The 51,221-nt window shown below is 42.1% G+C and overlaps 1 protein-coding gene across 1 annotated transcript; it reads left to right on the top strand.

Annotated features, from left to right (window-relative positions):
• The first annotated feature begins 13,241 nt into the window (after nucleotides 1–13,241).
• EMILIN2 (elastin microfibril interfacer 2) lies at nucleotides 13,242–47,392 on the top strand. The gene is made up of 8 exons (XM_075706129.1): nucleotides 13,242–13,366; nucleotides 13,557–13,679; nucleotides 27,838–28,013; nucleotides 30,829–32,763; nucleotides 38,796–39,128; nucleotides 39,708–39,746; nucleotides 46,143–46,277; nucleotides 47,055–47,392. The coding sequence occupies exons 1-8, from the start codon at nucleotides 13,242–13,244 to the stop codon at nucleotides 47,390–47,392; spliced, it is 3,204 nt and encodes a 1,067-aa protein (XP_075562244.1).
• The last annotated feature ends 3,829 nt before the right edge of the window (nucleotides 47,393–51,221 follow it).

The raw sequence follows: 51,221 nt of genomic DNA, 5'->3' as shown, positions 1-51,221 counted from the left end.
TAATTGTTACCTCATTCTTTTGTTCTCAGCTTTCAGAACGTTTCTGAATTTCAAAATCACAGCTATCGCTTTTAGGTCTGCTCTGTCTTTGGAACCTATTTGCCATATTTTGCATGCATGCTGACTGTATATCTCCCTTCACTCCTTCCAGGAGTGCTCCTGATTCCTGGGAAAGAAGGAAATTTGTGAGAACATTCCTCAGGTTTTAGGCAATGCCCATTATTGCTCTTGGAACACTTTGACAAAGCAACTACACAAAGAGAGAGATACAAAAGTAGTCAAATCCTGTTAAAATTCACTTAGGTGAAAAATAAATAATGCCATCTCAGAATCCGTAACATCTAGAGCTTTTGTCTGCATAACTTCCTCTGTCAGCTTCCCTTTTTAAAAAGCACTGTTTTCTAATCCTCTGCATATATATATATATATTTAGTAAAGATTGAGAAAGATTTGTGAGTGGTAAATGTAAATTTACTCTCAGAAGAAAAAAGGAAAACCAGAACCTTTAGGATGAAAAAAGAACTATCAGATTACCTCTGCCAAAGGGTTCGAAAGGCTTTGAAGATGAAGTGCTGGATGTCACTTCACATGATTAAATTTTTCTTTCCTAAACTTCAGGTTAAGTCTGCTGGTATAAATTCCTCCAGGATGGAAATTAAAGATGATTAAATAGGATTGATTCCTGTAGGCATCAATGCAGTAGACTTCTGTGGGAGCTGCTGGCTATTCCGTACTACTGAAAATCAAGCCATTGGATTTCCACCCTCTAAACACGATACGGTGACTCTCTTTTGGTACCCATTTGTGTACATGATAGTGGTGACAAATAGACTTGATCTGCTCATCATTGACTGTTACAGCTGCAAAACCTGGCTGGTTTAGATGATCAAACTGTCATTTAGTAACCTGCACTCAAAGTTAAGGTTTTAAAACCAAATGTTTTCTCCCTTTTTCTTTGTTTAAAAATGCTTTCTCCCTTTTTCTTTGTTTAAAATATCAGAAAAAGAACAAAGGTTCTAATGATTACTGGAGAGCAGCTGCAGATGGGTCTTGTCTTCCTGAACAGTCTGGTCCTCTACTACACTGGATAAATGTCTTGACTAGAGGTAGAAGCCATCATTCATTTACATGTGTACAATTTTGAATGTTCCAAAAGTCTGTATTTTCAGCAGCAGCAGGTCCATGCAGCCACATCAGATGCTAACACCTTAAAGCACAGACACCGGGGGCCAGAGTTCAGGCTTCCCATCTAAGATGGCTCCCAGGGTCTTCCAGCCAAGGTGTACTGTGTATAAATTGATTCCCTGTATTGTACAATCAAATGCACCATCTGGTAGGAAAAGCAAATAAAAATGTTTTTTGTTGGTATTTTGCCTAGTTTTACAGCAGCTGTCCACTCTCCTCAATACCCTGCAGACCAGTCTGCTAGTGGTCTAAGAACCACAAATGAATATATTGTGCATTGTCAACAATCTCAGCTACAGCACCAACTGCACATGCACTGAGCAACTTTGTACTTACTGCTTTTGCTCACTTTCACAGACCACACATGCTTCACGCAGAGTGTGGAACCTGCAGAGGCCCCTCGCCTTCAAAAGGCCGAAGCCAACCTTGTCCTTAACAGCAGTGAGGTTTTGTTGTCAGTGTAATATCTTTTATAACCATTTTTTGCCAATTGCAAAATAGGACCAGACCCTAGAGACAGCCTGTAGAAAAGGATTGTTTTGTTTCCACCCCTGGATGTGTCCAACCTATGTTGCAATATTTGGCTGTGGACTTTTGTCTTTTTTTTTTTTTTTTTTTTTTTTGTTAACTGCCTAAAAACAAAAGAGTATATCCATGCAAAGGATCTAGGCTTGAATTTTAAGCTGAGCTCCTCACACTTAGAATCACTAAAGCCTGGAAGCAATTATAAAGTCTGAATACTTACTTGTCTCAGAAAAGTTTTGCAAGTCACCAAGAAATGAGTCAGGCATGAAGTGCTGTCTATAGATGTAGGGGGCAGCTGAAATATAAATACCCAGTTACCACAGACTGAATTGAGGGAAAAGAAGGGAAAGTGTCTTTTACTCTAAGTTACAGTAAGTACCTATTCTGTAAGTTTCACACCAATAACTCAACCCAGATAAATGACCTGTAGCAGAGAAAGCTCACATGCCAGGAAAATGGAATAAAGTAATTGTAAAGAAAGGCTGAACCATAAGACAGAAGAGTAAAGAACTCTGATTCCATAATTAGATAGAGAAGTTAATTAAAGTCTTTGTTGTCTTTTAATATGCCACACAGCAAATAGTGCTTTAAGATAATCTGCATTGCCAACTGCAGAACAGCAACTCCAGAGGACGGCTGAAAGTCAGAAGCAGTTGGATAAAGACAGTAAGTTACTGCAAAGTTCTAGCAATAAAAAAAAAATCAGGAGACTGGCTTAAAAGTCAGGAGATTTAAAAAGTATACAATTTTTTGTACTTGCCTTTTTGTTTCTGAGTCTGTAGGATGGTTTTGAGTCAGGTTTTCAAATTATTCTCTGCAAAGGAATGCCAGAACTAACTTTTTGTTGCAATACAATCTGAAGTGCTCAAATCACACTGGAATTCCAGGAACTGGAGCTTGAATGAAAAAGCAAAATGTATGAGATGCTGCAGTACTAAAAAAAATGTAAAGACAAATGAAGCACAGTAGTTGCAGAGATTATTTTTTGCGCCTCATTTTATTAAGAGAAGACTGGTGTAACAAAATACATCCCATAATCTAACAACGATAAGACATTCCTTCTCCATCAGGGTTTCACTGTTCTAACTTGTAAAGGCCAATGAACTGATCAGTCCTCTCTAGGAATAACGGTCTTGGGAGTATTCCCACTTTGTGAGGGCAAAAAGGACAACTCATGCATGAGGCAGTGAAGTTTTGGCTGTCTCAGGATACCGTCAGTGAAGTGGCTCTTCTGACTTATCTAAACTAATCTAAACCTCTTCAGTTATACACAGCTGACATTTCTAGACATTTGGCTTACTTTATATGCTCTGGATACAGATGTTGTCTTCTGTGAAAGAGAATCGTCCCCATAATTCTTGCTAATCTTCTGCAGTATATTATTTGCAGTGAAATTACAGTGTAATAATTTGCAGGGACTTCCCTGACCTCCAATTAGGAAACATCCTAATGTGCTTCAGGCAATTTATTTTCCCCTAGTGCAGTTTAAAAATGTCTACAGCTACAGCCTCTGTGATGTTATTTCTTTATTAATGACAAACTTCAGGGAAACCGTAAGAATGAGCTGGTGTGATTTATTAATTGAATGTTTGCCTTCAAGTGGCCTATTGCTGGTAACGTTGGAAAACTGTTCAAACTGTGTAGACTGACACGAAGTAAGGCAGCATCTCACAGCAGAGATTGTCCTATTTCTCCACAATTAAATTTGAAAGGAGAGAGCAGTTTATTTCTAAACAGCAATGACAAATGAAAGCTTTTAATTTATTTCAGAAAGAGCTACACAACATGAAAGAAAAGACCAAAACTCCCTACCCCTTCTCCTCTGCTTCCTTCCCACTGCCTCCCCCTCCATCCCAACCTCAGCTGGCCTACAACATGTAGCGTGGGTGCTGTTATTACTGGAATATGGGGAATTTCATCTGGCACAGACTTTAACCACTTCCCAAACTGAAATAGGCTATACCGGTTTATGCACGAAAACTACATCTGTATGCACAGATCTTTTTCGGGCTTTAACACTGTTAGTATAACTGAAGTGGCAAAACTCTCTGTAGAGACCAGGCCTTGGCACAAAGCTTGTGACTGTGTAACACTGAAGACAGCGGAGCTCTGATTTTGTTCAGATCCTCTAGCATCACTGACAGGTACCTATAAAACAACAGGATTCCTTCCTTAATCATTTTTCATCCTAGAGCAGTAAGGACCCCACTGTGGTGTTCTGTAACTGGGTAAAGGAAATAAAAAGAAAAGCCTAACAGCAACAGGCACAAAGAGTATTAACAATCCCTGACAGAGTTCATCCTAAAGTTGGGGTTCCATTTTAACTGTCATAAAGAAGTGTTTTAAATAACACTCTACAAGCCTGAAATTCTGTGCTCCTAAAAGTAAAAGCGAATGCTGTAAATAATGCCAGATGCCCTGAACTGAGTCCATGACTGAGTTCATCCTTGAACACACGCTGCTACACATGAATTCTTCATATCTTATGTTCCCTTAAGTAAATTCTGAAACCATGAGTTCATTTTACCACTACTGCATACAGTCATGTTGTTCAGTATTACAGTCATTTGATCCGCTGGTTTTCAGTCCACCACACAAGAAACACACCAGCAACGTTCATAATTTTTAACTTATTCTCCATCAACCATCATTTCTGTAGATGTTGCTCTTCCAAAACGATATAAAAGACGCACCCTCCTTTGGCAATGGATATTTCCTTTTAACAATAAAAGACAAATGAAAGAGGATGCAAGTCTGTGGCTGATCAAGAACGCTCATCTGTACAGCCTGCAGCAGGAAGGGTGCTGAAATGTAGGACATGTCTGAAAGAATCAGAGGAAATGGTGTCACCACGAGGTTTTGATCTCAGGTGGGAAAAAGGAAATTCAAGACTGATCTGGACTCATCTCATAAATAACTTAGAGATACTACTGAAATCTCTGAGATCTTCTAAAATCTAAATATTCATCAATATTAATCAATACTTAGCTAGAGGATGTTATGATGCAGAATGGAAACTTCAGTGGTTAGATACAAGACAGTTTAAATATATATTTAGATATTCCTCACTTTCTCCTAATTGTAATTAACTACAAGGCCTACTACTTGTTAGGAGGCATGTATTCAAACCCATCTACCCACCTCTCCCAGTACCAGGAAGAAACAATCAACAAGGCCATCGTATGTGGAAAACACTTCTGTACTTCCCTGTTCTCCGTGGACTGTGCTAACCAAGTCATGGCATTGCTTTAACCCAGCATGTCTGAACAAAAGAATATTGGGTTTGTTTAATTAAATTATTGATTCTTGCCTGAGATTTTCAAGAGAACGAGACGGAGTGAGGCGCACAATGCATACAGATGGTATCCAGTGATGTTATCCAGCAGAGGTTTGACTGAAACAAATCTTGGGTGCTTAACCTGTAGTTTTCATGGAGATGCAGGCTTTTAACTGCCATCAAAATCGGTGGGAGTGAAGTACTTACCTACTTTAAGGATGTTGCCCTTGGCTTATTTAGATTGCTTAACTGATCAAACCAGAGCACTGCTATCACCAGTTTATTTAATTGCAGCCCTGGGAAATTCAGTACAAATTGTTTGTGCATTCTGACTAACACACAATTAGACAAACAATTAGGACACAATGCAAAACATTTCTTGAGAATAATTTCTAGAACAATCTCTAGAACAAACACAGATAATTTTCTGTAGACTCTGTGAACAAAATAAGGTATTAACTTTCCTGGTATTTCAGTTGAATATGCTTTGGTATATTTGTCTTTGCAATCCCACATCCCTTCAGAAGGTATTTAGGGTTCAGTAGTGGAACTTTTACAGACCACCTCCCCCCAACATACAGGGGGGCTGAGGAAGAGCAGAGACTTTCCCCTCAGCCCCAACTAATAGAAATTCACGTTAGAGTACATGAAGTACAAGAAAGTACAATACGATAAGGCAATTGTTTGAATAACTACATTTCACAGGATTTGCGCATATGATCAGAGCAAGATGCTGCCCATGCTTATACCCCGGAGTTCACCACCTCCTCTTTCCGCACCTTCTTACCTCCAATGCCTTTTTGTGTCTTCTCCCCAGTTACACTCTTGTGCAGCCTTTTAAATTTTATTTCATCTTCTTCCTTCTTCTCATTTTTAAAAATTGCCACCTCGTTTGAAACTCTCAGATGATAAACAGAGAATCAAAAGCAACTGCAAAAAGTGATCAGATAGTTTCCTTTGCATTTCACGTTATGACAAAACAAGGTATGATTTGTCACAATACAAAACTGGAGCTTACAGTTGTGTAAGCTCAGGTGTGCTGAGAAACAGGCAGAGTACCATTTACTGCCTGAGTGTGATTTGACTGTAAACTCTTTTGGGTAGAAGCTATGTGTTCATTTTTATGAACAGGATAGTCTTCCTGTTATATAGGAAGTCCTGCTCCTTTCGTATGTTTGTGCACATAAAAATATTACAGCCTCGTCCTGTATTTGTAGGAAGTTGCCAGCGTCATTCTACAAGAAAGAACATTTGGGTACTGCGTACGGGGAGGCAATTGCCTTGGGGATGGGTGACAAGAGTGATTTGCTAAAAGGGACTTTCCTTCCCCCCCCCCCCCCCCCCCCCCGTCCTCTCTATAGTTTTGCATTTCTGGTGAGCAATCTCTCTGGCTGCAGGCACAGGGGCCTGGAGCTGCCATTTTGCTTTGTTCACCAGAAGCTGTAGTCATATGTTTTGAGTTGCAGTTTTTGAGATCAAGGACAGCCATCATTATGCTGTGAAAATATAAGATTGGAGAAGGCAGATGAAAAAACAGATCTGGGGTTTGTTCTTGTCTTTTATTTGGGTTTTTGCACCTTCAACCTGCTGTAACCTTAATGAGAATTTACAGGACAAATAATGAGCCACACCTTCTACCAGTGAGAAACTAGAGAAGCTGAAGAAATTTGCTCAGTGTCCAAATGGCTGAATCAGAAAAATGAACTAGCCTGTATAAATCCTCTTCTAAAAACACAGTGTGACTGCAGAGAGGCATGAAATATTTGTGGCCATGGTCTTTACCTAATGAGGTCTTATTTAAAATATTCCTGGCATTTTTGTGTTTGGTTAGCTCATTTTGAAACACAAAATTTCTTTAAGAACCCTGAATCTTCTTTACAGCGTGCAAGTTGAGCAGAAGTTAAATTTAACATTGCTTTTGAATACAAAATACATAAGAATCAGAAGAAATGTACAGAAGGCTTCCTTAAAACTAGAGGTAATTTTTTTGATTGGGAAATAATTTGGCCAGGAGCTATTTTTTCCAAGGAAGCAAGAATGATCTTGTGAATTATAGTATTAGGTCTTACCTACATCGAGAATTTCCATCTCTTGCTTTCAGGAAGAGCTTCTTATTGTGATATTAAGTGGACTTAATGTATTTTTAATCAGTTCCTTGAAATACACCAACACCTATTATGCCTGAACTGAGATTACGATGTCTGCATAGAAACTTGCACCTGTTGTGGTTAAACTCACATAACTTGCTTAGTTAAAACACCAGGAACTTCAGCAAGAGACTGGATAAACTGATGAACAAGGAATTAAAGCTTCAGAATGATGTTATTTTCTATCAGGAACAATGTAATTGTTTAAAAATCTGTTGACAACTTTGTCCCAAACACTGTAAAGTCATGTGCCATTCCCTTTCTCTCCTTTCCAGATTGTCTCTAAAAAATTGTGAAAGCTGAAATCTGACACATTCAATCAGAGAGAGGCACATTAAGAAGGGCAGTGCATGCCATGAAACTCTGGAAGCTGCCCTGTATTGGAGGTAGTGACTGCACAATAATTAATGCCCTCAGTTTTATTCTTTATTCTGAAATATTGCACTACCATCAGAGGTGAGATACCAAAATTGGAGTAACCAGTATGTCTGTAACCGAATATAACAATTCTTAGTTTCATAACAAGCAAGACTGGAAGAAACTCTTTACAGCAATGGTAAACAACGCATGCAGTTTCAGACTCAGTCTTTAAGTACATTTCAGCGATTTGCCTGCAGGTTTTTTGAAGGGTCTGTGCGCAGGTAGCTTTGTATGAACCAACTTTGTCCTACTGTATGTGCAGGTTAGAGCAGTAGTAGCTGTGGAAAGAACAGAAGAGCATTATACATCTTCGCCATTGAAGTCACCTGGTAATTCCACCAAATCAAAGATAAGCAGATACAAAAGAAACCTCTTCCCCATACCTCCTCTAGCCTCCCACCCCAGCCCATCTGCCAGGAAATGCTGATCTCCTCTGATCTTCTTTCTAGTGCTCTGTAACTTCTGCCACCTTTGTGCATGTGTCAGCCAGCGTCAGGCTCTTCACTGACAGGTGTGGCAGAGCATTAAAATGTTTTCTTCTGATTGTCATCCTATACTCTGATGTCTTCTCTCTGCACAGGCTCCAGATTTGCTGTGCTCAGAAATCCATAGTAACAGTGTCATTCAGTCCTCTCGTATAGTAAGGAATATGAGAGAGCACTTATCTTTCCTGTGGAAGTAGTGTAGACCTTAATCAGTATTTCTTTAGTTGTCATGACTATTCAGCACAAAGTAGATAGGACATTCCACAGGTGTGGCATACTTGTGTTTACAATGCTCCAGCACTCAGGCAGATCATTCTTCCTGGTGGAGAATTTGTATTGATCTCTGCTGTCCTGCCTTGAAGCCTTGAGCAGATTGGAATAGTGCGCTCAGATAGCTGTTCCCAGGGACTAGCCTTTGTTTATTTTGTTCTCTAGCCAAAACCATAACTATGACAATAAAGAGTGTCAGTTTTAATACAAACACTTAATGCATGCCACAAATGGGTAATGTTTGGGCTGTTTGTAATACACTGATTTGTTCTTCTGTTTAAATAAGTAAACATCACAAATGTTTTCCCTCAAAAGGAAGAAAGGCTGGAGTTGCTGGGTTGCCCACCCATGCACTGAAATATCCCCAAGCCTGTTCCACAGAGCCCATACGACACCACACCGTCAGTGCCTAGATAGGCAAATACGGCACTTCAGGTAGGTGAAGATGTGGCCTGAGCACTGGCCAGGACCACGTTGCCTATTCCTCCACATACTCCAAAGCTGCTAGAGTGGATCTCCGCTACAGACCTTTTTCTGTGGAATTAACAACATCTTCACAGTTGTGTAACTGCTATGGCCCTCCAAGGTGGCTCTCCAGTAAAAAAGAAACCAAAATCTTCTGCTCTCTGTCCTCTCCTTTGTTTATTTATTCACTCCTGACTAGGGCTTGGATTTTTTCTTTAAGTTAACATGTATATAAATAGTAAATTGATTAACATCTGTTATTTACTTTTCATTCAGTCATTAATTTTCATTAAATATGCACAGCTAAATATGTGTCTGGCTGACTTCAGAGAGGTGATTACACTAAAAATTTCAAAATTGAAAGCTGACTCTTGCAGAGGGGAATAATTTTTGAAAAGAGATTGCAAAAAAAGCTCATGATCTGATCTGAGAGGGGAGAAGTTGGAGGACACCAATCCTAGACTCGAATTAGAAATGCTGATAGTATTAATGTTAAGATTACTATGTAGTGACATATACACCAGGCCAAATGAATGGGACAGGGCTGTATCATATCTCTGCAAAACAGTATTCAAAATCCTCTTTTCCCATGGAGTGCTTTTTCCTGGTATCCAAACCAGCATGCGTCATACAAATCAATCCAAATCTTCCTCTGTTAGCTTAGAGTTTCCTACAGCTTCCTTTCAAACTTTTCTTTGTTCCCTAATGCCAGTTTCATCTTTCCAGAGGGACACTGTGACCTGCTTTGACTCATAGACGGAGTTAATACAGTGCCAAACGTAAAGCCAGACAATGCACAGCTGTAGGCTGGCTTCTCGTGTCTGATGGCCAGGTGAGGAGTACCTGAAACACCTTCTGTGCCACAGACAATATTTCTAGATGAGAGAGCTTTTTTATTAAAGAGAAGTGTCAAGGGAGTACAAACACCTCTAAAAACCACTCACCTCAAGTTATTATGGCGATTTTTTGAGGCAGTGAACCTGAAGGAACCCAGAATTCACAAAGCAATTTATTGCTGAAACCTACAGAAAGAGCTGATACATAAGAGAGGTAAACTGCAGGGAGAACACCATTTCCTCTCTATGCACCACATCATTAAAGACAAATTTCTCTTTTGGAGTTCTGCAGTAAATACTCTGATAATGTTTTTGCTATTTATTCTGTCTGCCCACTCTGTGCACCTTTCTCTCTCTGGCAGACCCTTACACATGGCCTTAGTTGTTTCCCAATCATTATCCTGTTACGAAGTATGAAAGTGCAGTTGATCTTGGTACTAAAAACACAGCCAGACTGTTTAGTAAAGAAACAAGAACTTTAAAACAATTTAAAAGGATGTATGGACTCATGTCTGTGATCTGCATCTCCCAACAATGCATGTACTGACCTCGCCAGTCATTGAAGCCCTCCTCAGTGCACTTGCAGACTATGCACTCCGTTTGGAAGGAGGGGTGGAGGGATGCTTTCCACACACTGTAAGAATCATCTCTCTTGGGATTTCTGTGAATTTTAGAGATGAGAGGATATAGCACAGAAAAATAAAGTCTGAGCATTGCAGTCTCCCTGAGAACACTATTAACCTTCATACTTACACTCTGAAATAAAACTAGTTACACCCATAGAAAAAATGCAGCCATGAGCGGAGCTTGGACCACATGTTCAGTGTGCACCTGAGCTGAAGATTCTCCTGGCAGAGCCCAGTTTCTGTTCTGGTTGTCGTCGAATCAGCTGATATCATAGGCCCAGTGTGAATATCAGAGGAGTTGAGGTCAACTCTACGCATCTGCCCAGATTCATCCATGTCTATTCAGCTCAATACTTCTCAGCACAAGTCATCCCCTGCTGTTACTGAACCATCATGTAGCCACGCATAAAACTTCACTCCCTGCAACAGCACTTGCATACAAGTTCCCACAGAGCTCTGGTTTCATGGAGGAGAAGCAAATGGTCCTGCAGGGTTTTGTTTGTCATTGTTATGGTTTATTTAAAATGAAACAAACTCAAAAATACACTGTGCTTTGCAGTGGAAGAAGTCTCACATACCCTTTTAAGTTAATGGCAGCAAATACTATCAAAGTCCTGTTTCATAATATTTACAAAGTAGTTGATCCAGACAGTAAAGGGACAACTCTATATCAGAAAACAGGAAAGAGACTTCCTTGCACAGTTCTTGAGTGAGCAAGCATTTTTCCAAGGACAGACTCCTGGAGTTGCAGGCAACTCCTGACTCATTATCTGCCATATCCATGGGGTAAGCAACAGGCTGTAATGACTCTCCTTCTAACGGTGCCCCCAAGCTGTGTTTGATCATGCAACTGAGTCTGCAGTTAGAAAGGTGCCCTCATGGCAAATCAGGTAACGTCTGCTTTACCTCCCTTCACCAAGGTGTAACCTCAGTGCTTTGCATATAGAAACATACTGTTGCTTCATGCTCATTTTGTTTAAATCAGCTTATTCATTTTTGTACTATGCAGTCATTCTCAAGACAGGCATGACCTCAGTCTTTCATTACTTAATGACTTTCCCTTTGTGGGACAATGTACAGCTCTTCCATGTTGCTCATCACTTTTGGAAAAGGACCAACTTAATGAGTTCCTTGATTGGATAAGGAGGGAAAAAAGGAAGAGCAAGCCTTCTTCGTTGCTTTTTAGGGACTGAACTGTAGTCTTGCTTTCTTCAGGCTGGAGAAACTCCAAATAATTTCTGCTGGCACAAATAATGATGCCTGAATGGCGCACTCTTGCAAATGTAAACAGTGGCACGGCAAATTGTTTAAGCTTTGCCTGAAGCATAATTTCTTAGACAGTGAGGTGCTACCCCTTCCAAAGCAGCTGCAGAGCGTTAGGAGGGTGCCATTTTTTCAAGTGAAACGGGACAGACTGAAGTGACAGTAATAACCGCTTATTTTCCCATTGCTACTTATCACCAGAGAAGTGTTCCTACTCATCTGCAACGGGACGCATTTCTCTTTGGGGCGGAAAGCTTTAGTGTAAGTTTCCAGTGAAATGATTACTGAAAAGCAGTCTGAAAGCGTAATTTGACCTCAGCATTTAAAGCTTATTTCCCTGTCAGACTGGGAGGCAGAGTGAAGTCGTCGGGTGAGATCGACTGTAAGACTGGCAGATGAGACCTGCCTGTTTCAGCAGGTCGGGGCAGATGATGAGGTCCAGGTTCAGCTCGGGCAGGCTGCTGCCTACAGCAGAAGACAGGGCCTGGCCCTGCTGCCTGCTTTGCCTGCATGCAAGACCTCGAAAGCCTGAGTGGCTGCCGTGGCCACGGGAGGCCCAGGAGCACGTGGGCAGGGTTGGGCCTGGTCAGGCTCAGCAGCCGGCATGGCTCCCAAATCTCCCTCCCAGCCTCTTCTCCACCCAAGCAGCGCGCTTTCCCTTCCTGGCCTTCCCTCTGGCAGGAGCAGCCTGCCCTGGCCCAGCCTCGACGCTTTGGTCAGTTTTGCCTGAATCCAAAGCAATTGCTTCAAAAGAGCAGGAGCTGAGGAGGACAGAGGGGCCTCCCTGGGGTCTGGACCATGGTGGGACCCACCACAGCCAGCCTTGCACGGGCAGGTCACCCAGTCAAGGTGCCCGAGTTAGGTTTTAACGCCTCAGTGAATCTGAATAACCATTGCTCTCTCTGCCCAGCGAAGAGTTCTCCTTACAAATAATGGCCCGCCGTACACCGCTCACAGGGGCAACCACCAGCAGCCCCCCCAGGCCCAGCAGTCGGGACGAGCCCTTGGGCCACGCGAGGTGACCGAGGCAAGGTGCTGGTGTCGAGCGGGACCATGGGGCCGCCGCACGGCCGCAAGCCCACCAAAACCTCCCTCACACGCACCGGGAGTCCATCTTGCCTGAGCCAGCCCCACCTGAAGGCGAACCCACTGCCCCGCTTGCCTGCGGTTTGGGGGCTGCCCCTCTGTCCCAGGACCCCGGCCTCTGGGGAGGGTCCCCTGCCCGGGCGTGGCCCCCCATCCGCCCTGCTCTTCCCCAGGGGCCCGGCGCTCTCCCCCCATCAGCCTTCCAGTGCGAAAAACACGCTCGGGAGCGGCCGCCGGCCGGCTCGGGCAGGGGGACCGGGAGCGAGGGCTGCCCCGGGGGGCCCCGCTCATGGCGGCCGGGCGCCATGTGGGGCCGGCGGCTGCCCCTCCGCCCGCACGCAGCCGCCGCTCCTCCTCGGCCGGGGGGCTAGAGCGGGGCGGGGGGCCGGGAGCGAGCGGGGCCGGGGCAAGGGCCGGGGCCGGGGCCGGGGCCGGGGCCGGGCGGGCGGGGGTGGAGGGGAGCGGCGCCTCGGCCGGAGGGGGGTGCGGAGCCGCCGTGGAGGGCGGAAACGGGGTGGGGGGGATTTGCGTCAGTGAGGGAGCTGGGAGCGGGCGAGGGCGGGCGGGACGGACGGAGGGACAGACGGACGGAGAGAGCCCGCGGAGAGGCACCGGCCCTCCCCGCTCGCCCGCTGCCGCCCTCCCGTCCCCCCCCCATGGAGCTGTGCCCGGGGCCCGCGGCGCCCTCGGGCTGGGCGCTGCCGCTGCTCCTCGCCCTGGGCGCCGGGCTCAGCCACGCCACCCCGCACCTGCGGTACACCCGGCCGGGCTCCCGCAGCAAGTGAGTACCGCCCGGCCCGGGGGGGCTGCGGGAGCCGCCGCCGGCGGCGGGGCGAGCCGGGGCGGGCTGAGGCGGGCGGGCCGGGGCAGCCGGGGGTGCCGGGGCAGCCGGGGGTGTCGGGGCGGGCGGGCTGGGGCGGTGTGTGGGCCCCCTCATGCCCTGACGGGCCGTTCTCTTTCCGCCCCCCCAGGAACTGGTGCGCCTACATAGTGAACAGGAACGTGAGCTGCTCGGTGCTGGACGGGACGGAGAGCTACGTCCAGGCCCAGTACAAATGCGCCTGGAACCAGTTCCCCTGCCAGCCCACCCCGGTGTAAGTAGCCTAGGAGGCGACCTGGGGAGGGCAAGCGCTTGGCCACCCCCTGCCAAGCCCCGGCGGAGAAGCGGGCGCTGCAGCTGCCCTCGGGCCGTTCGTGACACCCCAAAAAAGAGCACGGTCGGGGCAGGAGGGCACGTACCGCCTTCTGGCCCCCTGCATGCCCTGAACACCCCAAAAAAAGCGCACAGTCGGGGCAGGAGGGCACGTACCGCCTTCTGGCTCCCTGCATGCCCCGAACACCCCAAAAAAAGCGCACAGCCGGGGCAGGAGGGCACGTACCGCCTTCTGGCCCCCTGCATGCCCTGAACAAAGCGCTCTCTCTTATTGCAAACATAAGGCTGCCGAAGCTAATTAGAGCCAGATTGAGCGCCTTGTTGGTCCGTACAGCCAGTCCGCTGCGCACAGTTGAAAGGGAGCTGCCCTGGCACCCCTCGTCAACGCCGCGCTGCACGGCGTGGTGGGGCTTGCAGGGAGGCGGTAAGCACGCAGGCGGCTTTTTCCATGGGCGCTGGGAGCACCAGCACCTGCTGGGAGCACACCTACGCACCCCAGTTCAGGTTTGCCAGGGTACGGCGGCGCTCAAAACCAGTTTTATGGTTGCTCTGTGTTGCTGGATCGGTGCATAACAGCAAGGGAGAGCCAGGGACATGAGCCAGCGCATTTACAATCTGTATATCCCTCTCAGTTGTCCAGCAAGGAGAGCAGCCAGCGCAGAGATTTTTACAGGGGGTAATACAAAGTTACTTGTTTGATTTTGAGCTTCATGCTATTGAGTGTGACCACATGGTAGTCTGTAGAGTGACCACCTACAGTACGGTGTGCCGTAGCAAGGCTGTGAGAGCCCTCAGGCACAGCAGGAGTCAGGGAACAGCTGTATCTCACCTATCTTCAGGATAGGCAAATGCCCTTTCCTCAGTTTCCCCACTCGAAAAGCAGTAATATTTGCACACTTCAGTTTGAAAACTGTAGGCGATAAGCACTCTGTGAAACCATTTCAGCTCCCCCAGAAGTCAGTGGAAGGGCACCCATAGATTTTCGTGGGATTGGGCTTAGAGTTGGACTGAGGTGATGGTGAGGATTATTTTACAACAAAGAATAACTACTTTTCATTTTGACATGAAACAGTGAGGATGAGACTGATGCTGCTAGGTCCTGGGTGCTACTGAAATAGACTGCAGATGTTGATGGCGCTGCCACGCCGGGGTCTGTGACAGTAGGTGTTGGGCATTTGGCATTCAAACGCACTATTTTCTCTTTGTTTGGGTTGTTATTTTTGTTAAAAAAATAGCTTTTCTCTATTGGAATATCTAAACACTGGAATTTGAGGGAAATAACAAAGGCAGCAGACAGCTGAGTAACACCGTCTTGTGTAATTGCCCCTGTTTCTCTTTGAGCGTTGAACTGGCCATTTTAGACTTCTTACTGAGCTTACGGGCTGTGTAATGGGGTGTGCCCTCTGTTGTGCAGAGTCTCAGTAGTGGAGCTACGGAGGGGTGAGGAAGGGTTGAAACTGAGCTCTTTGAACACATAAATCACTAAGCATTAAGATAAGGGATTTCAGAGGCAGTAAATTAGGATTTTCGTGGACAATCTGCTAGTAGATAATGAAGAAAGCGCAAAAGCATTGCTTCTAGCTCAGGAAATTCTTGAACCGAGAACTGCTTGAGTTGGTGAGATCTTTGGCAGGAGTCAGAAGGGGAAGCCCAGCTCGAGCAGGGGGCTGGACTGGATGACCTCCAGAAGTCTCATCCCTTCCAGATTACTCTGGTTCTGTGAAATGGCATTGTCTGTCCTTGTGCTTCTCCTAAACATCTGGTGTTGGCTGCTGTCAGAGAGAGAATATGGGGCTAAACAGACATTTGGTCTCGCCTGCTGTGGCCAATCTCATGGGGTTTTTTTGTTCTTTTGAGAATGGAATTAGATACTTACCATAAGCCTGTGTTTCCTCAGTTGGACTTTCTTTGGTGAACATCACTGTTATTTTCTTCATAACTGTAATGGCAACTGCAAAATAATTCCTTCTTATTAACATAAAATATTTTAAGTACCTATCACAGCACCAGCTGATTAACACTGAAAGCAGCTGGAATATCAAAATCTTGAAATATTATTGCCTTCAAAACTCTCTTGTTTATAGGCTATGACTTTTATTTTTCTTTCTGTCGCTGGTATACACATTCTCTTAGTAGCAGAGTAATAAAGGAACAAATTCAAAGCGTTTGAAATGCGCGGTTCAAATCCTGCAAACCCCTGTGAACGGGAATAACTTCATTCCTGTGAAAAGTATTGTTTAGTTCAGTAGGAGTAGTGGTCTGAATAACAAAATGTGTTCATATATGGTTGTTAGCTAATGTTGACAAAAATAGGACAGGAAAGAGCTATAAAAGCAACAAAGAAATGACTGTGAGGACCTTTCTGGAATTATTCTCTTTTTTCCTTTATACACTTACATAGAGAAGTTAAAAATTAACTAAATAGCAGATATTCATTGGAATAAACTACAGTCCCTGTGCAGTCTCCTTCTGATACCCATGGGTCATCTAAGAGCTCATTCTGCTGCAGACAGTGGGGACAGTGAGATCCAAATCAAAGAGTTTAACTGTATCATAAATGTATGGGTTTTATTAGTACTTAAGTACTATTAGGGCTTTTTTTAACCAGTCAGTGGATTTACTGTTGATTTAAATCAGTTGAAGACTAGGTTTAAAGAGCCCTTCTGGTGTTTAGGTACAGTCTAGGTTATGCATAACAATTAAATTAAAAAGCTCACTGCATTTTATACAGGAGCGCTTCACTGCCTTAAACATACAGTGTAGTTCTGAATTCCACATGTTCTTCACATACAAAAGAGTGTGTATTGCAGATACAGATTATAGTCAGCACTGGTTTTTTTTTTTTTTTTTTGAAATAGAAGGCTCTGGTGATTAAGCCTAAAAATCATATGCATGCATGAACCTTTTTATCTACCCTTTAGAACCATTAAAATATTTGTCTAGGAAAAAAAACCCCACTGTTGGAATGACTGCACTTCTAAGAGCATTAGCTGTAATTTCAGTTTGGCTACAGAGTTTATTTCCTGAAATGTTAAGTTGAAAATCAGGAAATTATTACACTTCATTGTTTAACTGTTTTATAGGTATTTGGGCTTGATAGTGCATTTCCTCACTGAAGAGTTAGTGAATGCCTTGGCTGATTAAGGTGTCAAGGATAAATGTGAGTTGAAGTGTGGCTGCTTACAAGATAGGAAGAGAGGGAGTAGAAAGAAAAAGCAGAAGGGCCCTTTGAAGTATGTTCCCTTTGAAGTATGGGGGGCTCCTGATTTATTTTTCTTAAGACTGACTAGCAAAGGAGGGAGGAACTTTGTTATTAGGGGGTCATTGGACTGAAAGATACAAAAATATTTGTGTTTTTACCCACTAAAAAGAACTTGTATGTTTTGAAATCTAATATTGCTTCATAAATAACTGACCCCTCCCGACTTCTTCTGTTGTGAATTTCCTTTCCTAGCTTTCTTATGAATGGTCTAGTAACTTAATTAGCATTATTAGCAATTTGTAATTAATAGCATCATCTGATTGTAAAAGAAAAATGTATGGCCCTTCTGGCTAGATCCTACATGCTCTTTAGGGTGGTGGCTTCTCTTGGACATCCTCTGGTCAATGTAGCCACTTCAGGGTAGGATGTTGTTACACCAGTTGTTTGTTTTGCCTCTTGTGCTGTAGAGTATGTTGGGACACCTGGCTGTACCATAGGTGCTCCAATTTATGGCCCAGCATTTTTGGGAAAAGCCGCTTTCACTAGTAAGGTTTTAATTTTAAAGTCTGAAGTGAACTGAAGCAGAGGGATGTTTTCTGGCTTTCCATCTTTGCTACAGAACTGGCAAATGGGACTTCCCCATACGAGGCAGTGAATCAAGTAGAAAAAGATTTAGATTGGGAAGAACCTCTGGAGGTCATGTAATCCCCCTGTAGCCCCCAGCCAACAGCAGAGCCAGCTTCAAAGTTAGATCAGGTTGCTCAGGGACTCGAAGAAAGGATGTTATATCAGATCCCCTAATTCAAGTACCAGCCCCTATTAATTTTGCTTATGTGAGTAAAGATATTTGTGTGCTCAAGTATGTAACGAGTCAGGTCACCTGTCCTTAGCTTGTGGGGAGTGGATTTCATGATTTAGTATGAGCTTCTCATCTTGACACTAATGATAAATGTATAATAAGCAAACCCGTTATTTCGCTATGTTGTGTATACTTAGAAAATGGTCAAGAAAATGATGAATGAATCAATAATTAAATTAGCAAGTCTATCCAAATCTCTCATTGAGCAATATTTTCCGATTTCTTGTCATTTAATACTTTCAAATGACCGTAAATAAGCCCGCTGCCAAACTAATCACAGTTTTAATCATTGCCAAGAGGAAGATATAAGGCAAAAGATTGAAATAACTTTAGAGGCTGTTACTGCTAGTTTTCTGCAGTCATAAATATCAGGATAGATGACTGTATTTATGAGTAACACACAGCTTTTAATAAGCAGTATTCAATGTTTATTAATAAAATAATGAGTAAAAGTGGAAATTTTATTACTGAAAAACAGCATATCAGACTTCCAGTTCAAGTTAAATGGCTTCATCGGTTTACCATTTCCTGGAAACCCCAGAACGACCTGGGTGCAGCACGTCATCCCCAGTCTAGGAACATGTAGGAAATCCACATGTCATTTTCAACCCTTCAACAGTCCCAATGTGGTTTTCTCTGAGACTGTTCAGTTGCTAGAAATTAAGCATACAGACCAGTGTCAGAGTGCTCAGCACCAGGCAGGATCAAACCTAAGACATACAAGTCAGCACAGATGAGAGCCTGTGTTTGCCACTGGCTTCTAGCAATGCATATCTCATAAGAAAAACTTCCAGGATGCACAAAAACTTGAAGGGAAAGTGAGCGCTATTTAATGTTTCCCCTCCAAATATCTAGAAAGGTCTTCAGGATTTTTTTTTTCCTACTTAGTGTATTTTGTATGAAGCAGAATTTCTTTGTACAGGTTCCAGCTAGCTGACTATATAGGGAGGTTAGCCTAAGGGATTGTGCATTGAAAACAGTAAGGAAACTTAAAAAACTTCAGAACGTACTTCAGTTTCCTGGACTGCTTGTTTGAAAATCTTTGAGTGCCTGCTGGGTGTGGTAAGCTTTCCTGGCTGTCTCCCTGAGCTTCAAATTGCGCGTTTCTGTCTCCACGCACTGAACCCAACAGTCTTCTCTGTGAACCGGACAGGGAATTTTCATTTCACACATCACTTGAGTTTGTTGCAATAATTAAAAGAAATTACAAACGTCTCCTCAGTGCACATTAAAGTAAATAATCAGAGTTTTTATGCTTTTCTGGTTTGAGAAATGTGTGACCTGGAGGTCTGGGGCCTCTTCAGTTAAGCACCAAACTGTTGCCAAAACAACAAGTTTTTAATTTTAGGGAGCTGCTGACCTTTTGTCATAAATCACCCAAGTAACCAAGGAACATTCTGCAGTGTTAGAAAGTGGGCAGTGCCAGTTTTACACGTTGCAGATTATTATTCCCATCTGACTTTTTTGCATTCACATCTCATCTTTCCTCTCCCTTCTGGTTCACTTTTGACCTGGTGTCTTGCAAAGTATCAGCTTTCAAAACAATGCTGCATTTTATTCTGAAAGTTGGGGTCCCAGCTAATCCCACAGGTTAGCTCTTGCATTCATGACAGTATTGGTTATCTATTCTATCTGTGTATGTTGTCAAATAATCTATCAGCACTAGCTCTTTCTTGGAATGATCCTAAAAATAAGCTTATTTCATGGGCAGAGAGGCAGGAGAGATATTACTGGTGCTCAGTTTCTGAGGCAACTTTATCAGGAGCAGTGCTCTGCATCCTCACTTGACCTTTCCACTGGTGTAAGGTGAGAAACTTGGTCCCTGCTGCTGGAAGAGGCAGGTGAGGATGTTGTTAACACGTAACCTGTTGCAAAGTCACTCCTGTTCCATCACTGTTAGACTACATCACAGTGCTGCTCTACAGAATTTTTTCTGAAATCCTTTTGAAAGAACTGTAATTTCAGGGTTCTCCTACCCCGTTTTATTTACTGGGTTTTTAGTAGCTTACTGTTCATCTGTCAGCATGTGGTTGACTGGCATAGGTTTATCTTGTGACAAAATGGAAGGAAGCAACCATGTAAAATAATTCAAGACTGTAAATCGCAAGACCGAAGCTCTGCTTTGAGCCTTGCCACAGACTGTGGCTGTAAGTTACTTAAATGCATCCTGTGTCTTGGTTTCTCTGCTCATAAGAAAAGGATGCCTACCTGGCTTTCAGCAGTGGTAACTCATGAACATTAAGAGTATTAAAATTTTAGACCTGAAACTTATTTTTTGGGCATTTCCTACAGGACTTCAGTGGTCAGCTTTTTCAAAATAAAATCCTTGGCAGCTGAGAGAGAGAGAGTAGTTAGATCGGGGGGTGGGTGTGTATGGATATATATACACAACAACTAGAAATAACGTATGAGACATGGGGGCATGTTTCAGAGTGTGCAGTCCTTTGGTTGTTTCTTCCCAAGAAGAAGCATTTCTCTCCAAGAGAGAAAATTGTATTTTGAATCTCAGTTTTCTGGACAGAATAATTCTAATGAGATGGGTGACATCAAAATTCACTGTATAAGTAGTGAACAATGGCACTTCTAGAGATTTTGAAGGGAGCTACAAATGGAACCCTGTGGTGTTGTCTGAGAAGAGTTGAGCATTTTTGTCTTCTACCAGTTCCTGTAATCTTCTGCTCCTCTCACTGAAGAAATATCCCAAACTCTGCAGTAAAATCAGCCAAAATTCAGCCAGATTCTCTCAGATGTATTAAACTAATGTTCAGCATTAAAGAGAACCATGTGAGAGAGACCAGGCTGTAGTGAGTTGATTTGGGCACCACGATTCTCTGCTCCTTCCCTGGCACCAATAGCTGAGGGGACAGGGTTCTTTAGGGGTAGAGGAAAGCAACTTTTCTGCCTCTGTCCTGAGAGCGTATATGTTGAGGATGTAGCAGGAGGGAGGAATACAAGTCACCTGTGCCAGGTCTCTGCCGCCTGGCAATTTCTTCCAGGCGGAAGGCAGTCTCTGCTCCCATCTTGCTTCCCAGGTGGTGTGAAGGCACAGAATAAACACTGGAAAAAGTACTTAGGCTCTAACGCTCATTCCTATTTTATGACACATTTAGTAAAATTGCAGTGCTTTCATTGTCTGATATTAACGCGCTCTTTGCAGTGACCTGGATGGGTGATTTCTTGGTTATGTACACAACAGGCAGCTGCATTCCTGCAGATGCGTAGTGCTTTGACTTGCTCTCTTGCTTTCCTTCAGCGTCAGTCCCTGTTAATGCTCTCAGCCAGTAGCAGTTTTTTATTCAAGATTTAGCTCAGAATAGATCTGGTGCAAATGTTGGCCATGCTAGACATTAGTGCAAACTTTGTTAAAACCACCCTTGTGTGCCTGTGTGAGCCCAGAGAAGCTGAGCCTCCTTGGTAATATGCGCTAGTGGAAGTTGTCATAACTTTATGTATTCCACAGGGGTGCCTCAAAATTATGTTTTTCCCAGCACAAACACTTTTGAAACACTCTCTGCTTGCTTTTGATAATGTGTATATTAGGGCCTGATTATTATGTTACATAAAGACCTGACCATGGCCTTTTGGGAACTTCAATTAAGATGTCTGTGACTGGGCCAGGCATTGGGCTAGTAGGTAAAGTCAGTGGCATTTTTTTTTAAGAAAAAGTAATTCCCCAGACCCCAATGCCTGCAAACACATGTACTGACCTTCTTTATATAAATTTGGAAAGCAAAAATGCCAGCTAAAGGAAGAGTAGCAGTGGAAAGATGTGACTTTTGTAAGTCCATCTGTAAGAAGCAGCTTAGCGTCTCTAATGCCAGATCAAAATCAAAAACTATTTTGGGGTTCACTGAGATTCTTTTTAAATAGATTTTTGCTGCAACGTATAATTGGGATTTATTACCAACTCCACAGCTTGCTTTCACTGAACACCTAGACTTCTGTAGGCTAATCTATTCCTGTCAAAACATCTTTCCACCGCTTGCCCGTAGATGCCTTAGGATAAACTCTTAAGACATATTTTTCTCAAATTAAGCTCATCTGTGGGCTGGAACACAAGCCAGCTGCCAACGCTGCTGTGTAGTAGCAAGGTTATAAATGAACAAAATCCAGAGGTGGGATTCGACTCACCCTAACTTCCGTTGTCTACTGTACAGAGGGATGAATGTGAGCATGGGAGCTTAGGCACCTGCAGTAGTGGTGACTGAAATGCAAGTCAGTGGTGTCCAGCATGCTCTTTAGGTAATCAGATGTAAATAATGACTTTAGGATGAGATGCAGCCCTCTTTCAACTCTACTGGCTATATTGACTGTATTTCTGTGGGCCGTAATGGAAATACAGACAACTAGTGCCTGTCCATACCTACATGGTAGGTACCTGCAATTCAGGTGTGCTAAAACTCAGTGTTACAGGCAGTCACTAAAAGTCCCCATGATTTCAGCAGAACTAGGATTTCTGCCACCATTTGTAGGGGTTGCAATTAGGCCTGCACTCTTGGGAAGCAGAAAACTTGGGATCAACCGGTTCTAGTTTAGTAACTGTGTAGTATAAATGGCCAACTTAGGTATACTTTCAGTGGAAGCCTTTGCAACCTACAAAATAAAAAATGCTTGGTCAAAATATGATTGCATTTAATTACATCTTCTAGGTAGTATTTTTGGGGGCTGTCTATGTGCTGCTTCAGCACTTCCATTGCAATATGTTGGAGGTTTGGATGACTGGGATATGCAAGAGCAGACTATATAATTTACAAAGAATGGATCTACATTCAATAAAAGCATTAAATAGTGAAGATTCATTATCTTCTATTCAATAAGACTGGGATTTGCAGGCTGCTGAAGTTATGGGACCTGTTCCAGTGACTACAGAATTTTGGACCAATGTTGAAGTTTTGTGCTCAGAATAAACACTTTATACACTGCTTATGTAGAAACATATGCTGATTCTGCAGTCCTTTCCTCACAGTGAGGATGTGGTGGCACTTATCTCGTTGCATTTCCCAAAAGGTTGAATGTTAATATCTAGTTACAGAACTGAGCCATATGTTTTCCCACCAATTTCATCCAAATGTTTCTGATTTGTTTTATCGCTATTAGGTGACATTCCAAATATCAGTGCTAACTGCTTCCTTCTGTGGTTTAGCACCATGAGAAAATTACAGCTCATTCCCTAGTCAAAATGTCTAGCATTTTCAGCAAACATGGATTTTTAATTAAGCATTTTCCTAAGAAAATACTTTTCTCTCACAGAGGAGAAATATTTGAATGCTATTGCCACGCTGTACGACTTTATTTCAGCTGCGAAATACTTAGATATTAAAAGTGGAGATTTGCATTAGTGTTCTGAATGTGTTTTCTCATTTGATCAGCATGTTGAATTCATGGTGAAGGCAGTAGGAGTTGGTAGTTTTAAGCCTGTTGTGGAAAGACTCCTAAAAACCAGCTGTTCTTATTTTCTCTGTTGCGAGGAAAGATTAGAGACTGTTGAAATCACCTTTCATTCATGCTTTCTAAAAGAATGATTTCATTTGTAGGATTTAGCTCAATTCACCAAAAGGATATGACCATCATCTTGGGCTGGAAATCCACAAGAGGATGGGGTGACTAGGCACAATAAATGCTGGTGTGTTGTATGTAACTTTTAACCACATAAGAAACTTTTTTTTAAATATCTTTGAGACACTTGTGAAAATAATTGTGTTTATTAACACTTACTTGAATAGCAAAGTCAATTCAAGTCAACTGGAGGAAGATTTAATGTTTTACTAGTTTTTAATTAGATTCCAGCATATACAGGCATTAAAGTGGAGCCTTAATTCTTTAAGAGACTTACAAAACTTTTGTGAACGCTTTTGACCAAATAGCCTCACTAGGTAACTGTGAGGATTCACACCTACAAGATAAAAGATGTGAAACTTGGGCATGTTATGTTCTAACCATATAACTCTACCCAGCTGCACAGAGAAGCAACATTTCATCTCTCCGGCTACACTGAGTGCATTTTGTATGTTTGTATGTCTGTGTTTGTATGTTATGTGTTTGCTGTGACTGTGAGTAAGCAATTGGATTCACAATACTGCAAATGTAAATAAAAACATGTCTGATTTATATATTCTAGTAGCTCCCAGTCCTATGTCATTAAAATATGTAGAATCACAAATTATTCTCAGGATGCGGTCCCTAGCAGAAAGTTATGGTTTGTTTTGTTAGAACTGTAACCAAGAATATAATTCTGTTCAGCGCTGTTACACTGTTATATCCTGGCAAAATCCTGGAAGTCTCCAGCTCCTCCACTGAATTCCAGTGAGTGAGCAAAGTTCTGGCTTTAAAAAACTTGTTGTATGATTGAGAATCTCCCTTGGGCTGGATGCATGCTGGTGACTGTCATTTATCAGTGCATCTGGATGGTGCTGGCACAGTGACACCATTCCTTGCATGGGAAACTTCCGCAACTCTGTACGAAGCGTATCATGGGAAGAGAAGCTGTAGCAATGAAGCTGTGATTTTTAAGAAACTTTTATGTGACTGGATTCAAGTTAGAAAAGTGTTAGGGTAAGTTCCTGTTTCCCAGCCTTACATGACTAGCCTTGCTGAAGTAAATGGGACTAGCTGTGTGATTCATTCAGCTGGACTGGCAGTATAGAGGAACAATAGTTCTTGGTAAGTAAATCCCAATTTAATTTCTGAGCCATCCATGAGTGTAGCTGTCTTGTTACCATACTATGAGTATAGCTGTCTTGTTACCATAGTTCAAGATGTAAAATATGAAAGCTGTTCTACAGCCAGATTTTGAAGCATTTTGATTCTAGCTTATTTTTGCTCTAGGAGAATTGTGGTTTAGGATTCAGGTTAGTCTAGTTTTGATGTGCCATAGCTGAAACCAAAACAGATCCGATTCGTGTATTTGCTTGAGCTCTCAGACTTGCAAGAATTTGTAAGGAATAGACCGCTACAACATTTAAAAAGTTGTAGATACACAATGTTTATATTTTATCATTTAGAATGGGAGCATTTTTCTGCATTTCAAGTAATTTTTGTATTAAATCATATTAAAACATTTTATGCCTATTAGGATCATGAAACTATGAAATAAAAAAGAGCGAGAATGTCAGATTTGCTTATTTTCTATTTTTGGGATGGACTTCGGAAAAATTTTGTAATTTGCCCATACAAAACTTCATTTCTTTTAATTTCTTTATATTCTTCTTTTGTATTTACTTGTGTCTTATGATGTGTAATTGATGGATACAACTACAGAGAAGGTATATGAAGAGAAATTTGTCAAAAATATGATAGAAATGGCAGAAATGGTACAAGGAAAATCCTCGTTCTGTAATTTGAGCAGAGAAGTCCACAATTTGCATAAAAGTAGTTCTTATTCCTTTGATAAAATTTGTTTCAGCTATATTCTTAAAACTTTGTTAGAAAAAAATAGAGAAGTGTAATGGTGTTTGAAGATAATTGAAATACTGTAATTTTCAGGAAGGAGTTTAGCCCTGAAAGTACAGAGAGGAACACACACAAAGTTCGGAGCAGTTAAGTGTTTTATGGAAATCAGAGAAAAGTATGTACGACCATTTCCGGCATGTGAAAATTGATCTGGAAGTTCAAAGTTTGCATTTCAGTAATGTTGTGGTTGTGAGAGAGGTTGTAATGACTCTCAAAACCACATCAAAACACTAAAGCATCTAGCTAATCCTGTCGTTCCTCTGACTCTGGCAGCTAGTTGGAAGGAAAGGAATCAAACCCAAATTACCTACACAAGATGTGGTTTAATACTTTAGATAAGGGAGAAGGAAAAGGAAGTTCCTGGGTGGCCGGGATGTTGTCCTTCCCAATGGTGCCCTCCACATTGCACTCCTCTGTTTAATTTTTAAATCACTTGACCTTGGGGATGTCTGTACTTCACATTTATAAACAGGGTTCAGGAGATGTTTCAGTGAAAATTGTAAAAGAAATTATGAGCTGGAGTGTAGTCTACAGCTGTTTCACATATGATGTTGCAAAGGTAAAAAAGGATTGGAAACCTGTTCTGAGTTTGCATGCTGCAAGTCACAATCTGAAAAGCTGACAACCACAGCAAACCACTGCAATTACAAACAGCTAATAGACAGCCTAGCCTGCCCCTGCCTTCCTATGAAACTTCACAGGAGAAGGGAATCCAGAGAGGCTTATTGGAATAAACTACTCTTTGGTCCAAAAATAGTTGGAAAAAATAATTACATTGTCTCTAGTCAAAGTAACTTTTCCCCCTTAAATGAGAAGTCGTAGATAAAGTAATAATGCAGAGGAACACTAAGTATTTCCTGAGTGCAAAAATTAGAATATATTGTGGCATTATTGGGAAAGATGTGGTTGGAAAAGCAACAAATTCATAATTAGTAGTTACCATTTTAACCCCCACGCCCCAAGTTTGCAAAGCAGCTTACTAAAAAGGGACAGCAAATGGCTATCAGATGTGGCATGTTATATTAAATACGTCTTTGAAGGTGAAAGATGCTGAATTAAAAAAATACAGAATTATTTCAGCAATTATTTGCATGCATGGCAAGAGAAGCTTTGAAGAGTAACAGTTAAACTGTTACTCTGTGACTTTCAATAGAAACTTTCACAGTGTAAGATTTAACTCTTTCTATTTGGTAGCTGATTACTGATTGTTTTTAAACAATAAGGAATTTTGCGTACTAATACAAGACAGTGTTAAATGAAACATGTCGTTGATTTTTGTGTGATAGCATGGCTGTTTCTGGTGCCCATTCTGTACTGTATTCTCCCTGTCCCAAAATACACTCCCTGTGAGCCCAGCCAGGCTATGAGTGAAATCTGTGGCAGAGCTCCTGTTGAGTCCTTCGCTGCTGTCCTGTGTTTATTCTGCTGGTATTTCTGCTTTAGGGTCACCTCAGCTGTGAAGCGAGGCTGTTGCTCATTAATGGATGCAAAATGTTGTTCTAATCTGAAATAATCCTACAAAAAAAAAAGATTTGAAAATGCCGTAGGGAGGTTAGTAGTATGATACTGATTTTATTCAGAGAAAGGAATTCACGTGAGAAACTGGGGTAACTTTTTTTGTTTCTATGTGTTCCAAGCATACCAATTTATAGAGCCCGGGTGGCAAATCCCTGTTCTACTTATTTCCCTCATCAATCAACCTGAAATGAGCTGTACCTTAAACTGATTTAGTTTTTATAAAATAGCACAGCCTCTGCTTATGGTCTGGTGGGATACCATAGTGTCTGACTGCAGCTGAACATGTGGTACGTGTACTGAAGGAAAGTTACGGAAGAAGTCTATGGTTAAAGTTGCACAACCAGAATCAGTCTGCCATTTATTAACTTCTGAGTGATTAATCGGGGAAACTTAAGGTTGTATGTACATAACGTCTGCATAGGTTTGTCTGCAAGACCCTCTTCAACTTAACTAGTGAAGTAGGAAAGAGTTGATTCCTTCATTGGTTGTAGCCTTTCATCTGACTCCTTCTTTCATGTCCTTATCTGACTTACACTTCCAGTGTTTTGTCCTTCCCTGAAATATCCCTCCTAGTTTTGAGTCCTCCATATATACAGATTCCGTGGAATAGTTTAAGTGGAGACTGTGGAAAGTCAAGTGGGACAAAGCATGCAGAAACATTTTTTGATGTCCAGAAGAGCTGCTGCCAGAGCATCCCTGTGGGCAGGTTTGCAAAGAAAAGTAGTTAGAGGAAAAAGGTGTTGAATTTATAAATACACTGGTGGTCACTGTTACTTTCAGCAGTGTCTGATGAGTTGAACCTTCACTTTCCACAGCATGTTATCCCTGTGCTCATACATGAAAGCCCCTGTTCTATGGCCATATTTGCTCTCCCTGACATGACTGTGTTGAGTGCAGGTAACTTTAAAACCTAGACAGAAACATTTGTTCATTTGATGTTTGAAGGAGAAAATGAATCATAGATTAAAATAATTGATTTAATTAAAAAAAAAACCACCTTGTTTATTTTTAGCTTTAATCTAAATAGCAGATTAGGTTACAGATCGTTTCAAATGCTTTCTGTTTTGGCAGATACCGAATGAGTTTCAGACCTCGGTACACAGTTGCATATAAGACAGTAACAGAGTTGGAATGGAGATGTTGTCCTGGGTACAAAGGGAAAGACTGCAGAGAAGGCCCAGCAGAAAAGCCAAACACTGCTCGTCGTCCCACAACACCAGCGAAAGCTGTTGTGAAGAAAGGCTTGGGTAACTTTTTGTTTGAATTTTGGTATGCATGATCATGTCTGGTTTCTTGTTTTGTCTTTTAAGTGTGAGAACCATTACGGTTCCTATTAAACTCAACTCCTGGCCAGTACAAAAGCCACATGGAAGACGCTGCATGGTGGGAAAATAATAGTCAGGCAGTAACAGTCTTGATACAGGGAATTTCCTGAAGAATAACAGAGGGCTGGCTGTGGAACACTGGCCATAAATGCCAGCTGGCTACTCATGGTTCAGGAAAATCTTTGTGTTAAGGTTGGGTTTTTTGTAAGAATTTACAGGATTTTTTTGTGGTTTCTTCAATGTTCAGCAAAAAAAGACCTATTTGAGGGGAACTATTACTAAAAAAGAACAGGTACTAATTTTAATGATATGTAATGCTCCCTAGCAGTTTCACAGTGTTTTGTTTGTTCAAGGGCTTGTGCAGATTTTACAGATTCATGTTAGGTTGCCTGCCTTAATACTATGGGGTAAGGGAATGATAAGTCTTGATTTCTGAAAAACAAAACCCCTTAAAGAATGAATGATGCTGGTTTCTGTAAGATGCTGTCTCCTGAAAAGGTAAGAAGGAATTCTGTTACTGCAGTATTATGCCTTTTCTGCATTAACAAAAAATGATGAACAGATGTTTCCCTCTGAAGGACTTTTTCCCAACATCATTGGAGATTAGTGTCACATACAGCACTTAGTCAGATTTCCACTTGTGTTTTTTGTGTAGTGGAATGGATTAGGACTGAATACATGGTTTCAAACCATATAGATTATATATCTGCTTTAAAAACAAGCTTTTAAAGTATTTTGTTAGCCCACCTAAAATAGTTCCAAAAGATGACAACAAAACACGCTGATACCTTTAAGTAACTTGCACACTGCTCATGTCCAGACATTTTCTTTCTGCTTTGACCCTAAAAGAACTGTAATTCAATGCAAAAATAGACCAGTGTATATGTAATAGCTACACTCTGTGTGTGTATACTTTTTTATTATTAAAGGAATCAGCTACCCTGCCAGTCTTGAAGAGTACATTTGTGACTTCCTGTCTTCTTTGTAATGTCCTTAAGCTGAAATCCAGTTAAAACTAAGAAAAATTCCAACTGCATGTCCTTCAGACTCTATGTCAGTGTTGCTTCCCGCTGTATACCTAGCATGCATGCTTGGAACCAGTGCTAAAATTCTTTTGTCTGAAGATGTAACTGTTAACACCACTTGTCATCTGAAAGAGTTACTCTAATGCTAACAATTTGTTTGTCTATTTTCTGTCTTATTTAAAGAAATATATTTTCTTCTTCACTTCTGCTTCTTAACTTCATTTACTTTTTTTATGTCTGCAATAGTATGCCTTCACTGTGCAAAGGTCTTTGGATTATGCATTGCCTAAAAGGTATCATGCAAAAGCCCAATTAGAATTATACATAATGTATTTAGAGAGTGTACTCCTCTGTGCATAATGGCAAAGATATATGGGAGTATGCAAATAAAAACGGTCATGTGGATCTACACGTTACAGTGGTATTAAATGTTTGTTAAACTAAAACAATTGGTTGTCTAGCTGCAGGTTTGATCAATGTTAGATGATTATTTGGGATCACACTCAGCATCTTGACTTACTGGTGCTTTGTTGAAAATAGGACTAGAGGAATCTTAAGGGGTCTGTTAATCCATCCCCTAAGGTACGATCAGCTATGTCTGTCCAGCCTCCAGTGGTGGAAATTCTGCTGCTCATGTAGACAATGTCTTTTGCCATTTCACTTTCTGTATAGCTATCAGGCCTCACCTTCACTTGCTCCAGTTGAAGCCCATTCTTCTGTCCCGTCAGTAGCAGATACAGAAAACAGTTTATTCCCTACCAGTCTTCAGATATCTTTCAGAATATCACTCTTCATTCTCCTTGCTTCTAGCCTAAATAACAAATTACTTTGACTTTTCCTGCAGTTTATACTTTCTTGACCTCTGATAATGTTTCTTTCTTTCTTCTGGATTTTCTACAATTGTTACACGTTTTGCTTGAAACTGAACATCCAGAATTGTATGTGGCTCTGCAAATGAGATGCTGCCAATGACAAATGGATTGGAAGGGTGGTTTCAGATTCATTAATTGATTTGTGCTAGGTAAAAAGTACATTGCATCTGAAAGTCTGCTTTTATTTTTTTTCATTCAGTGAGGATAGTACTGGTGTTATTTTACTCTCACAATTTTGGATGTGTAAAGCTTAATGCTTTTATGCACATTTTTATTGCCTACTTAAATATGTGTCAAATAAATAGGTATTTTTGAAGCAAGTGTGATAGCTGGAATATCTTGCAGAACCCCATCCAGTATATGCATTTGGACCCCAGTTCAGCCAGGTACTGTAGCACAAACCCACTTTAGGCACATAAATTATTGCCACTTAAGTTTTCAATGGGAATTCAGGAGCAGCACCTCCCAAATTATTGTTATAGGAGATGCAGTGGCTCTAAGGTGATTGTGTTGTGATGTGTATGGATCTGTAATCGTCAGTTATATATGCTATAGCTTAGATTCACTGCTGAACAAGAAGGGGGGTTCTGCTTGCTAATTTATTTATTTATTGCCATTGTATCTTGGCAGGAATTGGTCAATGTGCTAAAACTTTTTGTTTGGAGTGTTTTGATAACATTTTAGTTATAAACTACTGAAAACAAGAATAGAAAAGGGAACAAGCATTATGCTATTTAAATCATTATTTGGCTTTTAAGACAAGTGAAATTAGCATCAGCTGATTAGCATCAGATACCACTGGGAATATTTACATGCAGATTTGTTATTTCCGTGAAACAGATGCGGAACCAACAGAAGCGCCGGAACCGCCGCCATATGAGAAGAAAATGCAGTTTCTTGAGGACGAATTGTTTAGGCTTACACAATCAGTGCTTGACCTTCAGTCCTCTGTGGCAGGTGTGAATGAAAACCTAAAGTTAACTGTCCAAGAAGATGCTAGTAAGATGTTGGTCACTTGGCTGAACAATCTTTATGACCGCCCAGAGCCTGATAGTGCAGTTGGTGGTGAAACAGACACTATTCATCTGCCTGGACTCCTCAGCAATAAAGATCAAAAAGACCCGTTTATTGATTTCGAAATGGAAGACATAAAGTCTGAGCTAGCTGAGGTCAAAGAAGCATTGAAGATGAGGAATGACAAGCTAGAGGAACTGAATGGAAAAGTAAAAGGCTATGAAGGACAATTGAAACAACTGCAGGAGGCAGCACAAGGACCTACAATAACAATGCCCAGTGACAATATATATCAGGAATATATAGACTCAAAATTTGAGTCCCTCAGACAGGAAATACTGGAAGGATTTGAAAAGAAAATGGCAGATCTGAAGAACTCCTGTGAATACAAACTACAGGATATCCAGCAGCAGTGTGATGACAATCAAAATAGCTGTTTAGGAATAATTGATGTTATAAGAGGAAAAGAGAATGACTTGAGAAAAGAAATAAATACTCTCCGAACTCAGATTCCATCAAACAACTCCAGTTGTTGCAAGGAGGGTGAGAGAAATGACTTTGACCAACAGATAAAAGATTTAGATAAGAAGATTGACAGAGTTGCGGAAGCACACAGGATCTTGAACGTCAGAATAGATAATGAAATCAGTCGATTGTCAACACCAGATCTAGAAGACATGTTTGGTGAGAGGTTGGAGGAGCTAGATGCAAGGATGAACGTTACGGAACGAAACGCTGAAGAACACTGCTTTTACATTGAGGAAACTCTCCGCAGTGCTATAGCTGCAGAGGTAGATGAATTGAGACACTTGTTTGACCAAAAGCTGCGGGCACTAGAAGATAGGCTAGGTGGCACTATTTTAGAGATCGCCAATACCACAGACCCAGATGGAATGTATATCAATCCTGGGCCCATCTTGCCCAGTGACGCAGGATTTGCAAATGAGCAGTTTACAGCAGAGATGAATTTCCTGAAGAACAAACTACTGTCGCTTGAACAGCTCTGTGGGCAGAAATGTCAGTCTGCATCACAAGGTACAGAGGACCTTCAGAAAGAGCTAGAAAACTGTAACAACAAATACGATCACTTGCTTTTGAAAACAGAGAGTAACTCTGTTCTCCTGCAGTCTTTAAATAGCTCTCTTAATGAGAAACTCAACTTAATTAAGGGTAACCAACGTGACATCCAGAAAATGCAGAGAGACGTACGTGTAATCCGGTATAGTCTAAACGTCATGGATAAAGACATGAAAAATCTTCAAGATGGCTTGAGTAGCTGCAAGGAGCAGCTTCTGGGTGTCAATTCTACCTGTAGAAAAACACAACGAGGTGTCTTCCGAAAAATCGATCAAATGCAGAGGACATTTGCAAATCAAACTGCTCATCCCAGTGATAATTGCTGTGGTGAAGTGAAAGAGAGACTAGAACAATTGAATGACCATATCCTGAATGATTTTAGCAAGTGCAAAGAAAAGACCCAAGGTATCCAGGAGGGTGTTTCGGATGTTGAGAGCAGAGTCTCACATGTTGAAAAAGTTTGCGGCAAGCTGGACTCTGTCTCGGGTAGCTTGCAGAAGATAAAAGAAGGTCTGAATAAGCACGTGAGCAGCTTATGGAATTGCATCCGTGAAATGAATGGAACTATAGCATCTCATTCCACTGATATTTCTGGCCTGAAAAATTCTGTCCAACAGTTTTATAGTCAGGTCTCCAAAATCACCACGGACATGGAAGGCATGCTGAAATCTCAGTCTGACACAAGTAAGGTTTTTTTGCTTTTTTAATGCTTTTTTGTTTGTTTTTCAACTGGCTTTCTTTGCTGAATCATTTATAAAGGAACTAAACAAGGCAGGAAAAATGTAATATTACACAATTTCTGCTTTGTTTTTACAGTGACTCTAATTTTGGCTCTTTGCTCTAGAACACCACAGAGGACTCTGAGTGCTTTTAAAATATTCTAAAAAAAAAAAAAAAAAAAAGTCTTACATGCTTTCATGTTTACTTTGAGCCAGAATAGAGAGAGTGGGAAAACTAATATTTTTGGATAGTGAGTTTAAAGTGAGTTTTAAGTAATAATTATCTGTAGGTATTATTCCAGTTCATTTGATTTGATTTTTTTGTTTTGTTTTATTTCGTCATGTGAGATTATTCTTGATTCCTCGGGGGAAATTGAAAAGTAAATTGAGAAAACCGAAGTCAAAGGAATTCAAATTTATGATAAGAAAGATTCCCTGTAAGTTTTGTTCTCAGCATGAGTTAATGATTATAATTCAGCACCAACTCTTTGATTTAGGACTTTCGCAAACAAGCTCCGGCATATCTTGTGGCAATGTAAGACTTCTGCTTCATAGCTCTCCCAGAAGTTTGCATTCCCACAACGTAGTTGGCAAGTTGGCAATAGGTGCACACCCCAGCTGGCAGTGTTTTCATGCCTTAGCCACTTCTATTAGTAGCCCAACCTGTTGGCTCAAATCTGCCTCCGCAGGTGATTTAAAGTTTGCATTAGAGTGGCTGAGAAGCAGAGGCACATTCCCTTTGGATCAAAATGCTATGAAATGGTAACCTCAACATGTTTGTCAACCTTGCCATGAAGGTTTAGAGACATATGCCACTCAGTTCGCTCTGCAGTTCTTGCTCCAAATTTCAGCAATGGGTTGTTTTTCTGCGAGTCAAAGTTTACAGAAGGAAGCTGAGTTCCTGTTTCTGTTAGCGTGACGCAAAAACATAGGAATGGGAGACTGTTTTAAAACTGCACTCTTCAGTTGGTTGATGCTTCTGGTTTTAATTCTGTGCATGTATGAGATAAATAAGAGGCTGATTTCTGTTACTGGCCTTAAATCAGAGGAAGAGGTGCTGAGGGAAGAGCCTGTGGGCTGTTGCAGCTGATGGTGGTTGGGGGAGATCAGATGCAGGACTGTGAGCGCTCTTACTTGAATGGACAAGTTGTGCTTCATAAAGGGTCTGAAAGTAATTTCTTTAGGGAAGAATATCCTTCTCACTCTGAGGTGGAGACTTGAAAGCCTGTGATAGATGTGTTTCTTTTGATTGTCGAATTGTTTAAAACCAAATGTATTGCAGTACTTGACACAAAAATCCTTCGGAGGTGAGAAGCTCTTGTGTGAAATTTAAAAAAGTATGTTTCTCTTTCTTTCAGGGAAGCAGTGAAGGGGAATGGAGGGGGTCTGTAATTCTCAGATAATTCTTTTGGTGAAAACTTGACTTAAATTCAACAGGGTTAGAAGCTTCACCCCTGGACCTTGCAGAAGCAGACCCAGACCCCATTAAAATGCAGTATGATGCATCTATGTAATCCTATTTCTCATCCATCTTGCCCAAAAAAATTTGCACTAGGGGCCAACATTGGAGAAAGGTCCAAGATACACATGGTAATCTTTCTTCTGCTATTTAAAGCAGGTGTTAAGTGGCCTCACGGGTTGTATTTATCAGCCTTTGTTTCAATGTCATAAAGTGTTAAAAAGCCTCAGCGTGCCTGGGCTTCCACTGCCATTTCAGGGCAGAGCTCTCCATCCCCCCCGGGCGTTAAGAGCCTATGGAAGGACGCTGCTGCTGGATCCAGGGTGCAGGCACTCTGAGCATCCCTCGCTGCTATGAGGTGCCTCTGGCCTCTGAAGGATTCATGAAGCACACATTTCAGTCCCCAAATGTTTCCAATTACAATAACACTGTCTGGCACAGTAGTCCAAATAAGTTTTGATGGCTGGAGTTGCAGAAAGAATTTGGCAAAAGAGCCTTTTTTGGAAGTGGTTTGGGAACCCTGTTACATGAGTTGGGGTATGGCTTTAACTATTTTTACATCTGTGATCTGCAGCATTGTCTCTGATACCGACATTATTTGAAAGGAAGACTGTCATGCCTGGCGCTAGATAGGTGTAGAATTTCTTACGCATTATTTGACAGCATATTGTAGCATTCAGGTGATGTCATTTGACTTCAGAAGGGCTGAAACAGAAATAAGTTGTTACTAATAACAGTTGTTGAGGGCAGTAAGGCAAGGATACTTTGCAAGAAATACCTGAACAAAGTCAAATGACCCTGATCTTAGGAATATGGCTGTGTTTTCTTCCAAATTTTTTATTAAGGGGTTTCAAGTACCTCAGTCCAAACTAACAAGCCAGGTTAGTGAATGATTGTACATCAGATATGGACCCAGAGGCCAGAAACATATTTAATTTGTAATAACTTCTGGTGAAGGTAGTGCAGCATCCTGCTGTACACAAGATGGTGGTGGCAGCAGGCAGTGGTCTGCTCTAAGCATGTAGGGGACCACGCACGGTGTGCTCAACAAGGTAGTGTAATCCAGCAGCTCTTCGTCCACATTAAATGGTGACTGCCACCAGCTCCACATCTTGTAGGGTAAGCTGTTCTCATTACACACTGGGCCTCTCTGCAGATAGATTTGCTCTTCAAATGGCACAAAACTGCAAGCCATGTTGAAGTTAGTGGTCTCTTTTAACTTACTGGCTATTTGTATAAATTCATGAAGTCTTTCAGGAATCAGAAATGTGGTCTTGCAGCCAGATACTGTGCTGGGAGTGCAGTTTGCTTTGGTTACGGTTATTTGACCTGAACTGCAATTCCTCTGATAATTGTCTCTGTAGCAGGGTTTTGAAAGCAACAAGCAAAATGTTGTCTGCTGAAGTTACAGTCTAAGAAACCAAATGTATGCTCTGCATTACAGCATCAATAAAGGGCAACATAAAATCTTAATATTGTAGTGCGAATAGTCATATAGTCAGTTCCTTTAGGCTCCTTGTAAGCTTATGCAAAATGGTGCTTTGTAACTTAATTGTCAAATCCCTTTGGTATCTATAAGAAAATTCAAGTCAGGTCTTTTTGTCGTCTTGTGAGTGCAGTCACAGATTCCTTTACTCACTAGCTTGTTTTACGCACTTTGTTTCTGTATGTTTTGGGGGCTGAGGAGAGCATGGTCAGGACAGAATGATAGTAGAAACAGATGCAGCCCAAAGATCCACCTGCCTCATGCATCCAGGTTGCTTCTCGTCTTCCTTCCCAGCAAATCATTCCTCCTTCAGTGAAGTAAATTGCAGATTAAAGCTGCCTGACTGAATAAACAGAACAAAATAAAATGTTTTTAAGAGGGGGAGGGGAACAAAAGCTTTCTTATTTTCAACCGGGAAGGGAAACCTTTCCTTCTGTTTCAGTTGCAGATGGGCATCTGAGAGCAGAAGCTGTTGTGTGATGTGGTAACCAAGTTGTCACTTACACCAGTGATGACAACTGGAGCAGCAAGGATGCCGCTGTTGAGGACAGTTACTGTTCTCAGCTGTGTAATGATCTCAGCTGTGCTCTTTGCCTTCCCAGGTAGACGGGAAGATGATGGGGAAGATTTCTGTTTTGTCCACTGCTCAGCAAAGCTGAAGCAGGTCCAGCTAGATTTACCCCACTTTGTTGGGGGTTAATTTTCTCATTGCCTTGTGAATTGAAAACACATGTTATGGAATTCAGCATCAGGATAGGGTGGCCCCAGTGTTATCACCTTTATCTAGTGGTTTATTGGTACTTTGTCTTGCTATGATGCATCTCAGTAGGAAAGGCCACAAAGGTTGGTAAAGATGGCAGACCAGATCAGATCCCTCTCAACCCACACATATCTGATTACTGGCACTTGGAGCTGAGCTTTAGGCAGATAATTTTGGATTTAGCTTTATAGAGATGTAGTTGGGATAATTTTGAATATTGCACTATTGATGTTGCATGCAAGGAAGCAGTTTGCACAGGATATGGGATTTGAGCTGTTGATTGTTATTTAAAGGTTTAGAAAAGCAAGCAGAGAAATGTATTCATTTTTGCTGTGTCAGCCCAAGTCATTGTCGTAATAAAGCTCAGCTTAATTGACTAGAGAAATGACAAGTACGTGCACCCCAAGGTAAAGTATTTTGTCAATTTGTGTTTTGAATGAGGTTAATCTGAAGATCTTAGTTGAAGGTCTAAATCTATCCCACCATGGACAGAAGATGTCTCACTAAGTTAACAACTCTGTTAAACAATTCATTTTGATACTTTAACTGGGTTTTTTTGAAAATTTTTATAAGATTTTTTAATCCTGGGATTTTTATGAAGATAATTTTAATCTGTATAAAGTGAACATTTCACTCCTTGGTCCTCTGCCTTGTGGATAGAGTTACCAAGTGACCTTCAGTCCAGCTTTGTGGTGCATTGCTTGTATAAGTTTCAATTCTCATAACAGTTCAAGTCAGCCAGCAAAGCTCGGGAAGATTTTTTTCTAGCAGGCGTATCTAGCAAACAAATGCAGGTGGTGCGAGACTATGACTTCAGACAGCCTCTCAGTACTCTGGAGGGCTTATGTGGGCTTTTTATGAGACTGAAAACAAGAAACGAGATTGACAAGAGTAAAGTGCAGGTGTCAAGTAGTCACGAAACAGCACGTGGGTTACCAGCGACACCATCTGGACCCCCGCTGTGTGTCACCGACAACACCTGAGTGACTTGGTTGTAAGCTCTTGTCCAAAGGTGCAGTGTAAGGCCCGCCTGGGGGTCCCCAGCTGTGCAGCAGAGCCAGGGGAAACGTCACACCACATCTGCTTCTAGGCACAGCCATGTGGTTTAGCCCTAGCCACTGAATGAATTTACTCAGGCTGATTTTGGACGGTGATGAAGTGCTTCATTTTGACCACTGAGACCTCAGAGCAGTGATCTCCACTGTGGACCATGGCAAGCATCTCTCGTGTGACGAGTCGCATCAGATAAATTTGCAAGGGGATGTTTGTCCATTTCCCCAGAAACTCACTTCCATCCCTGCACCTAAAGCCATGCTTTAGTCTCAAAATACAGCAAAATAACCAATGCTAACGTTTAGTTTAGAATGAAATTCTAATCACTCTGTGTAAAAGCTGTCATTGCCTCTGCTGAAATCTACACATTTGTAAATTCCTGTTCTTAATGTAGATGTAATTCAGCTTCATTCTTGGGAGGACATTGCATCCTTAAATGTCATCTAGGACTTCATTTTTATGAATAAGCTGTAATTCCTATAAAGGGCTTAGAACTGGACCAGATACACAAATATAACCATGTCAGTGCTGTTCAACCCTGATGTCATATGTGTTGGCTGCCCTACTGGAAAAGTCTTTTAATGGTATCTCTTCTCTTTAAACAATAAAGACTTTTCTGGTAGATTGTATCCCAGGGTGCTGCCTTCGTTGTCAGAAAATATTAGTAATGGGAGTACTTGGAATTTTAAGTTCATTGCTTTTCAAAGTAGGGAAAAAAAATCTGTAAGTCGGTGTTCGTTTACTCAGGTTTTTTGCTGTGGATACTTTTCTTTATGGTAGTGCTGATGGGTCAGCCTTGTGCTAGTTGTTGTGAGTACAGAGTCAAAAGTAGGAGCGATGGGCAGGAGGGGTTCAGGAGAACTGAAGTGAAGGCAGAGAGAGAGCACGCAGTGGAGATGAAGGCACTGGTGGGAATAGGTGTGGTACACAGCCCACTTGGTGCAGAAAATCAAAGCTCGACTAGCAGGTGAATGTTCACAGGTTATTTGATGGCTGCTTGTCCTGTCCCCAGGCTGTCTTCATTCCTTTCCCTGTGTCACAGGCTGGGAAAGAGGGGAGTCTGTAGTACTGCAAGAGTGGAATGGAGTTTTGTCAGTGCAGTCTTGGGTCTGAGGGGAAAGGTGGCCTCAAAATTAGTCTGGTTTTATTTTAAAGTATTTTTTTACAAAAATAAGCAATTTTATATACTATTTTAGGTGAAAAATTCTGTATCTTTCCTCTTCTTTTGTCATTGCAAAGGGCGCTCAGAAGTACCACGGCAGCCATTGCCACCAAGACCACCCCTGCAGCCCCAACCTGGCATATCCCTGCTGCCGTCAAGGCCAAGGATACAACCCCCGCGACAGAGGACCCCGCTCCAGCCACTGCAGCCGAGACCTCCTCCACGCCCAGCACTGCCAGGGTCAGGAGCTGTGCCATTTCTGCCTGGAACAACCGGGATCATCTTGGAGACTGGAGAGGCAGGGCCTCCTGGCACTGTTTTAATGTCAGGAAGAGGACGGCTTAGAAGTGTGGATGGTCAGGCTGGTCAAAGTACCATGCCCATTGCTGAAGGGTATGCTGGAGCGCCAGGTGAGAGAACCAAACTAATAGTGAATCACTCCCATCTAAGTGCAATGGACATGTCAGGTCTTGCTAGGGGGGTGACACTGAGATCTGTTGCTCTTTACCAGCCACCTTTCAGCCTTTCATGGGCGCCCATTATAGCTATTGCTGTTGGGAATGGGCTTACAGCAGAGACGATTTGTGAACGAGCCTTTGCAGCTTCCAGCTGGCTACAGATGTAGGGGAAACACATTCAGTGCCAGTTTTGTTGCCTTTGCCAAAGCTGCACAAAGCATGAAGCCAACAAGGCTGATGTAAAATCCTTGGTAACTACAGCAGTCTTTGCCACTAGGGAAACTTAAATTACTTTTTTCTTGCCATAGTGCTTGCAGTGGATTTAGTACATTATAGTAAGAATTTGTTTTTCTTTGCCATGACCACCCCAGTTTAATGATAATTGAGTATTTCATACAAGATTCTGTTTGGTAGCTATTTTGGTAGGTTGCTGTTTGGTACCAAAGGATGCTTTTTAGAAGACTGCAGTGATATTTTGTCATAATGTATTCCATTATGTACTGTGTCACACATACTACTTTTCCTTTGTAGGATATCCAAAGTTATCTCCTCCTACCACAGACTCGCAAGGTAAGGCAGTTGTTCCCTGGAAATTCTTTACATGGGTGCTTAATGTTGATTTCAGTCCCTGGAAAGTCACAGTTGAGAGAAAGAAGTGTTGATTTTTAGTATTTAAGTTTAGCATTGAGGAAAATCTGGCAGATTTTTGCTATACCTAAGCATTAAAACATAATCTGCCTCCTTTGAAAATATGGGGGTTTTGAGGTTTTGAAAAATAATTAATTTTAGGTTATTGTTACTTACTTCAGTTTTTTTTTAAATACAGAGGGTTTCTGTTTCCTAGCAAATGTCAGTACTGACCTTTTTTTTTCCTTTTAAATGAGAAAATATATATTTATTTCTGACGATCTTAATATTTCTTTAATAAGACATGAGTAAGGCCGAGACTAAGATCTTGAAGCACTGTTAGTATCTGAGCTAGTGCATGAGTTGGTCCTCTTCATGGGAGAGTTTCTGGCTTTGTTAGAGTCATGAGGGCTCATGTTCCTGACTTCAGTGGAAGCAGGAGTGCTGCCATTGACACGACAGTTTAAAAAGATTCAAAACGCAGTTTTCTTGGTTTGGTGGGTTTTTTTATTTTTTATAATTGTTAATATCACCGTTCATTTATGGATTTGTATGGTAAACAGGTATAAATCTTGTGTGGGACATGCTAGTTGGCCTTGATAAATACATTGATTGGGTGCTGCCTGCCCTGCAGCCTCATATACAAGATATTATCAAACCCTGGGGAATGGTATCCTGGATCAAAGTGAATATTCCCACACCCTCTTCAAAAAGAATGATTTCATCTAAATTTGGTTGAGGAAATATGAGAAACAGATGAAAATAAAACATTAGGGCTTTATGGCATCCAAAATCCTACCCTTGGGACTTAGTTTGATGGCCCTAACAAAATCACAGATACGTGGCCTGAAGACTGGTCTGGGGACTAACAAAAAGAGTTGTAAAGAGTTCACACTGTAATTCTGATATTTATACTTTATAATTAAAAATCTCTCTTAGCCTTAAAGCAATCTTTTTGCATTTGAGAATTGTGGTGGTAAGAACACGCAGCAATAGATGAGGCTTCTGGAAGAGGATAAGAAGTAAAGAAATGTTCATTTATCTTCATGCCAGCAAAGCCAATATAGGTGTCTAGATTTCTGTGATAAATGGATTTCCTGGGGGTTTTCTTACACTTTGTACAATCTATTGCCATTTATAGACAGCAGTATTCTAATAAGTTTATGCTAAAACTGTGTGAAACAGTAGGTGGATATTAAAAGTGTTGAAAAGACAGGGTGTGGCAGGTAGTGCGCCTGTTTGCTGCTTGGTGGAACATGTTGCAAGAAATGTTATTATCCTGGGATCCAGAGAGAGGTGGGCTTGACCAAGGAGTTCCTTTTCCTGATCCCTGCCCCTGAAGAGCTATCTACATATAAGATATACCAAGCTATCTAAATATAAGATACAGGTGCTGATCTGTCCTATAACTTCCCCCAAAATGCCTTGCAAACCCCAATGGCAGGTACAGTCATAGAAAACAGAGAGGTAAGGATGGTGCAACTAGCTATTAGACTTCTGTGGAGTTAGAGCGTTTACGCTGTCCCTAATTGTCAATGTCTGCTTACAAACAGCAAAGAAAGCAAGCATTCTGGGGCAGAATTCAGCAGTTAACAGTGTTGTGGAAATGAACAGCTGAGGAAGGGAAGATTTTTGGCTTATTGGAGGAGGAACTTAATGCTTAAATAAGGCATCAAGGAATCCTTAATATCTAATTCGTGCAAGACCACAGCTTATGATGTCTTTGCCAGTCTTCACCCAGTACATTTTGTGGTACTGAAATTCAAATTTGAAAGAAGATCAGACCTTCTTGTACTATAATTCCTAAAATAAGAAGCTTGTACTATTAAATTGGCCTTCTGAGTACTCCCTTTCATTTCTGTTTATCAATAGCTTCTGTTACATGAAAGCACTGCTCAGGAAGAGGTTGAGGGCTCCAACTCTGTCCTCTGGGATTAAACTAGCCCACTTCAGTGCTCTTCTTGAATGCTGAGGGATGATTTGCATACATTCAATACCGAAGTATTTCTTGAGTTTTTCAGATTCATTAGCTATCTGTTTGCATGTATCTCACAATATAATGTTGTAGGTAAAGAACTTCAAGGACTTACAAATATTAATGAGAGAGTATAAGGTACAATATTACATATTAGCTGTATGTTCACAAGCAAGGAGTTTATGACAAAGGTGAGTTAAGTGTCAGGACCTAAGTACATCCACCTAATCCCTTTTAATATAGAAAGAGTTGAACCAATTCTTATTTAAAGAAACATCAGCAGCAAATGTGATTGAAGCATGGCAATTTTAGAGTTATGAGAATTTTTGTTTGCTGGAGCAAAGAAAATTGTGGAGGCAGAAGTAAGGAATTGGCTGATGAACTGGTTTGGGAACTGATGAGAAAATGCTTGTAAGACCCCAGGTCATACAACTAGGCAAGGACAGAGCCAAGAAGAGGATTTGGACATTCTGATCAGCATACAGAGGGTCACAGTGAAAAGAAATTCACTGAAAGCATGAATTGCCTTCCCCACCCTCCCCCTTCATGCAGTCTGCAGTGTTGCTTGTGTCCTTAACCCTGCAGCTCTAATGGAAGGTAGTTGCTCCTCTCTAAAAGAAACTCCTTGCATGGTGTAATAAAGAAAACAGCAGAGCTAGTGAGTCCTACTGCTCTGCAAACCGCGCTGTATGTATCCGTGCAGATAAAGGGCTAATTTTGGTTTGGGCTTTTTAATTCTTTTTACTTGTCTGATACTTAACCATCTTTACTTTCTCCATGTGACTCCAGGCAGCAAGCCTGTAGGACACGTTTCAAATATAAAGGCATGATGTTATTGTAATGTAAGATTTCTGTTGTTGTAGGTGGTCCTTGATTTGAAGAAAGAGATTAGTGATTACATAAATTACCCTGACGTGCTTGTGACAGGTTCTGCTGCGTGTTTAGCTCTTTCTTTTGGTCATTGGAGAGGGAGCAGTATTCTCATTAGTACACATCACTGGTCTAGCACAGGGGAGGGCGTGTTTGCTGACGTTGAGGTAAAAAAACGTATGATCACCCGCAGTTGCACCAGTGGTTGTGTTTCACTGCTGTTTGCATGAAAGGACAGTGCAGTTCACAGAAGCGTGCTGAAGGATGGTGTAGGGGATGTAGGGGTGTAAGGGACATTTGTGTAAGGAGCGGTAGGTAAGTGCTAGGGCAAACCTCTTGCTGCGATGTGAAAGGTAGGAGTTGTAAGAGCAGAAAGAGCTGTTACTAACAGACTCAGGAGAAAAGTAGCTGTGTCTTCATAACACGCTGAGTGAGTTATCATCTGCATCAGAAATGCTGTGACTTAGCAGAGCAGAGCTTATGGGCCCAGCTTTGTTGAGCACTGGCTCATGGAAATCAGTGTGGCACTGTGCTGTGCTGCATGGCCATCCCATAAGCAGAGGCAATGTTCCTGAAAATAAGATGCGTTAGAGTCAAACTGAAGACTTAAAAAAGGTGAGGCAGTGATAAATTGCTCATATTTTTGTCCCATTTGCTCCAACTGAAATTATGCACTTTGCCCTCATGTAGATTTAGGAGTATTGGCCAAGCAGAGGAAATCCGACATATCCTCCCTACTCCTGCCTTTATGCAAAGGAGTCATAAGTGTATACTGACACATATGGTGTCTCTTCTGTGTAGATTCTTGAAGAGCCCTCGTTCCAGTTGCTGAGCAATTGTCAGCAGCACCATCACACTCTCTTATTGTTTTTGTCCTTTGATCTTGATAGAACGTGCCTGTGCTGTGCACTGTTGTTTTGTTTGATTTTTTTTTTTCTTCTTCTTTTTCTCCTTCTGGCCCTTGGGCTCTGGGGGAGGCATGAAATGTGCTGGGAAGTCAAAAGAGAGGTGGAGAACCAGAAATACAACTAGCAGATAGGTGGAAGTAGATGTAACCTAACAAAGGCCACCCATGTATCTTCTGTGGTCTTTTGACTCCCCAGAATGCGTTATACTAGCTTAGATTGCCATGAACACGCATACCTGCCCCTGCTTACTTATATATCTCTCTCAAGTGAAACCTTCTTGAATACATCTGAAGTCAGAGTTTTTTCCTCCCCCAGAAGCTGTAAAACTGTGGTTGAATCTTTTGCGAAACCTTTTGTCTGCCTAGCAGTTTCTTCATCAGAGCTGTGCATGTGGTTCCCAGCTTTTAAATGCCTTAAAACTTTTCTTCCCGATTTTTATAATTCCACCACACTAACTGCTTAAGTGAAAGCAGTTTCCAAGCCTGGACCTTGCCTAGAGAAGCTGAATTTTGATCTTTGTGTGAAGAAAAGTGTTTGCAAGTGGGGACATGTAAGAGAAAGTGGTTCACTTCTCTGAAAGGTTCTGCAAAAGCACTGTCGAGAGCTGTTGGTAGGACTTGTGAAAGCTTCAAACAGGCGCAGTTCCAGCTGGAAGCAGGGAAGAGGGTTAGAGAGCATAGACACATTGCATCTTTACTGTGCCTCCTTACATTGCCTCCTGAACTGATCTACAGGATATTTAGATGGGTTTAAGATTTCTCCTTTGGACAAACACAGATGGAGTGCTAAACTAGGCTGCAGATCTGAAGCAATTTCAGCAGCAAACTCTAATAACTGTTCTAGCAATTAGTGCAGGAAAATCTTGAAGGAAGCCATGGTAAGCCAGGGCAGGAGTTGCTCCCTTATTAAGATGACACCAACCTGAACAGAAGTGTAGCTACTCCAAATGGAGAGGACAGCATTTCTGGGCAGTCAGCAAATAGTTTGTGCCATTTGTGCAGTATGACTGCAGGGGAGAGAAACCTTTCCAAGTGAGCCAGCAAGATGTTAGTTGAGGTGCATTTTCAGTTGACTTGAGTCTCAGGGTAAGCTGAGAATACAAAGAGATGCTTTCTGTAAGTAGCGTGGTGGTAAGGTGGTGGAGCTTTACAGAAGCCGCTTAAGTAAGTAGACTTCCTGCAATTATGATTTGGTCCTTTCAAATAACCTCATCTTAGCTTACAGGAGCACCTGCAGGCACACTGGCAGGTACGAGTAATGAAAAAGGGCTTCTGTCTGTTTTCTGAGCGTGAGACAAAATACTGAATAAGGAGATTTCCAAAGATACATGAGGCAGCTGGTTACTAGCCCCTGAGGGAAATCAAGGTAGTTACTTGCCATTTCTGAAGTTGCAGGCATGTCTTCCCCTTGCCTTCCCCTCCCACCCTGCCATGCCAAGTTATTAAAAAAAAAAAAGTGGATAGCAGAGCATTTGTATATCCACATTTTAGATGAAGTTTCGTCACTTTTTAACTTCAATTTTTAAGTGATATAATCTGAATTAAACATTGCTGATGGGCATCTCAGATGAGGGAGGAAGAGAAAACCAAACATTTATTTTAAGCAAGGCAGAAGAAGGAGCAGGGGTGAAACAGCATGGAGAAGACATGGATCCTAACCTGAACAGGGCAGAACAGAAAGAGCAGCTGAGGACAACTTTAAGTGTGTTTGTTGTTTACCTGCTTGCCTGAACAAAGCAACAAGATGTGTCTACTTCTGGCAGTGTGTCCTGCCTTAGGGGAAGTGTTTAGAGGGAAGGGAACTAAAATGGGACTAATAAGTGGTCAATCGCTAAACGCTTGGCTTTAAGTCAGTCTGTTAAAAGTATCAATTTGTCTTAATTGTCCAAACTGTATTTTATCCAACACCAGTCTAACAGCGGTGTTTAGCTAGTAAGCAGATAGCCACTATAAAATACCTAAGTGTCTGTGTGATCTGCTGAGAAAAGAAGGAAAAATTGTGGAGTGACAAGTCCCCCAAAAGAGAAGTGTTGGAGAGAGAGAAAAGCCCCAGTGATGGTTCTCTTTGTTTTAACACCAAAGTGTTACTTCTTATAGCTATTTTCACTACCCTTCAGCAGAGCAAGTAAGAGATCTAAGCTGTGCGCAGCTTTTCAGCATGACTAGGGAAGCTGGCACAAGGTATACACCTTTAGCATTCCTTTTGCCATTGTGATAGTGACGGAGAGTGCAAACGTCCAAGGGCAACCTCAATCCAGAAGAAGGTCCATGGCAGAAGCATTGTTGAATTGAGAGGTGGCAGAATTTCCACTGCCAGCATTTACAAGCCATGTACCTTTTCCTTAGAAGGAAAAAAAAAAAAGGGAGGTTGTGGCCAAGGGGGGCATTTTATGGTGCTCAGTAAATTTTATGGTGAGACACCTGGGACCTGGGCCAGCAATAGTATTCTAATTCTGGTCTCTCAAGTGACAGGGTTAGTCCAAGTGGAGTATGTGCAGGAACAGAGACGCTGGATTATAAACCATTACAGGGAGGGGCTGTGTTGTCATCCTGATGTGACTCTGACTCATGTTGTTACCCATTTTAGGACCTGCTGCTGCTGCGGCCTCTCTGGTATCGTTTTCTGCTGGGCTTACACAGAAGCCTTTCTCCAGTGATGTCGGCGTGGTTCACTTTAACAAAGTGCTTGTGAATGATGGGGACTATTATAACCCCAATACAGGTAACAGCCAAAGAATGGACCCACAGAGATACCAGCTGGGCAGTAACATGGGTTACCAGTGTTTGATGCTGTCTCAGGCCTTGCTGGCACATTGAGCAAACAAATCCATCTAGACCAGACACAGCAGGGTAAAAGCTTCCTGTGGATGTGGACAGGCACGCACTTTGCCACTGCTGGTTTTCCACAACTGCCCAGTAATACTGAAGCCAAACTCACCACTACCTCTGCCCTGCCAGCACAGCTGGTTGTGCTCCTCACCCCACCTCAGGCCAGCTGAGCCCAGGTAGCAGAGGTGAGGTTCCTTGCTAACCCGCTTCATTGCAGCTCAGCCAGCTGGGTCACCCCGGGGAGAGGAGGGAGGGAGGCGATGCCTGCTGCCACCCCAGCAGCAGTAACTGCAGGCTGCCTCCTCCCCAAGCAGAGCGTCATGTCGCTTGAGGGTGTTAGATGTGCCTTGACCTACAGGGGACTTGCACAGCATATAGGTGCCTCTCGCCTCTTCACCCAGCTCCGAGTCATGGCAGCTGCTTAGGCCACAAGGTTTCTGAACGTGGACAAGAGATGCCTATGTCCTGAGGGACTGGTGGGCTCTAACACAAAAGCGGCAACCCTTTGCCTTCATGACGGCTCTCAGTTGGTCGGCTGCCCGGGCTAACCTTGTCATAGTTATCTGTACGTAGCAATGGGTAACCCATGTCACTTTATGTTTGTCATCATGCTTAGAGGTCTCTCTGTTTTGAATAACCCTGCAAAACTCAGTCTGTCTCTCTTCTGCAGGCATTTTCACATCACCATATGAAGGGCGCTACCTGATCACAGCTGTGCTGGCCCCGGAGAGGGATGAGTACGTAGAAGCAGTGCTGTCTGTCTCCAACGCAAGCGTGGCTCAGCTCCACACAGCTGGGTACAGAAGGGAACTGCTGGAGTATCACAAACCCTACTCGGGGAAACGGACCTGTGGTGGTCCTGGGACGTTCCACCTTGTTCTTCACCTCAAAGCAGGAGATGAAGTAAACGTCGTTGTAACAGGAGGCAAACTGGCCTACACAGACTCTGACGAAATGTACTCCACGTTTAGTGGAGTTCTCCTTTATCCTTCCATTTCTCATGTTTAGGTTTACCTTGAGCAGGAGAGAAGGGTAAGATATTCAGAAGAAATTAAGTGTAATAAAATTGAAAGCTTTAATATATTCAGTTTATATATTTGATTTCAGTGATGGGTTTATAGTCCATACTGAGACCTTTTCCTTGTCCCCTCTTTCCAGAGGTAGCTACAAAAGATGTTTCTGTAGCTAAATTAACTCCTTCCCAAGCCTTTGTTTACCCATACAAGCAGAACAACTGTTAAACAACAAATATGTTCTCAATAGATACTTTTCCACTGTGCTCTTGCTATTCCCTATTAAATTGCCTTTGCAGTCGTCTCCCTAGGTTATCAAATTGTCCCTAGTGTATCAAAGTTTACATCTTTGCTGAAGTTTACAGTTGTGGTCAGCTACTTTCATGTTTTCAGTAAAAGGGGCAAGAAAGTGAGGTTGTATTGGACATGGTTGGTGACTTCTTAGTCCTTGTGTTGTTTAATAATATGTTGGGTCAAGTGCATTCGCATAAACAATTTGTGCACTAACCATGGTGGTGCAAAGCAAAATGATACTTACCTGCATTAGTTTTCTTTTTTCCCCTTAAGGGCCAAACACAGTGCTAAGAGACAAGATGAGTGACTCACTCCAGTCAAGTGGAAGCAGCTGTGCAGGGAGAAAAAAGCTGAGCTTACCTCACCTCAGCTTTCCACTGAGCAGACATGAGCGTAAGGCGCAGTTGCTACTACTGAAAGATACAGAACAGTTGCTTTCAATCGATACGGTAAAAAAGAACATCAGTTAAGCATGATGCTCTTGAGATTAAAGCTTGGTGCTTGAAATGAATAAAACAGGTTAGAAAAATCTGAATCGTCTGTGCTTAGCTAGAAAAATGATAATTCTGAAAACTTTAAAAAAATGTACAAAGTTTGTTTCTGGCACTCCTACAGTATTTGCATTAAAAAGGAAGTTTTCTTCTTTGTTGCACTGTAGAGGACAAATCAGAGGAAAAAATGGTGATATAGAGAAATAGCCTTATTAGCCAATACTGTCAAATGCACAAACCAACTATCTGCACTAAGTTTTTGTTGTAACAGCCTCCCACATTGGTGCTTTTGAGTGAGGTTTGTTTTAATATTCAGCATCTGTTTGTATGGATGAAGCAACTTTCTTAGCTTAAACAGATAAACACATTTGGGGCAACAGTATTTTATTTCTCAAACTAGCCACTTCTCAGTAGAGATAACAAAAATTATGTTTTGGCTCTTTGGAGTTAGCATTTTGATCTGTTTCATGGCTGAAAAAAAATCCAGCCGTGTTTTACTGAGAGCAGGTCTATTCAGCTGTCACCTATATATTCTTATATAAACTGATCTTTTTCATAGTCTATTCATGCTGCATAGAGTTGTATTTATCGTAGTGGTTTGTGTAGTATATTTTCCTTCTTAACAAATCCAGAACAGCTGTTTATAGCCTCTGAACAAACAATTCCTTTAGGTGAAGGAAGAACTCCCCGTGCTGTAAGCAGCACAGTACGTTTAGCTGAAGCCCTTCCCGTCTGAGGAGGTCAGATGAAGACTTATGCCTGTGTTGCTGAGTTTTGGAATAGATACTCCCTAATAACGCTGTTTCCAGGCGATGAGATGGGGCCTTCCCACAACAAACTATCACATCCTAGAAGTTGAGCTGCTTTTGAGAAAAGCAGGCGGAAAAAGTTTTCTCTTCATAGAGGAACTCTGAGTCAGCCCCTGTGCACCTAGGGTTGAACTGGGGGAGTTGTGAGCACAGGAAGGAAAGTGCGAGTGGAGTTTTAAAGCCTCTGATTTAGGAAGATCTCTTGGCACCTGATTTTCAGAAAAGGCGGCGTTACTGAGAAGCAGAAGCCAGGACTGGATGTATTTTGTAGCAGGAAGGCTGTTCCTGTAAGAGCAGCTGTTAGTCAGTAGCCAAAGATGTACAGTGAACTTGCACTTCACAGCTTGATAAAGGGAGCCACCCCCGCCTCATTTCCCTGCACATTTGTCTTGCCCTGTGCTGGAGCGTGAGGCATTAGCATGCAGTTAGGAACCACATGCTTGTTCAAGGGGGGGTTAGTTTTCTTTTGTCCTAAATGAACAGCCCCTTGCTGTCCCATGCTTTCCTAGGTCTCAAAATTGAAGGGACAGACAGGAAAGATTGTCTTCTGTGTTTTCAAAAGCCAATTACATCAACCACTTTTCTTTTTTTTTAAACATAATTTTGTTATGTACGAAAGCTGGAGAGGCACTTTTCCTTTTAGGATATTTCTTGCTCTCCTCAAGAAAGCTGTGTTCTCTAAGAAGTTGGCTCCAGACTATGTGTGACTCAAGTATTGTTAGATTGTTGTTGCCTGTTCTAAAAATGACTCATGGAAACAAACAAAATGAGCTGAGTGCTTAGGGAGACCTAGCTGGCAAGCACAACCTTCCCCCCTCCCCCGCCAAGTGAGCCATTTTTAAGAATCAGCGGTGCAAGTTTAGTGCTAGAGTTGCAAAAGTTGTATCATCCAATTCTTACCCAACTGCTCCACTAGATTTCTAAATCCAACCCACAAATCTTCACAAGCCTAGTTCCGCTAATGGGACAGGGCTGTCTTCTACCAGAAAGCTTCTCCTTGTACCCAGGATCTGCTGCTGCTGATGCTGAGATTGCTTGAGCCCTCATAATGCAGCATAACTGGTATTTGTACACAGGTATAAAGCATTCCCTAAACTATGTCTCCTCAGGGCCCAGTCTCAGCGGTGTATTTTGAGGACACCTTTTAGAACTTTCAGGGATAGTTTCCCATCCACCATTTAACAGCACTGTGGCTAAAAGCTATGACCTTTGTCTTACATTCCTGCCTTTGGTGAGGGAGACTTCAACCTTCATCACTACTTCCTTGGTAATTGCTGTCATCAGGGTAGGTGGCTCAGTTCCTCCTGATGAGGCTATTTTTCTGGAGCTTGCAAGGTGGAATATTCACCCAGCTGGGAGACCACAACGCTGTAGCCCCTGAATAGCAAAGGGAGGGGGGACCTGAGCTCCAGTCTCTGCTCCATGCATGGATAAAACATTCATTAAAGGAGCAGCAGCTGGGAAGAGACTCAAGCACAGATGCGTTCAGGGGCCCACTGAGGGTTTGCTCCATACGGAACAGCCCAGCTTCAAAGGAAGGTGCAGGAGCCCTGCTCCAAAATACCCTGAACCCACTTTACATCTTTAGTGAGAATCAGCAACAGAACAAGGAAGCACCTGCACTGAAAGGAACATTTCACACTGTGGGTTCATGATTTGACTACCACATCCAAGAGCATCCACAAGCTCAAATAGGAAGAATCTGTTAACCAAGAAAGCCTTAAAAAAGAAAAACCAACCCTGTAGGTGGGAGCTCTAAGGCAGGTACACTGCCTATTTCATAAATCACAATGCTGCCTTTTAGATCTGCTTTGTCAGTAGCTTTGTAATGCAGTGTATGAGGATTGTGAGATTCTTAGGCAAAATGGTATCTGTTGTGCCAGGTGCTCCCATCTCACATCAAGACAGGAAGAACACTAAACCATACCAGGTGAAGCTGTACGGACGTGTGTCTGACAGCCCCTTAGCCACATGTAAGGCAAGGTGGTTCCTCGGGGACTGTCCAAGTATCAAAACCAGCAGAGTCCCCAAGACAGCATCACTTGTGAGACAGGTAGATTCCCACAGCCAGGTCATTGGCAGCAGAACATCTGAAGGCAAGTGGGCATGCTGACAGCCAAAGAGACGCTGGCCAAACATGGAAAGCGTATCCTAGAGCAGATATGGGGAAAAACAACAAAGCGACATACATATCAGTCATATCCCCAGGAAAGCTTGGAGCAAAGCAGGA

The sequence above is a fragment of the Pelecanus crispus genome, chromosome 2 (genome assembly GCF_030463565.1).
Source record: "Pelecanus crispus isolate bPelCri1 chromosome 2, bPelCri1.pri, whole genome shotgun sequence".
NCBI classification, from domain to species: Eukaryota; Metazoa; Chordata; class Aves; order Pelecaniformes; family Pelecanidae; genus Pelecanus; species Pelecanus crispus.
The sequence above is the reverse complement of the archived record's forward strand: the minus strand, read 5'-3'. Positions and strand labels throughout refer to the sequence as shown.

Coding starts and splice junctions, on each gene's coding strand:
- EMILIN2 (XM_075706129.1), top strand. CDS start 13,242: ATGGAGCTGTGCCCGGGGCCCGCGGCGCCCTCGGGCTGGGCGCTGCCG. Junction 13,367..13,556: donor CGGCCGGGCTCCCGCAGCAA/GTGAGTACCGCC, acceptor CCGCCCCCCCAG/GAACTGGTGCGCCTACATAG. Junction 46,278..47,054: donor CTATTATAACCCCAATACAG/GTAACAGCCAAA, acceptor TCTCTTCTGCAG/GCATTTTCACATCACCATAT.